A 72,089-nucleotide genomic window follows, 5' to 3' on the forward strand; every position below is an offset into this window, starting at 1 on the left:
AACAGCTCAGATATGCCAAGCTTTTTGAGAACGGCTTGAAGAAAGGAATGATTGACTCGATCGAAAGCATTGGCCATATCCAATTTCAGTATCATGCCTTTTTCTTTCCTGGAGATACTGCTCTGGATAGCTTCTTGGATGAGAATAACATTGTCCGCAATTTGCCTCTTAGGAACAAAACCACCTTGATTCTCAGAGATGAGGGAGGGGAGAATAGATTTGAGTCTGTTGGCAAGGATTTTAGTTATGATTTTGTAAGAGACATTACAGAGGGAGATAGGACGAAATCGGTTGAAAGAGAGAGGGTTGAGCTCTTTGGGGATGAGGGCTAGGTAGGAGGATTTCATTCCACCTCCCATCTTGCCTTTATGGAAAAAGTTTCTGACTGTTCTGATGTAATCCTTTTTGATGATGTCCCAGTGGTTCTTGTAGAAATCCACAGTGAAGCCATCTGGCCCCGAGGCTTTGTCTGAGGCCATGTTGCGTATCGTTTGCTCAATCTCTTCGACAGTGATCTCTTTGTCCAGCTCAGAATTTTGCTCCTCCGAGGTTTTACTTTCCATGGTGTTCAGTATTTCCAAGCCATCGCTATCTTGCTGTTCCACGGTAAGGAGATCCTGGAAGTGTGCGGTCGCGGCCTCCATGATGTCCTTTTGATTTTTTAATTCTACTCCCTCCACAATAATTTTGTCGATATTATTGCCAGCTCTCCTCATTTTCAAGTTGTTGTGGAAAAAGGAGGTGTTCTTATCTCCCGACTTTAGCCATAGACACCTTGACTTTTGCCTTTGTTCTTCTTCTTCTATTCTGTTCAGCTTGTAGAGCTCCTTTTGGAGTTCCGTCTCTTTGAGTTGTTCCTCTTCCGTATCTTGTCTGCTGTCTTTCTCTTCTTCCCACTGCGTGAGCCTCTCTTGGAGCGCTGATTTAGCTCTTTTCTCCTCAATTGATTTGGATTTGGCCCATTGCTTTATTGCTGAGCGCAGGATTTTTATTTTGGTTTCCCAAACATAGTGCGGAGATCCTATAATCTCTGTTGCCCACTGATCTTTTATCAGAGCACGAAATTCTTCCTGGTTGTCCCATGCTCTGTTGTATCTAAAGGGAAGCGGGCCCAGGTTGGCTTCTTTGTCCAATTTTATAGCTACAGGCTTATGATCAGAAAAGTATCCTTGGATGATGAGGCTTTTGGTGCACGCAAAATTGGCAACAATTTTGTCTTGGATCAAGATGCGATCCAATCGTTCCTTTATATTGTTTCGGCCTGCTCTCTTATTGGACCATGTGAAGCGCCCATTCTGGGGAGGGAAGTCCATCAGGTTGTGATTTAGAATAATTTCTTCTAGGGCTTCCCTTGAGGGATCCGCCAAGAAGTTGCCCCCCATTTTTTCTTCTACACTTCTTATGAGGTTCAGGTCTCCTCCTAGGATAATGCTTCTGCCTTGGGTCTCCAGGAGATCTGCCGCAATTGACTTCCAGCAAGCGTCCTTGTCCCTGTAGTGAGGGGGGGCGTAAACATTGTAAAGGGTGTATTCCTCTGTCTTAGCCGTGTTCTGCAAGTCTGAGCGAATCCACCAGCTACTTTGCCTTTGATTTAAGAGGTTCCATTTTTGTTTGTTCCAAATGGTGCCTATACCACCTGAGGCTCCAGATGCGCTAACTGCAATACCTTCATAAGTTCTGCTGTTTTTAAGGAAATTTTTGAAATCTTGTTCACTTATTTTGGTCTCCTGGATGAGGAGGAAGTCTGGATGTTCTGCTTTAATGAGGTCGCGGACTGCATTAAGTTTAAGGGAGGAGCCCATCCCCCTACAGTTCCAAGAGACCAGATTCATCATTTAATAATCTTGGCGTGGGTACCTCCTTTCTCTTTCCCTTTTTCCCCGTTTCCTTTCATCTTGTCCAGATAGGTATCCATTGGTTGTTGAATCCCTGTGGTCATTTCTTTTGCTGCCGTCTCATCCCTCAGCTCCTTGTTTGATTTCCTTCCCACTTTTCTTGGGGGTTCTACGGATGTGCTGCTTTCTTTTGACTTGTTTCTGGTTAATATTCTCTCTATTGTGTGAGGAGGGGAAGAAGGGAGGGGGGAAGATGGCGGGGGAGAGGAGGGGATCACGGGGGGGGCTCTAGGGGATGGGGGGGGGGAGGGAGGATCAGTGTCAGAAAGGGTTTCGAATTGGTTAGAGGATAAAGGGAAAGACGGGCCTGATTCAGGGGGAGGGATGGGAGCTGCAGGGGGTTTCTTGCTGTTTCCTTGTGAGGGGATAGATCTCTTTTTCTTTACAGTTTCCCAACCTTCTTCTGTTGTTTCAGTGTTAGATTCAGAGAGATTTGCCTTTGCTTTACTGCATCTATTAGCGAAATGACCGTACTCATCACATACCTTACATTTGAAGGGAAGCTGTTCGTAGTCGACTTGCTGGAGGTGCGTCCATTGATCGACTCTGATCTTGATGGCTTCTGGCAGTCCCTTTCCTAGATCCACTTCGACACAAATCCTTGCACATGCATGCATGTTCTCCTTGGGCTCTGATCTGTCGATGTACTTCCCTATTCCATTTCCAATTGCTTTCACTGACTCGTCCCCCCAGCAGTGAAGGGGCAGATGCGGGAGCCGGACCCAAACAGGGACAGCATTAGGAACATCCATCTCCGGGTCGAAGTCGGGGGTCCACTTGTTCAGGTAAAGGCCTCTTGTGTCCATGAAGTATGGGCCATTCCTGAAGATTAAGTTTCGGTCTTCCACGGATTCGAAGAGGAAGGTGAAGAACCCTCTTCCACAGAAGCGGATCGCTATCTTACCTTGGACCATCGAGTTCCAATTTCTTTCCACCCATCGCTGGACAGTGCGAGGGGAGGGCCATAAGCCCGTGAACTGGCCCACTAGGCCTCTGTCTGCAAGGGCTACCGTCGCTCTCCTTGGAAGGGCTGGGGGGAGCGAGATTTCTGGAACCTCATCCATTTTTTTGACGAAACGAGAAGTGACGGGCCTGATTCTTTCCGAAGAGATCTCCTGGGTTAGAGAGGCAAAGGATTTCATGAGGTCATCCTGATCCGGTCCAGAAGGGTCCAAGGCCGCCATGGTCAGGGAAGGGAAGGACAGGGCGACCTAGCAGCAGAGCTGCTAGGCGCAGAAGCGGACTGGACAAAGGGAATCTCAGAAGAGGCTCGGGGTAGGGTCAAGAAGGAACGGGGAGGGGAGGAAAGAGGGAACGGGGGCCTGAGGCCAGGCAGGGACGCAGAGCCTTGCAGCAGGGCTGCAGGGCGCGGGGCGGCGGGGAGTTCAGAGGCCTGTCATGGCCAGGGGGAGGCGCGCGCGGGAGCTCCACAGATCCAAAAATCACCCTCCTAATTGATATTATTTAATTGATTAAAAATATATTATTTATTATAGTATTATTTAATTGATTCAAAATATATTTTATTCTAATTGACTTTATAATTAATATTATTTAATGATTTCAAATATAATTAATTTTGTTTATTGAATGTGGTATAATACAATATACTTATTACTCTAATAAAATAATATGTCTTATGTACTATTATAATAAATCATTTTTCATATTAAAATTTATTTAATATATAATTCACTATTGATTAAAATAAAATAAATTAGATATGATAATGATGATGATAATAATGATTAATGTTTACTAAAATTAATACAGTCTATGGGATGTTAAGAAGGTAAAATATTAATTGGAATTCTTTAACATTTTATTTCTATGCTTGAAAAGAAGTGAGATAAGTATTTCTCGATCACCACCATAGTTTTGTTGACTTAAAAGGTGAAGAAAGTTGGTAGTGTGAAAGAATGTTGGTAGTATGACAAATATTTTGAGAATTAGAATGAATGTGAGTATACCATGGAAAATCTAAGAGAGTGTTTTTCATTTTCAACCCTCTTAATATGACATAGGTGATAGACACTTTCATCCCATGGTGTTTTGGGAATTGACCAACACCCAATTTCATTATGAAGCTCATGGGAATTAGTTCTTATCTTAGCAATGATCATTTTGTGTTTTGGGAATTGACCAACACCCAGTTTTATTATGAAGTTCATGGGAATTAGTTCTTATCTTAGCAATGCTCATTTTCTTTGTAACACTAGTCAAGATAGACATAAATTTTTGGTTTTCTAGATTGGGGTTAATCACCTCCTTCTATGTTCAGTGATACCAGAGTTACAATGAACATAGTTTTTATTGTTTATATATGTTTACATTCTAAACATAAACAACCAATTCAACCTTGTAAGTTGCCCCTAAAACACCATTACTAATGAAATTGGTTGCACTAAAGTTTCCCATAGCTCTTTGTAATTGGTTGCAGTGAAGTTTCTCCTAGCTTTAAGTTTTAACCACGTTTTCATATGTAGTGTCCTATTTTTCTAGTATAGTTTTAAGGGATATATATATATATGTGTGTGTGTGTGTGTGTGTGTGTGTGTGATAGGCTGATCACTTGATTGAGGAATAATGTTTTACATAAATAGCATATTTCCTTTTATGTTTATGTATGACAGATTGATTACTGGATTGGGGAACAATGTTTTATATAGTTATATTTCTTCTTATATGTGGCATCATTGATTATCTGTATTAGATGGTTTTGGTTAAGTAAAATTTTATACATATGTTTTTTCTATTTGTATCTGATTTATGAAGCAGGTGTATGAAATGGATGGTGATCCAAGATTGAGACACATATACCCATGGATTCTCATGGTTATGCGCAATAGATGGTTAATTATGATTTATGGATGATACATGATTTGTGTGATTATATATGTCTAATATTGTACTAAGAAGAATGTGGTAGGGTACCTGGTCATTTTCCAACAAGGATGTTCAATTATGAATGATTGTGGAAGTCATTTCTTCAAAACCAAAATCACTGTGGAAGCCATGCACCATTTAGGGTAAAATGCGATTAAGTTAATTTCATTATGAAATTCATTTGATTCCTTTGATCTATGAGATTGTAATGTGTGCAGGTCTTTGAACAAGGCCTTACCAGCGAACCATTAGATGGGTAAAAGTTCACAAAAGCTCACAATCAGTACCACAAGGAGAAACGCAAAGTTTCAAAGCACAGTAGATGAGAGGGCATGGAAATTAGGGCGTGGAGTCCTAAATCCAAGAAAGATAAAGATGTGGAGTCTTGTCTATTTAGGGTGCGGAGTCCTGAATATTTAAAAAAGATCAAGTTGTGGAAGCTTGGATCTTTGGAGTAGATCAAGGCACGAAGTCCTCAATCTACTAAGGCACGGAGATGCATGAAATAAGGGTGTAGAATCCCTATTCTCCAGAATAAAAATACCGCTCATGGATGAATTTCCTTAAATAAAATTTCATTCTCACAATTCTAGAATGACTTTCTAAAAATAGAAAGTCATGTCTAGCATCTCAAGCACGACTTTCCAAAAATAATAAATCACTTTACATAAATTGGTAATCAAGCAGAGTTGAAGAAAAACGAATTAAATTATCGTTAATCAATCGTAATAGTTCAATCTTGACTGAATACTCAATATTATTAATATTATTATTATCTTTTACGAGACTACGATATTATTATTAAAAAGGAATTACAAGTCAATTTCTTTAATGCATATGTTACACTCTCCTTAACTAAGGCATGCATACCTCTCCTTAATGGCATAAGTTACACTCCTCTAAATGGAATCCAATGCATGCACATTACTCCTTTATGACAAGAATTGGTTGCTCCTCCTATATATGAGTCTCATGTATTCTCACTTGGGGATAAGGAGGCCAAGAGAGGAAAAGACTTGAGGAAAATAGTGAGATGGAGATATATGGAGAGTAGCCAATTGCTTCCATAATAAATCTAAAATAATTGTTAAAGTCCTAAGATCTCTAGCTATTGAGGTTAGCCATGAGTGGTATTGAGAGGAAGTGAAATTTTGCTTCCTTAGTTTGCCTTGCAAATCTCTCTACTGTTGTCTTTTGGTACTGCTTGTGAGCTTTTGTAGTTTCCAGGGGGAGAAGTTCTTCCTGGATATGGTTGGGAGGAAAACTGGGTGGTTCACAATGAGTTGGTAGGGATATTGGAGCTGGCACATACTCCTATTTTTTGAGTTGTATAAATTCACTGCCAGTTATGTTGACAACATTATATTGTGTTTCTTTTTGTAGTTCATTACATGGTTTCGCTTATCTGGTTGTTGCCTGAAACTTAGATGTATATCAAATGCTGCACAATAAATGTTGAAGGAATTTTGCAATAATTCATAGTGTATTTTATGTAAAAAAAAATTGTATAGTTTCATTGCAAGTTGATTTACATCATGTCCTAATGGTTGAAGCATTCATGCTTCCATGAGTTTTATGAAAACATGTTAATAGCACAAATTTGGGTTTTCCTTCTCTTTTTACAGCTGTAGATAAGTTTTCAGAGTATATGTTTGACAAAAGAGATAAATGAGATAGTATGAATTTGTTTTTGGTTGTGGTTTTAAATAATCGCATTTTTGGGCATTTCTATTTCGATTTATTTTAACTTCAGGGGGAATATGTGCCCTATGGCCATGTTGCCCCAACTTTGATTTCAAAAAACAATTTTCAGAATCTAGTTCTGTAATCTTCTATATTTTACAAATTTGTTGCTGCTACCTGGTGGTTTGTCTTGCTGCTTTTTTTGTAGTTGTGATTTACCTGGTAATCTCTTTTTATGAAATCAGTCTGTTATATAAACTTGGAATTATTATTTTAAAGTATCAATGGTTAATACATTGATAGTTTAATAAACTTGTGACTACTTGTTTGATAGTTTAATAGTTAGCAACTTGTTTTGTGACTGTTAACCGTTGTTCAAAATTACCAATGGCTGTAGCTACATCGTTGCGAGCTATTTGTAAAAATTCTTAAATATTTATAGTCATTATGTGCCTAAATTTTTGTATATGCAGCAATCAAGATGGATGATAGTTCTACTTATGTATTAAATTCGCTTCTTGGAATTATTGACAAAGAAAAAATAAATTATGGAATCTTATATTCATGTTAGTTAATTTTGGTGAAATTGCCTTAAGGGTTATGGTTGTAAGTGTTTGACAAAATGCCTCAATGGTGTACATTTCATGCTTGCAAACTGTTTGACATAATACTTCAATGGTTGTAGCTAATTAAAACTATGAATTGTCTATAAAAATGACGAAGTAAATTTAAGATTTGCAACCAATGTGTTTTTGGAGATATCTCAAAGAATAAGCACGATAGTTCCATTGAAGTGAAAATCCAGGGAAGGCAAATTAGTTAGTTGAAATGTTGTAATTGTTAGCTCACATTCAATTCTTAATAATTGGAAACCACTTTTTGCAAGTTGAATTATCTTGTTTTTCTTCCCTTTGTTTTACCAAAGAATTGATAGGCATATTATCTTAAAAAAAATCAAATTAGTCACTCTTAAACACTTTTAATTGCAATAGAATGAACAATTAGCTTATTGGAAATTGTGGTTTGTAAATATTGATATTATTTACCCCACTAAAAACTCTATCATTTAGATGTGATTTTAAGACTTATGGTTGTAAGTTTTGGATCTTGAGGAACCATGACCCTATAGCCTTAATGAGAAGTTTAATATTACCATGGGTTAGTTAATTAGTTAGTAGAAATTAGTATGTAGTGTAAAAAATACTAATAAAAATAAAAATATAGATATATAACCTTGCATGAACTTTTAAGTCTTAAAAACTTAAACTTAAATAACGTTTTGAGTCAGCCTTAATATAACATTGATGGTTGGTAAAGCGAGACTTACATTAGTTGAACTCCAATATTTGTAACTGGTTGCACCGAAGTCCAGTAGCTCTAATATGTCCACTACCAATGAAATTGGTTGGAAGTTTCCCATAGCTCTTTGTAATTGGGTGCACTAAAGTTTTTCCTAGCTTTAAGTTTTAACCACGTTTTCATAAGTTAGTTGAACTCCAATATTTGTAGGTTTCCAGTACCTCTGATACATTTTCATAAGTTAGTTGAACTCAAATATTTGTAAATGTGATAACCCCTTCCTTTTCTTCTTAATTTGATGGATAAACATCAGAAGAGTGTATCTACCATCTTGTACAGTAGGAAATAACTAAAACTACACAGAATATAGCTACAAAAGTGATAGTTACAATTTCATAAAAAAGAGAAACACCATTCTAATCCAATGGTTGTAATACAGAAGAGAAACACCATTCTAATCCAGCGGTTGTAATGGGTGGAAGTCCACGCATGCAAGAGTTAGAAACTTATTTCTAGTTAAACTATCACAAGATATCTCACTGTTGGAAAGACTAGTAATTTTCCACATAAATTATTATATGGAAATTGAATATAGTTAAACTTGTTAGAAGTGCAAAGCCCTGAAGAATATGCCCTCTAAGTTTATTATTGTTGAGCCGAAGATGTGTTATTTGTTTGAGGATTGTTAACTTTGCTGGAATTTTTTTGCGTAAAGACATTAGAATACAATTAAAGATATTTGACCTATTAATCATGGGATCTCCAAGGTAAGTTTGTTTTCACCCAAACTAAGATACTGGAGATCCTTCAACTATCCAAATGGACTTGGAGTGCTTCCTGTAAAATTTCCATTAACAGCCCAAAGATCATCAATATCGAATATTTCACAAACAGAACTTAATATGATCTATTGTTTAAGATGACATACATTGATTAACAACGGAAGATGTAATGGCTGCCATCTACTTTGATCTGACTCCCCACTGTTCCTCTTCTTCAGAATTCGGTTTCTCTTTCTAGCCCTGTTTCTTTATGCGCTTCTTGATGGAGAAGAATGCAACTCATGGCAGGGGGAGAGAAGACCCAATCCTTTTTATATTATTTAACTCTAAATCTGGTACGTCCATCATATACCAATTCAACGCTTTAATGCTTTAATGCTTTTAATGCTTTTAACGCTTTTAACGCTTTAATGCTTTAATCGGGTCACATTAAGATTTAGAAACTGCATATTTCTAACATTCTCCCACTTGACCCGACTATTCATAATATTAAGTGTTGAACATCATACTATGATAAATTGCTGAGAGTTATGGCGGTTGTGCACTATTAATTCAATGCATTTCCTTCCATATACTACAATACCAGCAATCCATCAATTCATACTCATAATTTATATAAAACAGCATAATGGTCCACATAATGTCTTATATCATAATGATTAAACATAATATCTTTATAAGACTTTTTCTTGTTTAAAATTACATAAAATACGTACTACTATATTAAAACAAGAGACACATAATTGTATTTCAGAAACACATAAAAGAGCTCAGAATGTCACACATCAATTATTATTAATACAACCAAGACCCATTCTTTGAACATGTTCCTTAAATTGTCTTGGTTGTAACCCTTTCGTCAAAGGGTCTGCAATCATAAGTTCTGTCCTGATGTGCATGATTGACACTCTTTGTTTCTGAACCTCATCTTTCACAACAAGATACTTCAGATCTATGTGTTTGGCACCTTTAGAGTACTTGTCATTCTTTGATAAAAATACTGCTGCAGAGTTATCACAATAAATTTTCAGCGGCTTGCTAATGGTGTCGACAACCGCAAGTCCTGAAATAAAGTTCCGCAACCATAATGCATGAATTGTGGCTTCAAAACATGCCACAAATTCTGCCTCCATAGTGGATGAAGCAACGATAGTCTGTTTCGCACTTTTCCATGATATGGCACCTTGAGCAAACATAAACAGGTAACCAAAAGTCGATTTTCTAGTATCGATGCATCCAACAAAATCTGAATCGTTATATCCGATCACCTCCGATTCATTGGATCTTCTATACATGAGCATGTAATCTTTCGTGCCTTGTAAGTACCTCAAAACTTTCTTTGTAGCTTGCCAATGTTCCCTTCCTGGATTACTTTGATACCTCCCTAACATACCGACCGCAAAGCTGATATCCGGTCTAGTACAGGTTTGAGCATACATCAAGCTACCAACAACAGATGCATATGGAATTGATTCCATTTCCTTTCGTTCAACATCATTCTTAGGACATTGCATGAGACTGAATTTATCACCTTTCTTTACAGGAACTGTCCCAGGTGAACACTTACTCATTCCAAATCTCTCTAGAATCCTTTCGACATATCCTTTTTGAGACAATCCCAATATTCCTTGTGATCGATCACGGAATATTTCTATTCCAATCACATAGGATGCCTCTCCCATATCTTTCATTTCAAAGTTTGTTGAGAGAAATTCCTTAGTCTCATGCAATATACTTAAATTATTTGCAGCAAGCAAGATGTCATCAACATAAAGGACCAGATAAATAACCTTGCTCCCACTGATCTTTTGGTATATACAGTGATCAACCGTATTTTCCTTAAAACCAAAGGATTTAATAATGGTATTGAACTTAATATACCATTGCCGGGATGCTTGTTTAAGCCCATATATTGACTTCTTAAGTTTACACACCAATTGTTCTTTACCTTCTACAGAAAAACCCTCAGGTTGATCCATATAAACATCCTCATCAAGATCTCCATTCAGAAAGGCTGTTTTCACATCCATTTGATGCAACTCCAAATCATAATGAGCTACTAATGCCATTATTATTCTTAGTGAGTCCTTTTTCGAAACAGGAGAAAATGTCTCCTTGTAATCAACACCATCTTTCTGAGTGTAACCCTTAGCAACAAGTCTAGCTTTATACCGTTCGATATTACCACTAGAGTCGTGTTTGGTTTTAAAAACCCATTTGCATCTGACTCTTTTACAGCCATGTGGTAACTCAACGAGATCCCAAACTTCATTCTGTTGCATGGATTTCAGTTCTTCTTTCATGGAATTAATCCATTCCTTTGACTCTTTACTTTCTATAGCATGTGAAAACGAAACTAGATCCTTATTGATTCCAATATCATAATCTGATTCTTGCATATAAACCACATAATCATCAGAAATAGTTGACCTACGATTTCTTTGAGGTCTTCTTAATGCTACTTGTTGTGGTTCATGCATATCAGCATTATGTAAGTCATTTCCTTCAGAAAGTACTTCTTCATTTATATGTTTTTCATTATCATCATGTTGTTCTACAACAGCTGGAACAACATTTGGAGTAATAGTAGATGGAGGAACTATTCTAGGCAATGTAACATTTACCCTTGTTTCCTTTATTTCTACTATTTCTCTTCGAGTACTCCCACTGACTTCACCATTCTCAATGAATCTTGCATTACCAGTTTCTACAATTCTTGGACTATGATTAGGACAGTAAAACACGTACCCTTTAGATTTCTCAGGGTATCCTAAAAAATACCCACTGATCGTTCGAGAATCTAATTTCTTTTCATGTGGATTATAAATTCTCGCTTCCGCTGGACAACCCCAAACATGCAGGTGTCTTAAGCTAGGTTTCCTGTTAGTCCATAACTCAAAAGGAGTCTTTTGAACAGCTTTACTAGGGACCCTATTCAACAAATAATTAGTGGTTTTGAGAGCATACGACCACAAAATCTTAGGTAGTGTAGAATCTGACATCATACTCCTAATCATATCTATTAACGTCCTATTGCGCCTTTCTGCTACACCATTTTGCTGTGGTGTACCTGGCATTGTGTATTGTGCACATATGCCATGACTTTCGAGGAATTTTGCAAATGGACCTGGACACTGGCCTGACTCATTATATTTACCATAATATTCACCACCTCTATCAGACCTTATGATTTTCACCTTTTTATCTAATTGCCTCTCAACTTCCTTTACAAATGTCTCAAGGACATTCACAGATTGAGATTTTTCATGAAGCAAATAGACATAACCATAACAGGAAAAATTGTCAATAAAAGTGATGAAATACTTTTCTCCATTAAAGGCTGGAGTGTCCATAGGTCCGCAAATATCAGTGTGTATTATTTCAAGAAGCTGGCTGCTTCTAGTGGCTCCTTTTTTATTATGTTTGGTTTGTTTACCTTTAATACAATCCACACATAATTCTAGATCACTAAAGTCCAAATTTGACAAAATTTCATTACTTACTAATCTCATCATTCTTTCTTTGGATATATGACCTAGTCTTTTATGCCACAAGAAAGCAGAATTTTCATTCACCATGCTACGTTTACATCCAACATTATTTACTACATTCAACAAGGAATTCGCATAAGTGTCATTCAGTTTCAATTTATATAAACCATCAATTAGAATACCAGAACCAACATTATCAGTATTCTTATATAAATCAAAACAGCCAGATCCAAACATACATCTAAAACCAGAATTATCCAACTTACTTACGGAAATAAGGTTTCTAGATAATGAAGGTACATAAAGGGTACCGTATAAGTCTAATACATATCCACTTTCTAGAATTAGACGATAAGTCCCAATGCCTTCAATTGAAGATTTCATTCCGTTTCCCATAAAGAGAAAACGATCTTCATTTGGATTTATGGTTCGGATCATAAGAAATCCCTGCATATTATTGGAAACATGAGTTGTAGCACCAGTATCAAGCCACCATGTGTTAATGGAAATTTTACATTTGGTATCAGAGCCACCAATCAATAACTGAATATTTCCTATGATTGCAATTGATCTGTTTACACATATATGGTTTAGAATATTGCAACCAAGGATTAAAATATTTTTGTGGGAACTTCAACTAAATTTGATTCAAAACATACGAAAGATAGATAATTACCTTTCTTTTCGAACCAAGCTTTCCTTTTCGGACAGTCACTTTGATAATGTCCTTTCTTTTTACAGAAATGACATTGAACATCCTTTAGTTCCTTCTTTTCCTTATCCTGCCCATTCTTAGCAGGTGCCTTTTTCTTCTTGAGATGACTTGATTTTCCTTTCTTTTCTTTACCAGCTTTATTACTCACAAAACTTACTGAGTGATTCACTTGATTTTTCAAACGTCCTTCTTCCTGAACAAGTCTACTGGCAAATTCATTAACATTCCACTTATCCTTTATAGTGTTATAGTTAATTTGAAAAGGTCCATATTCAGAAAGTAGCGAGTTCAGGATGAACTGGACAAGAAAAGAATCCTCTACTGTAAGTCCCAAGGAGTTTAACCTTGCTGCAAGATTAGTCATCTCTATAATGTGCTCTTGCATAGTTCGCGACCCATCAAACTTCATGGTCGTGAGTTCTGCCATAAGAGTACCAGCGAGTGACTTATCAGCTGAACGAAAACGCTCTTCCACAGACTGCATATATTCCTTAGCACTTTCTGTTTGTGGAATTGTTGACTTGATGTTGTTAGCAACAGTCATCTTAATAAACATAAGGCTCAATCTGTTACTGCGTTCCCATGCTTTATGGTGTGATTTTTCTGCTTCAGTACTATCTTTTGTAAGAGCAGCAGGTTTATCCTCAAGGAGTGCCAAGTCAAGATCTTGAACACCTAAATGGAAATTGACTTGTTCTCTCCATTCAGAAAAATTAACACCAGTGAACAATGTAACAGATGAAGCATGTGTATTCATGGGAACTCCTGCAAATTAAAAATGAAATAACTATAAGCTCATAACTAATGCGATTCAGATGTAGACATAATAGTATAATATAGCACTCCTTTGGGTAGATACTATCTTATACTTAACATAATTAAATACCAAAACATAAGTAGGTAATAAATATATTCAATTAAATAGAACTGACATCTTTGGATGATCAATATTTATTTAATCAAAATATCTATTAAACCTCATCATGTCAACTAGTTATAGAACAAGACTTTCCTTTGGGTAAGTTCTCAGGTTCTATCATTAGTGACTCTAGTTTTAATTGGTATTATTATAACTGGCAATTTCTATCAATAATCATTATGTCACTTATGCACTAAATGATTATTCTGATTTTGACCACTTTGGTGATTAACAAAATCATAAATCTCATGTGCATAAATGATTTATAACACATACTTTATGCAAAACAATCAGTCACAGAATAATTACTTTTATGCCCAAATTCCAAACAATTATTTTGTACCAGTAAATTTTAATCGTGCAAAGCCAAAACAGTAAATGATGCACGAAAAGACCCTAAAGATACGGGAAAAGAAAAGAATATCCATATTCATCTCTGATTCGCATATCCATATGGAAAATTATCATTCAGTTACCTACGCTGCAAATTTTCTTTACGTTTTTTACGTCAGACAGGTAGATTGTTCCCGCGCTTCAAGTTCATACGCCATCCATGGCGATACTGAACTATAATTAGTATGCCGCAATCAACACATCACTAACTACTACAAACATATCCGGCCACGATATCTATGAAAGATCCAAAAATCTAACTTAAATGCTGAAGAAACAGCTATCATTTACTGATATTCTGGTAAATTGTTATAACACATCGGATTCTTCACGCTTTCATTGGATAGCGTAGCTAACATGTTTTCATAAAGAAAAAATAACATATCTATCCCATAGCAGATCGTTAGGAAAAATGCCATAAATAGGAACCTCTTTCAACGAGTGGCCATAACCATGCATATCTGGGCATATGCATATGTATAAGGGAAGAGGGAACGATTCAGGTAGATACTCCCCACAAAAATATTTTAATCCTTGGTTGCAATATTCTAAATCATATATGTGTAAACAGATCAATTGCAATCATAGGAAATATTCAGTTATTGATTGGTGGCTCTGATACCAAATGTAAAATTTCCATTAACAGCCCAAAGATCATCAATACCGAATATTTCACAAACAGAACTTAATATGATCTATTGTTTAAGATGACATACCTTGATTAACAGCGGAAGATGTAATGGCTGCCATCTACTTTGATCTGACTCCTGACTGTTCCTCTTCTTCAGAATTCGGTTTCTCTTTCTAGCCCTGTTTCTTTATGCGCTTCTTGATGGAGAAGAATGCAACTCATGGCAGGGGGAGAGAGGACCCAATCCTTTTTATATTATTAGAAAAGAATGCAACTCATGGCAGGGGGAGAGAGGACCCAATCCTTTTTATATTATTTAACTCTAAATCTGGTACATCCATCATATACCAATTCAACGCTTTAATGCTTTAATGCTTTTAATGCTTTTAACGCTTTTAACGCTTTAATGCTTTAATCCGGTCACATTAAGATTTAGAAACTGCAGATTTCTAACACTTCCATGCAAGGAACTGTCTCGCAAATCAATATGCATAAAAGACTCCACGTTCCAAATTACTGTTTTTTACTGCAGCATTCACTGAGGCCATTGCTAAAACAAAAACTTTAATTACTGTTTTTTACTGTGGCATTCACTGAGGCCATTGCTAGAACAAAAACCTTAACAGTCTTAAGCTACATTTGGCGGATTTCTGAATTAGATATGGAATGAAAAATGGAAATATTTGGTGGATTTCTGAATTAGATATGGAATGAAAAATGGAAATTTCTCCATAAAATGCTTAAATAATTTTTTCACCAAAAATAAGTTCTCAGGTGTAAATTTTCAAGGAAGCTTTATAAATATTTCACCAATCTAAATACACACCTTTTCAAGGAAGCTTTATAAATATTTCACCAATCTAAATACATTTTCTTACCAAAGAAAGATTACACCGCTAAAATTTAAAGGACAACAAATTATCTCCAAATAATGCATGTAACTTTGAAAATGAACGGGTTAAATTTTCGGAAAAATTTGGAACTTGTGTCGATCCACGTAATGCAAAGTCCTCCGAAGGTTAATTCACCTCAATCTGTCTCAAAAAAAAATAAAGGAAGCGAAAGGAAATTTGGACCAAATCCAGATGTACACGATCCAAAATGATGACAAAGTTGTAGAGATGATGATTATTGTTGTGATAGGCTCAAATTGAATGCCGAAAAGAAAAATTTTAATCTCATCAGAAAAAAACAAGCATTATGTTTTCTGATGGTTACCTACCTGCGCACACATCTCTTTAGTGTCCTGTCTCGGTCTCGGTGTATTTATTGAAACTATCATGGAATCCCTCTACCTTTCTGGCCCCGTTGTTTGGGCTACGCTTTGGGGCACCAAATCTAGATGCTGAATGGTGTACGATGATGCGCTGTATTATCAAATTGAAAATCTTTAAAAATACAATCATGTTGTTTTCTAAATCGAAAATTGCATGAGATATTGGTTATATTGGAGTGTCCCGAAGTGGTAGTTCACTATCAATGTTTTATATAATATTTTTTAAAGATTTAAATAAATCTAAGATAATAAATAAATAAATTTATATTTAATTTTAGAATAATATTTATTATGATGATGATGATGATGGTTAATGTCCGCTGAAACCAAATAATGATCTATTGGAGCTAAAAAGACAAATTATTTATTTTGATTTAAAATTTTATTCCTATACTCAAAAAACCTATATACTACATTCATTATCAATAATTTATATAATTTTTATTAAATATTTAAAAAATTTAAAATAATAAATAAATTAATTTGTATTTAATTTTGAAATAATATTTATTATATACCTACACTCACTCTCATGATTTAGATGTCATATTTTCTCCTTTTAATTTGGGATAATTATTAGGCTTACGTCAACATTAACGTTAATTTCATATTTCATAATATGTTTTCTCTACTAATTAAAATAATTATTTAATGCTTATAGATAAAGATCGAAAAGTTTTTAATAATAAGAAGGCGGTCTTTCCATTTTGTTTGATTTCCAGTTTTATATATATATTTTTAACAAAATTCAAGCGATGCATGTTATTGCTCATATAAAGGGGAAAAATATAGGAAGTGGAAAAATATAGGAAGTAGTTTGTTGGGAAAAAATTTGATTTAATTTTTTAAGTCAAATTCATCTATAACACGTTTACCTTTATGGTAATTTTTTTTAAATTTGGAAAAAAATTTATTAAAATCTAACATGCGGAAAAAAAACTAGGTAAATATAACAAACAAAAAACAAAACCAGCCAAAATACAAATTCCTCGGACTTTGATCCTCTTTTTACCCGGCAGATCGGACCTGATATGAATTTTTGTTTTTTTTACCCACTCCTCCCATCAATGTTCCTTTACACCTCTCACTGAATTGCTAATTATTTCCCAACAAACCCACTCATTTAAATATTGCATCATTTTTTAATGGCACCCAGCGAAAGCTTTCGGTCAAGTAATTTTTTTATGATTTACATAAATATTATATATCACTGTTTTTAGTATGATTTTCCAATATGAACAATCCTCATTTTACCCGCTCCTCCAATCAGAGTTCTTTGTACCTATAGGCGCAATTGCCAGTTATTTGCCAAAGGACCCACTAATCTTTTAAATATTACATCATTTTCTGATGGCACGGCAGGTGAAAGTTTTCCGTCGAGTATTTTTTTATGATTTACATGAATATTATATAACACTGAATAATTATGAGTATGCACAAGTCCCACCAAATTCGGATTGCGTACGACAGATTCTATGTTGCACGGCATAATTGTGTACGGACTTTTAATTTTAAACGACGAACAAGCTTAGGTGGGGTTCCGGATGGAATTTGACGGCAAATTGCTTGTTACAAGGTTATTTTCTTGTCAAATAAAGCTAAAAAATTCTGCCGCCAATCAACATTACGGGTATTATTGTTAAAAAACCCACAAATTTGACGGACGCTTCCATTCGAAATTCCTGAGTGGTGCTTAAACAAGTGCTATTATTCTTCAATGGATGGACCTGAAACTACGAACTCTGCGTATGCCAGTGTCTCTGCTGCTTTTATAGATGGTAGTAGATAAGCGGGATATACTGAGAAGCTGGATCAGGCTCTTGATATAGAACAGGATCTGACCCTCGCAGCCTTCATTATCTTCTTTGATCTCAATTCTCCACTTCCATATCCATTTCCAGTGGAGATGTCGTAAATAATTTTATTTTTCGCACCGTACTTCATTGGTGTATAATTTATTTTTATATTCTAAAATAATATTTGCGGAATGGGCCTTCTCAAATTTTATCAATTATTTTTATGATAAAGGTAAATTTTATTTTCAATTTCTCATAAAAATTTTACAGAGATTAAATTCCATGGAAATCGATTAATTTACCTCACATAAATATAAATTTAAAAAAATAAAGAATCTTCATTATCAATATTTTTTTTAATCTCTTTACAGAATCTAAATTTATAAAAATAAAGAATCTTCATTATCAATTTTTTTTTTAATCTCTTCAAAAATTAAAGATACAACATTACATAAAACCCACGGCCTGGAGTATGCCGTAAAACTGCTTCTGCTTGGCTAAGAGCTCGTCTTCCTCAGACGTAAGGAAACAGGTTAACGGCCCAAGACCCAGAGGCATCTGGCAGGAGTGAAAGCCTGCTCCCTTACGGACCACCAGCGGGTTATTACAGGTGGCGTGGTTTTTCTTGATAACAGTGATGAGTCAAACCGACATTCGCGGATAGCAGCCAGAGATGGCTGTCCTCACTGTTGGTTTGACCCCTGAGTTTGATAGGTTTTGCCACCTTCGGAAAAAAAAAAAACATTACATAAAACCCCTGCTATGCTTGCTCACATAAAACGGAAACTGAAAATATGCACATAGCTCCCCACCTCGATTTTTAATCCCTCCAAAAATAATAAATCCCTAGTTAAATTAAATCTATATGTGATTGTTCATTCATAACTTCCAAAGGGCCAAACATCACAACAAAACCTATTTCAAGATTACAAACATACTTTTAACATTACATGGACCTTTGTTGTTTTTCAGTCAAAGGCTAATCATCAACGTTACCCACACCACATCAAATATGGTTGTAGCCAAATTTAATGATATTAGGGAGTAAGGCTTATGCTGGGAGAAGCCTTCACCATGAACCCCATGGGATGAATTTGTGCGTCACCATCACCATCCTGAAATACATAAGCAACTCCACCATGACTAGTCTTATCCATGCCCGCCATCTCATCATCCCTAGATACCCTTAGAAGGTTGAGCTTGTGCAGAATATAAAACACGGGGGCCATGGTGGCAGTGACCCATCCTGCGGTGACCAGGATTTGTATGACATGGGCAGCTAGGAGTCTCCCACCTCCACCCATGAATAACCCGTAGGGCCTCGAGGAGATCCCATTAGGAGACAGCCCGTACACTTGCAAAACATACTCCTCCTTTGCAAAGAGTGCGGTAAAGATGATACCCCAAGCCCCGCAACCACCGTGAAGTTGCGCAGCCTCTAGGGGGTCATCATACTTCATCTTGGCAGCCAATATGTTGAAGCCTATCAACACCCACGCCGAGACAAACCCACAAACAATGGCGGCCCATGGCTCCACCATGGAGCACCCGCCCGTGATCGCCGCAAATCCACCGAGCAACCCGTTGCACACGTCCAACACATTCCAGTGACCTATTAGAAGCCTTCGCCCAAACAACGTTGTCAAAGCCGCAGAGCACCCAGCAAGAGTGGTCGTGACAGCTGTCCTGCCAATCGCTGTCCATTGACCGTCCACGTAACTACCCCCACCCGAACTGTAAGGCACTAAGATCTTTGCAAATGACCCGGGATTGAACCCGTACCATCCAAACCATAACAAAAAGGTTCCCAACACCACCAACGTGGCACTGTGGCCCCTGATCGCGTGTGGCTTCCCCTCGTGGTTATATCGGCCGATCCTCGGCCCCTCAATAAGCGCTCCCCATAAACCGGCGACCCCACCGACCATGTGAACGACCCCGCTGCCGGCGAAGTCATAGACTCCGCTTCCGAAAAGCAAACCGCTGGCTTTCGAAGCGCTGAGCCAACCATCAGGCGACCACACCCAATGCGAAACCACCGGGTAGACGAACCCCGTGAGAATCGAACTGTAGATCAAGTACGCCGCGAACTGCGTGCGCTCAGCGATGGATCCACTGGTGATCCCCGCGGCCGCGATGGCGAAGGCCCACTGGTACAGAAAATATGCATAATCGTAGTGGAAGTTCTCATTTGGCACGTCCTTCAGCCCGAAGAAATAATGGCCAATGAAGCCATTGGAGTGCTTTCCCCTTCCGAAGGCGAAGGCGAAGCCAAAGAGATAGTAGAAGATGCCGCCCGCGGCCGCGTCGAGAACATTGGTGAGCATGATATTCACGGTGTTCTTGGCCCGCACGGACCCTGCGCATAGCATGGCAAACCCTAGCTGCATGGCGAAGACGAGGAAGGCCGAGAAGAGCAGGTACGTGGTATCCACGGCGCGGCTCGTCGCCGAGAGTTGGTCGGAAACGGCCTGCAACTTGTTGCAGAAAAAGTCGCCGGCCGTGCCGTTGAGGAGGTTCTGTAGAGCCGCCAGCTCAGGAGCTGTGCAGGTGTAGCTGGAGCTAGACATGGCGGATGAGCGGGGTTTGATCAGGCGACGATGAACTCGAGCCGGCAGAAGTCAGATGCGAGATTTGAGAGGGACAGAACTTGAACAACAAGAATCAGTGAAATTTGAACTTTAAAGAGGACGGAAATGGAGCCGAAGTGAAATTCGAGCTTTAAAGGGCAAGGATTCGAGCATGGAGAAATTAAAGACAGACTCTCAACATGTAAATTTCGGACCGGGAGAACTGATATACGTGTTTCAGAGGGATGGGATCTGAACCGGGAAAAGTGAAATGCGATCTTTAAAGTCTACGAGATCGAATCTGTGAAATACGAATTTAATTTAAAGGGACGGGATTCAAACCGGAAGAAGTGAAGTACGCGGTTTAAATTGACGAAATTGGAACTGAAAGAAGTGAAGCACATGCTTTAAAAGAACGGGATTCAAACATGGAGAAGCATAATACGATCTCTTACAGATAGGATTCGAACAGGGAGAAACATAATATGAGGTCTTACAGGCACCAGATTCGAATTAGAAGAACTGAAATAGAAGCTTTGAGATTTACGGGATTAAAAGAGGGAAAACTTCCAAACTTAGCTTTGAGAAGGACGGGATTCCAATTTTCAGAGCAAGAGAACTGAAATCCGATCTGAGAACTCCGGACCAGTGAGAGTCGAACATGCGACGCGCAATGCGCACTGGGAGAACTGAAATCCGAACTTTGAGATGTTTGGATTCGAAACCCCGACCGACTGGGCGAAAAAGAACACAGGTTGAGCTTCCACCAGGCTAGATGAGAACCTGCAGTTCAGAATCCGAACCGGAATATGGAGCAGTTCGAGACTAGTGATGGAATTCAATGAGAATTCCCGTGTATTACAACCCTTATATATAGATGCATATTTCCTCTGCGATCAAGATTCATAGTACATAGGTGAAAGGACGGTGAAACAAAAACAATATAATAACATGAGCTAACAGGAAACCTTGTTCGGCTTGCAGTATCTCTAGTAAAATAAGAAGAAATCTAAATTACTGCAGCGATTGTACAAGAGATTGTCGAGTTTTGTTGGTCAACTGTAATTATTATAATCTTAAAACATACAGAGAGATATTAATATAATGTAAGTAGACATGTTTCATGAAACCGTTTATGAGATTGGATGGTTTTATGAAACAGTTAATTTTTTTATTTTTAAATATTTGTCACATTCTATTTGTTTTACTGTCTGACTTCTTCAATTTATATCGCCATCGCTGTTAACTTTTGCATTGTTTTGCTTTCCTTGTAGTCTTTGTGTGGCCGTTAACTTAATTTTCCCACGTTTTTTTGCAAGTTGTCTTTTCTGTCATGGCGCGTGAGGGTGCATAAATCATTTTAGTATTCGCCAATTTGCATTTTAGTATTTATTTTTATAAAAAATGTTTTTATTAATTTATCATACGTTATGTTATGACTCATAACTTAATTATTTCTCACTTTTTTGGCTTTTGGATTTCGAAAATAATGATGTGTCCCAATGACCTCTGGCTTTCAAAAACATTGATAAAAGGTTATATAATATTATATTATTAAAGAGATTCGTGTTCTAGTTTTTAAAGCAAACAATAAAAATGATGGTTGATGGTGACGTCAATTATTTAAATAAATCATGGGATGCTTATAACGCGCACTTTTATGGCCTTTGGCTTTCAAAAATAATGTCCAATAGTCACTCTTACACGCGTTATTGTTTCCAAAAATATAATCTAAATAATATTATAAAAAATATTCGTTTTCGAATTTTCTCGAGCGAACAACGAAAATGATTGCTGACGTATATCGTTATTGATATATTATTTACACAAAATATTAATACTTATAATGTATTTTTATCACAGATGTTTTTGTTAATTAATTATTGAAATAAATCATTAAAACCAATAATGCTCAATAGTTGTTATAACTAGCAATTGTCCTGAAAGGTACAAAGAGAGGCCGATAGACTTTAAAAAATATAAGTATTTTTCTAAAAAATATTAAAAATAGAAAATAATGAATTTTGGAAACCACATAACATCTACAGTGTAACTTATTACATATATATATATATATATATATATATATATATATATTAGTTAAAATCTCAATTGTATTGTCAATTTGGGTATTGGTTAACTTTTACACAAACATATGCTTCCACAATTGTAACTGTTATCCAACATTGATTCATATTGTTCGTGAAACCTGCCACACTAGTGCAGTTCAATAAGAAATATTTTAAAGAAAGGTTGAGAAATCTTTCTTTATATATAAATATATATTTTTAATATGTTTTGAAGTTATTTAAAAATGAGCAGTTTGTATCAAATCTATGTGTGCTTGTCCTAAGTAAGATACAATTTTAATATGTCATTTACTTAATTATTCATAAATCTTTTTAGTATTTCTACTCATTATTTGTTCACAGTGGATAGTGCAGACCATTGTCACTATGAAGCTCTGACAAACTGTATAATTCATACAGTTGGGTAGTACTTCTTAAGCAAACGCTGTGAAATTTGCATGGTCTTTCCATAAAATTGATTGCACCAAAAATGAGATCCATAGATTTAGAGAAGCCTACACCACTGATTGAGAAAATCAAATCATGAAACTCTTCAAGAAATTCCATTTCTAATTTTTCATTTTTCAATTCCAGCAGTGACATGTAGCATATTTCCTTCAAGTTGGCATCTCCTCACATATCACCTTAAGAGAGGATTGAGAGAGTTTGAAGTTCAACAATTGTTTTTGTGGAATTAATCTACCTACCACATTTTAGATCACTTAATGACTCTATATATGTGCATTGCAAGATTCACTTCACTTTCATACAAAATTATTTTCATCCTTATCAATGTTATCTCAAGACTAAGTACAAAATTATTGACATCGATATTTTCATCCTTATCGATGTTATCTCAGGACTAAGTACTATGGTCAGTATAGTAAAATTCAATGCATGTTTCAAAAAACATCCTCATCTCTGATGGAGAGGCATAAACAATGAAATATAAATTTAATTTTTATTAAATGTAGTTCCAATTTTGAGGAAAGGGCTCTGGTATGAAATGCTACCAACATTTACCAGACCTACATATCTACTTAAAGCGAAAGCGTCGACCCTCTCACTGGTAAGCAGCAATGACTATTCATCATTTAAATTTTCTCTAAAATAATGAATATCAATTGCAATGAGACGTTGTACCAGACCCACTAATTAATTTTTGCTTAAAGGCCACCATGATCAAAGATTTTGGTTCTTACAGGAAGGAAGACCCACAGAGGCAATCATTGTGAGCATAAGCAAAAGCCGGGAAAACAGTTAAGGGTTTCGCTTGTGGAATCTGGCCACAAAGACGATTGTTTCTTAGATTCATATGCTTCAAATGCTTCATACCTAACATATGCCCTAGAATTTTTCCTTTGAAACTGTTCCATGACAGATCCAACCATCTCAGCTCCTTCAGCTCGCCCATGGGCCTTGGTATCTTGTCCACCATCTGATTTCTTGAGAAATCCAAGCGCTCAATTTTCTTTAACATGGAGATCAAAGTTGGAATGCTGCCCTTCAAATGATTAACTGATAAGTCCAGCCACTTAATGATGCGCTTGCCATTGATCTCCGAGATCCTGCCTGTGATCTCGTTGTTGGCCAAATTGATGAACTCCAGGCATCCCCCTTGGGATGGGCAAGAATATGAGATATTGTCAATGAAGAGTTTCTCTATAGACCCATACAACTTATTTGAATGAATATCAATTTATTTGAATGAAGATCAAGAACTGAGATGGAATCAGGCAAGGAAACCTTAGAGAGATACTTTCATCTTCTCTCTACATCTAGCAGTGGGGGCAAAGTAACATCGAGGTCTTCCTCTCAGAGTGATAAATTCAACATTCAGTGTTTTCTCTGCATCTAGCAGCGAGGGCAAAGTAACATCGAGGTCTTCCTCTCAGAGTGATAAATTCACGGAGCTTGCTAACAGTTGCCCGCGCCCTCTCAGCACACTTCAAGGTAAGGTGTGCACCCCTACTTGCATTGTACCAATTTTCATCTTGTCAAAGTTATCAATATCCACACGCTTGTGTCACAATGAGGAAAATTTTGAAAACAAAATTCCACTATCTCTAGTTCTTGTCTTCCTTACCTTGTTATAATCTTCAAGCCAGCTCTCTTCTTCAGAGACAGCTAACCATTTTTCAATTCTTTCCAAGATTTCTTTCCTGCTAAATGCTTCTTCTTTAGTCTTTGTAATTTTCTCTTCAATGCTCTCAAGAAGCTCAGAAGGGTCAACTAACCTTGTGAACAAATAAAAGGAAAGCAAATAAGTATCACCTAACAGATAGGAATTACTCCAATAATTTTATCAAAGATATGTTTTGCCTACAACAAATTATCACTGTTTAAGTATATACCATGAAAAGAGATTACCAAAATTGAGCAATAAAAGAAACAATACCCAAGAGAACTTACCAGAATCCATGGAGGCAATTGACTTGTCCAACGTAGTATTACTTTCAGCAATGAGATGTGTTCTCCCACAAATTTCTTCTAACTCTGTTCGCTTCTTAAGAACAAGCTCCTTCATCTTACTTCCTTTTAGCTCCTCAAGTCTTGAAACCTCTGCTTCAACCTGTATCATCATAATTTGACTAAGAATCTAAACAAACAAGCTGGCTTGCACCACATCAATATGCATAAATACTGCATGCATGCATGCAGAGGATCATCCAAATTTCTCAAGCCTACATGGTTAATAAATTCCATAGACAGGGCATTGGGAGAACATATTTCATGCTCTGAAGTTGCAATGTTGCAGGTGACATTCTGGAACATCTGTTGCTCTTCCATAGGGGTGTCCATTAGATTCCAAAGCTCCAGCATAGTCGTGGCCAAATCTTGAAGCTGGAGATATGAAAAAATCAAAAGAATCAGCCCAATGCACCCCATTATGTTGCAATACAGATCAGGGTAATAACAACCAACAAAACAAGGGGTAAACAAATTGCATGGGCAATCTCATGAAAATAACCTGTTGGTAAGGTAAATCCCCTCTGCGGACAGAGGCGATCCCACTAGCCTATCACAGAACTAGCCACAAACAAACCACGCTGCTACGCAAGTTCCTAGTTATGCATCAAAGGTGAATCAAGAAGACTAACTTGGAGTCCAACGCTATGATTGAAGCAGAGTTGATATCCTCGCTCCCTTGCTCCACCAGATCATAAACAAACACCTGCACATGCAAAGGAAGAGACAGATACCAACATAGAAACTACCAAGGCACAACTATATTTCAGTCAGAAAGGAAATAAATCAACATATCACCATGACAGATAATGAGATTGGAACTATAATAGCAGTCGCTCATCAATTAATAAACAGGAAAAGTTACAACCATTGTTCTGACGTCGACCCTTCTCCTGGCTGGGCGAATAACTATATGTGTCTTGACATGCATCTCCTCTCCGGCAGCATAACCTCTCTAGCACTCACTAGCATTCCTCCAAGAACTCAACATCTAACACTCCATGACCAATAATCATCACTACTATAACTCAATCACCAAATCACTAGCATAACACTAACACCAACACTCTAGCTTGTCCAATCCATAATGACAAGCTTATATAGATGGAGAAGGGAGGAGGATGCAATGAACCTGGACACCTTTCGCGGATTAGCAAAAGCCATAAAGATGGATAAAGCTCGACAAAAGACTGATTTTCTATCCTCAGAAAATCTCCATGTAATGAAGGAAACAACAGTCGGACGTGCATTAAGGCAAAAAGCACGACTAAATTTGGTTGGCGCGACTGTTTCTCTAAGACAGAGCGCCAATGGTCGTGCCCTCTTTTGAGGATCTCCATCATTGGCGCGGGTAGGATATTGTGGACTTGCGCCAATGGAAAAAGAGCACTTTTTAGGGACGATCTGCAGAAGGTGCCTTCAGGGAACATGGAGTACATACTCAAGGGAACATAATGCAAGTGTTTTTAGACTTTGTCACTTCTTATAACTCCCGGGATGGGTCCTCCAAGGTACGACAAGAGGAGTAACAGGGATGGTGACAAATTACTGTGTAACATATGCCCCCTAAAGCATGAAGCCCGAGAGGTGGAGAGGGGTGAAATGCTTTACAAGAACACACACATAAGAGCACATATAGTTACTGCCGCCGAGGAGCTGTATTAAGAGACATGACTGATAGTTCAATTACATGATGTACATGGTATGGTCGTAGCCATCCATAAGAGAGTACATAAATAATCTGGATCCATAGTATGGACGCAGCCATCTGGTTAGGATCAATGATTTGACTCAGGTATGGTCGCAGCCATCCAGTGAATGAGTCAAGTATCAAGAATCACGCCTGGATTACAACAGACACAATCCAGGGTCTTGCGCTCCATCTCGACCCGAACAAGAGTACAAGTCAAAGCATGTGAATATATGAGCTGAAGTCGAACATGCATGAACATCGCCTGATTACCAGTCAATAATGGAAACTGTTAACAGACGCGAGAGGTACCACCAATAATGAAAATGGCCCTCAAGGTACTATAGGTACAATCTACGGCGTGTGAATCAATGATCTGAAGTCGAACACCCGTAGAATCATTCGATCGGAGGCCAATGATGAAAACCTCACGTCGAACACGAAGAACCTGCCATTGAGGCATGCAGGCTCCAAGGCACCGGAAAGGAGTCTCTAGATCAATTCCCTGGATAATGAGTTGAAGTCGACAGGGAGTGACCTTGATCGAAGGTGGGCCATAATGTTTCCCACATCATCGACACGAGACAGAGAGATGAAGTTGTGAATCAAGATTGTGCGAACTATCAGAAGGAGGTTGTTTTTTCAGAGGTCAACTTCTCTTGAACATATCGGCGGCACATTAACGGAATTGGCAGTATTTGACATCAATGTATCAAAGGTCATTATAACGAGGCAATGAGTGAATGAGAGGTCAAATAGGGTACCCAAATCCATGGAAGCAAGTGAAAGATATGAGATGAAATATCCCCACCCTGGACACGAAAACAAAAAGTGCCATGTTCAAGAGCGACATACTGCCTTTACGGTAATAATTATGGTTCAAAATTTTCTTTTCCCCCCGCCATTTCTGGCGAGTACCCCGGTTATTTTTAACAAGCTTGATGGGGATAGCATATGCTTGTATTGTGATAAAATCCGATGTCATTAAGTTTTAACAAGTCTGACAAAGGAAGAACTCGGCATCTTTTCATGTTTAGAGAGTTTGAAAATACAGCAGAAAAGTAAACTCCAGGGATGTCCTTTTTCGTAAAGTTGTGTCTCTCGGGCCCGAAAAAGTATAAAATAATACCCGAAAGAACCGCCCGATCATTACGATCGAGGAGTACTTTTCATGATTAGTGACTTCGACCTAAAAAAGTAAAAAAGCGGTCAAAACCACGTCGTTTCGTAACCACTAACGAGTTTGAAACGACAAAAACCCGGTAATCTTTTTATGTTTTAACGGTCGACAAAAAGAACTTAAAACAACCGCCCCTTATCACCATTTAACGAGTCAAGAGGAGCGACTTGGCAATCTTTTCCTCTTTAAATGGTCAGAAAAGCGCTGAAAGCGGACCTTGAAGTAACCTTTTCTCGTGTTTTACCGAGCTCGAAAAACCAAAAAAAAAGGTTCATTATGTTGCTCGAGTGGCACTAATCCCTGTCAACACACAAAAACAGCGTAAAATCCTACTTTGACATAAAAATATTCACAAAAATATGATTTTAATGTTTTTTTTAAGCCAAAAGAAGTTATAAATAGTGAAATAGTAAAAAATAAAATTACTTTTCACTTTTTACCTTGTGAGTTTACCGTTGGAGGGTTTTGGGTGCAAATTTCAACTGTTGATTGCGACCAATCCAGGAGACCATTCGAGCTGCCGTTTGAAACAAGTAAGAGGCCTCATCCTTAGCTTCATTTTTATTCCATTCTTTCAGTTTTCCATCCACAGAATGATCCTCTGCAAGGGGTATTGCAAAAAATAGGGTTGCGCCCATTGGCGCGAGTTTCCCACGCGGGTTCGCGCCAATGGGCTGTTTTTCAAAAAGGGCGCGAACCAATTTTCACATAATTTTGACCGTTGAAACTGCAATTTTCTTTGATTTTTGGTTTCACCGTTGATCTTATGATGACATTTTGGTGTTTTGGTTGCAGGAATTGGTCAAAATGGCTATAGAATGGAGAGAAAGGGAACATGAGGCCATAGATGCTTTGGCATTGGAAGATGACGCATGCATGGATGCTTTGCGAGATTGTGGTTTGAAAAAATTCTTCCTTACCTCATATCTACGTGCACAGCCCGAGCTACTAAGGTTTATTGTGGATGCCTGGGATATTGAGGATCAGGTATTCCGCCTGAAAGATCAGACATTGGAGTTGGATGTCTCTGATGTTTATTTTATTACTGGACTATCTCGGCGGGGCGCACGGCCTATCTTGACCGGTAGTAGACCTTCTGGGGAAAAGATGGGGGAGGTAATGGCCAGAGTTTGTCCTGGGGCCCATTTTGGATCCAATAGTGCCAAGGTGGACATTGTCACTATCCCAGATTTGGTGCTACGAGTGGTACTATTCACTATCACTCGGACGGCTGGGGTACAGGCACCCCACGAGGACAGCAAGAATCACTTGCTGCTGGCAACTGAGTGCCTACACCCTACATTATTTGATTGGGCCACAGGAGTAACAACAAATATAAAGAGGCAGCTTACCAAATGTAAGTGTGATGGCAATAAACAGTTCGGATATGGATCCATCATAGTATCATTTTTCCTGGAGCGGCTACCGATATTCCGGATCCCAGGAGGTATAGTGGCAGATCCAGTGCCACGGGAGCCGAGATTGGCTCGATGGGCACCACTTATGCCCAGAGGAGGTGGGGGCCAGCAGATGTCCTGGAGGCCCGAGTTCTTTATTTGGCTCCAACACCAGTTGATCGTCGTGGAGGACTGGCCCTATGCGGGCACTGATTTTACTGGAGATCCAGACCTCCCGTTGCCTGAGGGAGAGGACTGGGACGAGGAGCTAGGTAAGGACCTTTTATGTTTTCAATATTTTAACATATTCAAGTTTTTATAATTCATGTCTGTTTCTTACAGCATCTATATATGTATGCAGACGTTGGTGCAGAACGACCAGCCGACTTGCCTCACAACGTACGGAGAGTACAACCTGCAGCGGACCCTCAGGCAGAGGGTGACGATGATGACCTGGTGCAGAACCTCGAGGCACTTACTCGAGGGATCCCAGATTATGGCAGACTGGCGGACGTGCCTAGAGTGTACCAGAGGCATACGGTGGGAGTGTCTACTCGCGTCAATCGTCTGTTAAGACGTGTGGTGCGGGCGGTGACATGCTATCATGAGCATCACCGCGATTAGACGCCTAGGTTTCATTTTTTGCACATGTTGTCGACAGCTGTATGAGTTTTGGACATGTATTATTTTTTGGATTATGTAATGCGCGGGGCGCAAACATTTTGACACTCACGTATATATATACATATGTTCATGGTTCATTATTGTGTTTTCATGTGCTTGCTTACATAATGTTTTAATTACAAATTATGCAGATGTCTATCTAATACATGATTGGCCAATGCATCAGATAATGTGTTTAATTGTCTCGGAACATGTTGATATGTAATAAAATCAAAATGCCTTTCTAACAACCTTACACGTAAATACAACCTTAGTATATGATGGTTTCTGACGGAATATTACCCGTTGAGTTGGTGGACAACAAGTTGAGAGTCCAGGTTTACTATCAATGCGTGAATACCGAAATTAATTGCTCCAGCGAGTAACTCGATTACAGCACAGTATTCGGCAACATTGTTAGTAGTATGGCCTAAACACACACCCTGGCAATCTATTAGCTTGTTATGAGGATCGTAGATTACCCATGCCGCAGAAGACAAACTGCGGGTACTGCGGTAGGCACCATCAGCGAAACCAACATAAGGTGCATCCGACATCTGCACAAGAAGCGAAAAACACAATAAGTGGCAGCTATGTCTCGAAAACCGACACACAACACACCAAAGTACATGTATGTACATAATAAAATGTACCAGCATCACGCATAGTACTTTTTCAAGTAAAGCCCATTTCGGGGCTTCCCAAGAGGGTTTCCTTCATAATCAATCAGCTCGTAGGCCCCTTTCTGCAGGACTCTCTTGACAATATAAGGGCCTAGCCACATAGACTCGAGTTTTCCTGCGCCTAGCTTATCTTTCGCTTGATCATAGAGTAGGACCAAGTCTCCCTCAACGAAAGAACACGGATGGACGGTCTGATCGAAATGAGTCTTGACTCGCTTATTTTGTGTTTCGATGGCCAAAGAGGCCAGGCGACGAGTCTCATCTAACCGTTCTAGGTAAAGAAGGCGTTCTTCTAACGGGGTAGTGTTGGGAAGCAGTTCGATGGCTAATTTCAATGAAGGGATTTCACATTCAATTGGAAGGGTAGCCTCTAGTCCATAAACTAGTTGAAATGGAGTGAAACCAGTGGCATCCTTCACGGAGGTTCGGTAAGCCCATAAGGCAGGGAATAACATCAAATGCCAGTTAGATTTATGCACACCAACGATACGTTGAAGCATTGTAACCAAGATTTTATTGACAGCTTCAACTTGACCATTGGACTGAGGGTAGTATGGAGTTGAACTATCATGTTGCAAGCCTAGCTGGGTTGTTAATTCCGACATCATATGATTACGGAAATGCTTTCCGTGATCAGTGACAATGGCTTGAGGGACGCCGAATCGCGAAATAACATGATTGAATAAAAATTGCGTCGCAGTGTGACCGTCTTCAGTTAATGTAGGCATCGCCTCGGCCCATTTAGTAAAGTAGTCGACGACAACGATGACAAACCCATGCCCCCCGGCCGAGCGAGGGTTACAGGTCATATAATCAATGCCCCATTTTGCAAAAGGGCCGACGGAAACCACAGGGTGCAACGGAGCAGAAGGCGCTCGCATTTTACGTTGGTATATCTGGCACTCATGACAAGACCGGACGGCAAGGATGCAATCCTTGAAAATAGAGGGCCAAAAATAGCCAGCACGACATATCCGGACATATTTCCGCCACAAGCGCCAAAGTGGCAGTCATTTAGAACCCGTTCAGCTTCCTCTAGAGTAAGACAACGGCGGAGAACGAAGTCTGCACCAAGACGATATAATGTATCTCCGATGATATGGTAGGGTTGAGATTGATGACGAATCCTCCGCCGAGCGTCTTTAGACAGACCTGGGCGGAAGGAGGACGTTTGCAGATATGTGATTATATCTTCGTACCATGGATCGAGGGTGCTAATGAGGAACAGGGTTTCATCTGGTATTTGGTCTTCTGAAGGCGAGGTTGAGGAAGACGATGGCAAAGAGCAAATTAACTCAGCGAACGCAAGGGATTTCTTAGACTTGGCAGTGGTAAATTCCAAGTCAAACTCTTGGAGGATAACAATCCATTTTGAGTATTTGCCCCCCAGTAACTGGCGTGACAATATATACGTCATGGGGTTGCAGTCAGAAATGATAGTAGTAGTACGCAAAAGAATATAATGACGGAAACGTTGTACATCACAAACTGCGGCTAGTGCCAACTTTTCGATATAAGAATATCGAGTTTCCATATCTAAAAGGTTGCGGCTGAGATAGTAAATAACATGTTCAGTGTTATCATCATCAGTTTGGACAAGAACCATGCTGATAGTGGTATCGGCGGCAGCTAGATACAAGGTGTAGTCGCGATAATAATCCGGAGGACGAAGCAATGGAGCAGAAACAAGTAAACTCTTGAGACGTTCAAAAGATTCCTGATCTATGGCATCCCAATGGAAAGGGATATCACGCTTCAGTAATCGCGTAAAACCTTTAGCTACTTCGGCATAGTTGGGAACAAAACGGCATAAAAAAATTGGCTTTCCCCTGCAAACTTTGTAACTAATGCAAAGAATTTGGGGGAGGGAGATTGACGATAGCTTCGACTTTAAGGGGATCCAAACGGATGCCTTCTTTGGAAACGATAAAACCGAGAAGTCTACCAGATTCAACGCAGAAGACACATTTGTGGGGATTTAGCCGGATGCGGTAGTACCGACAGCGAAGAAAGATTTCGCGAAGGTGTTTAGGGTGGTCCTCACGTTTAGCTGAATGAGCAGGAAGATCATCCAGATAAGGTTGCACAATATGCCGAATGTCATGAAATGCATAAGACATTGCGCGCTGGAAGGTAGCACCGGCATTTTTAAGACCGAAAGGGAGCTTCTTATAGGCAAAAGTCCCCCATGGGCAAATAAAGGCCGTTTTGTGTTGATCAACAGGAGCAATATTGATCTGGTTATAACCGGAGAAACCGTCCATAAAAGAATACATTTCACTGCCGGCACACTCGTCAATGATCTGATCAATGAATGGTGTGGGAAAATTATCTTTAGGACAGGCTTTGTTTATATCACGGTAATCAACACAAACCCGAATTGTACCTTGTTTTTTAGTTACAGGGACAATGTTAGAGACCCAATCTGTAAGAGGAATAGGGTAAATAAAACCGGCGTTAAGAAGCTTTTCTACTTCGGCCTTGATCGCCGCAGCCTTCCTAGGATGTACAGGGCGTAGACGTTGACGAACAGGCTTAGCATCTGGGTACGTGATTATTTCATGCACCACTATTCTAGAATCAATGCCAGGCATTTCTTCATAGGACCATGCGAAAACATCACGAAATTCGCGAAAGAGTTCGGAATAAAGTTGAATCTCCTCTGGAGTACAAGTGACTCCGATATGAAGATGCTCGACTATCCCAGGTTTAACAGAGATGTCGAGGGGTTGGGTTCGTGTAATGTTTGCCATATTTCCTTCAGAAAAAACCTGATCAATTTGAATAGGCGTTTGAAGGATTTGTGATGGTAGACAAGGAGCAAACCGTTCGAGGCATGTCAGGAAATGCTGCGAGGCAGGGAGAAATGAGGAACGATGGTGAGAACTATACCAGGGAGGTTCCTCTAGAGACATAGTCTCAATAATAGCTTCGTCGGAGAGGAATATTTCTCCTAGAGAATCCGAAGAAGCCTTATCTAGAAGTCCTAAGGATGGAGTAAGCGTAGAGGAGGGAGCCGAGGCAGCAATGATTTCAACATAATTAAACTCGGCGGGACTCAATGGCATCTGGTCGCCCCAGGAATCTACTTGGTCTGTAGGGGGTACGAGCCACGGATCAGAGCCAGTAGCGATCATATTGACAGAGGCGACATTTATAGGAGGGAGTGGAAAAACACCCATAAGATCAGGATCTTTGAAAAGTCCAGCTCCCAGAGTCTTAGGTAATTTGGAAGTATGGTCCACGAACGGGATGGTGCCTTCAGAAGAAGAAGCAAAAAAGGAGAGCTGGTCAACGGTAACGATCTTCCCTTGATGAGGAAAACGGATGATTCGGAAGAAAGATGAAGCAACAGCTTGCATTGCGTATATCCAGCTACGTCCGAGAAGGAGGTTGTAGGTTAGAGTAGCATCAACGACTTCAACTTCCATCTTGACCGTCTTCCCTTCCAAAGAAATTGGTAAACATTTGAGTATACCGTAAGTACGGGACGCTCTTCCATCAAAAGCTTCCAAGGTGGTGGGAGAGTGGCTCAATGTCGGAGATCCAATCGCTTTCCAACAGGCAACGGACATGATGCAAGTTGAGGCACCTTCATCAATAACTGTACGATGAATCGTCTTGGAATCAATAATTACCTGTATGAGGAAGGCGATTTGGGGAGGTAGTCTTAGAGTGTGGCGTTCTAAGTCAAAGGTTATTAAATCCGAATCGGCCGGGTTTATGCCCCCAATGGCAGATAGCATGGACTTCCTCTGCGAAGGGCAACTCTGGAGAACCTCTAAAGCGGACATAGCCGACGGAGTCTGTGCTAAGTCCTCAACGATGTTGTAGTGCTGTGCAGCACGAGCATTCGGATTATACGAGGATTTTCGGAGTACTCCTTTTGGAGGGGGTCGAAGAGGCGTTTCAGTGGTAGGTCTCTCAATGTGGAGCGGACCTGAACTGAACAGGGGAGCACTTGGGGGAACCTCAGGCTCCTTCCCGGCAGATGACGAATAATCCTTCGTTCGAGTACTGATATTAATGGGTATTGTACCAGCCATAAACACTTGAGAACCAAAGGAAGAGGGAGGCTGAGTAGGGTCAGCCACCATTTGAGTTTTTTGAGTGTGTTGGTTGGGAAAGGGCTCCTTGAGCACCGCAGGAGTCCCAGAGGTGCCTTTTAATAAACGACTAACTTCGGACCGCCTCGGGCAATCCTTGGTAAAGTGATTTTCATTGCAAATAAGACAAGGATATTTGGGTTTGCGTTTAGCGCCGTCCTCAGGTTGAGGTTTCGGGGTTTCCTGCTTAGGTTGCTCCGTCTTATTTTTCGCTTTCCCTCTTTTCTTCTCTTTCGAAGCCTTGCTTGCCGTATTAGATTGGACGGCATTAACCTCAGAAGTAACATTCGAACCTGGCGATGCCTGGGAAGGTTGTCCATTCGAAGCAGATGTTTTTTGCTTCGCAGGGTTCGTCGAACTTTTCTTTGAGGATGAATTAACCGAACCAATGATATCGTCAACAGTGGGTGTTGGCGGGGCTTTAGATGGTCCTTGTCTTGGGACATCAAGCAGATAATCATATAATGTACCTGACTGAGAATAAACCAAGTCAAGGTACTGAGCCCGAGCAATAGCTTTCTCTTCGGTGACACACGCCCCCATGGCGATATCCCGAGCTATCGGAGGCACGAATGAAGTCATAAACCAATCGGTAAGAAGCTGGTCGGGAATCCAAAATTTGATCATACGTCTACGCCGTCTCCCTTCATGGATATGATCAGAGATATGCGTAGCCGTCGTTTGTCTTAAGGAAGTGAGGAGGTGAGTACCGGTTTCGTATCGAACGGGTAACTGGAAGTGAGTGAGAAATGCCATAGCCAAGGAATTGAAATCTTGAAAAAGACCCGCGATGAAGTTCGATATACCACTTAGCGGCAGAGCCAGTGAGAGTCCTTTGAAAAAGGCGAAGCTGAATCGAATCGTCAAGCCATGAATTAGATGAACACCACAAATGATAGGTCATAACATGGGCTTGCGGGTCTTCATTGGCTTTACCATCGAATTTTGGACAGTCACCAGGTATTTTAGTTGGAACTGGAGGCCAATAAGGATTATGAAGAATAGGATCATTGGTTAATTTGGATACATCTGGTAATTCCAAAGTCGCTAAGAATGGTAATTGAGGATTGAAAGGCATCTGGGGCTGTTGGTAGGGTGGAGCACCAGGGTTCCACCCAGGTGGTGGTTTCCCCCATAGAGTTTGTCCGGAAGGATTTGGCCCCATAGTGGATTGGCCGTAGGGATTTGTATAGTGCCCCCCAGCATAAGGATTACCAAATGATGCTGCAGGTGTGCCGTATTGTTGTTGATAAGTTTGTGAGGGATTTGCTTGCGATTGCTGGTAGTTCTGGTACGGGGCAAACGGAAATTGCCCTTGAGGTTGTTGGTAGCCATACAGTGGTGGGGCTCTGAATTGAGTTGAAGGATCGGGCTGGGTTGGATAAAAAGTTTGTGATTGAGACCCAACCCGCATTTGAAGACCAGATGGGTATTGGGGTCCCATTTGGGGCCACGGACCGGATTGAGCAGCGCCAATAGACTGTCCTATAGAGATAGCCAGAAGGAAAACCTTGTTGATGGTGAGGTTGGCCGATCTGTCCAGAAGGTTGTACCTGCTGATATTGAGGTTGGCCTACCTGCTGGAACTGTTGTTGCGCAGTTGAAGGTTGTCCTAGCAGATTAGATGGTTGAGGAGACTGGGCAGTTGGTTGGCCTAACTGTGTTTGAGGCTGACCAATTTGCCCAGAGGGTTGTGAATACTGGACAGTAGGTTGACCGGGTGGTTGAGTACCTTGTCCAGACATTGGACTATACTGGACATTGGATTGGTTTGGGTTAATAGTTTGTTGACCACTTTGTCCAACGGGATAGCCTTGCTGGATACCAGGTTGGACTTGTTGAAAAGATGACTGACCTGAGTCACCAGAAGGTTGCATATAAGAAGAGGAAAAAGGAGCAGCAGTAACGAAAGGGTTTCCATAAACGGATTGCCCTAGTTGGTCTTGAGGGGGTTGTATTGCAGATTGCGCGGATAAAACTTGACCACCATGGAAAGAGGTGGAGGTCCAATCAATTGACAATGGGACCGATACCTCAACAACCGGTTGAGATGACAAATATGGATCATATGGCTCCTGCATTGGGACATTTGTCATGGGGTCAAAAACTCCAAACAAAGAGGCTGAGGGACGACTATAAATAGAAGTCAAGGGGGCTGCACATACCGTTGGAGCGGTTGTGACGGAGGTAACAGATAGACTGCGACTTGGTGGAGTAAAAGGCTCCGTAGTAGGAAAAGTGTGTGATGACCAAATGGGACCTGTGAACGGAGTTCCAGAAGGCGTAGCATCTCTCAAAGCTTTATAACCCAGTGGTAAATTTGTAGTAGTAGGCGTACTACTAACATGTATAGGGTCCGTTGAGGTGGGAATGTCACCGCTCGTTGCAACGGACTCATCGGTCGTTGTAGGAGACAAATCATCCATGTCGGATGAAACTGGTGGGACTGACCCATGAGGAGAAGGATGGTCCCAAAAAGGGATACCGCCCTCAAAAGGTTCCCACGTAGGGTTCCAATGAAACTGGTAAGTCTCGTCACCCGGGGCACGAGAACTAAGTGGTTGTATACTTAGAACCACAGGAAGACTTACCACCGGTGTTTCGGTAAAAGACGAAACTGGTAATTCTGCCAGGATGAAACTTGAAAAGTTTATCGAGATAACTCCTACTTCAGACTGACACAAACGAAAGCTAATTGGGTAGATGTTATCGTGGCCAATAAATTTTAAGACACTGAACTTAACCTTTTCATTTTTTAAGAGTCGAGAAAAGGATAAAAGATGACTCTAGTCTCCTTCGAATATTTAGTGAGCACGAAGTGACAAGACGCTCACAGGCACCTTTTCGTTTAGGGAGTCCGAAAAGGATCAAAAGTGACTGCTCTGGAATTCTAGGTAGAGGGTGTGCCAACCTTTTCGCAAAACCACAGAATACTTTTTAGGGTACGGGTGGTCGATCTTCGTGAATGCTGTGTTCACTGCATTGCGAATCGTAGGGCGGCTGACACGGCTTCCTATGGATAAAGGCTTTATTCCTATAGGGGTCTCCCAATATATACTCGACGGTACGTGGGAGCACAGTCCGTATTGGCACCTATCGTTTCACCGTGGAGGAATCACTCAACCACTCGACGATAAACTACCAGGTTTAAAGACGTCAGAACACGTCTCTAACCTAGACCTCTAGAGTGTTTGCATTATGTTCCAATGCGTTGTTATGTTCATCGAGTTCATTTTAAAGTTTATCTTTGATTATGTTTCAGTTTTTTGGTCCTACCGTATGTGATATCTCAAAAACTTCTTACATGCAAACTATATACCAAAATTAAATCATTTGATTCAATGAATTCTATCTATAGGAGGGTTGAGATCTTTTTCACAAATGAAATGATCACTTCAACAAAGATCCTAATGCAGCTAATAACAAGAAACGAAATTTTGTCTTTTTATTTTTAATAGCAACAAATAACAATAAATGCTAACAACTATGATGCAAGAGATTTTTTTTTTCCTTTAAGATGGCATGATGCATGTAAACAAATTCTAAGAGATATGCATAATCCAAGTTCAGTCAATGAAATAGAACCAATCCTAAGACACAAAATGAACCATGCAAGCAAGGAAAAACACAAAGACTAGTGAACTTCAAAGAGGCTAGAAGTGAAGTATTCAGAGTATAGAAGATCAAGCTTTAACAAATCACTGAATAAGTGCATAACACAATCTACAAGCTGACTGGATAATCAAGAGACCGAAACTTCCCACAGAAGGCTAGACATGCAAAGTCACTGGAAATAAGAAAACAGCTGAGGGATACAGGCTAAGACCAGTCAAGCAGAGGTTCAACACAGTTCCAGAGGCTGAAAGAGATATATAAAGAGACTGAATGAGCTTTCCACCCACACACAGGCAAAATTTACAGAGTTGGCGCGACTGTCAGCCTGCAACTTGCGCTACCACAGGATTGGCGCGAGCTGCTCTTGAGCAACGTGCGCCAACTGGCGCGACTGTTAGAGAAATAACCGCGCCAATTAAGCTTGCCAACTAGAAAGATAAATGATACGACCTCAGGTCGGGTTGACAGTGCTCAGATGGGTCAAACAGTAAAGAATCAACTCAAAACTGACTCAGGAAGCTCATGCATTCAAGCAAGCAGAAGAAAATTAACATGCAAGAGAGAAATCAAAGAGTTAGTCCCCAGCGGAGTCGCCAATTTGTTGGTAAGGTAAATCCCCTCTGCGGACAGAGGCGATCCCACTAGCCTATCACAGAACTAGCCACAAACAAACCACGCTGCTACGCAAGTTCCTAGTTATGCATCAAAGGTGAATCAAGAAGACTAACCTGGAGTCCAACGCTATGATTGAAGCAGAGTTGATATCCTCGCTCCCTTGCTCCACCAGATCATAAACGAACACCTGCACATGCAAAGGAAGAGAAAGATACCAACATAGAAACTACCAAGGCACAACTATATTTCAGTCAGAAAGGAAATAAATCAACATATCACCATGACAGATAATGAGATTGGAACTATAATAGCAGTCGCTCATCAATTAATAAACAGGAAAAGTTACAACCATTGTTCTGTCGTCGACCCTTCTCCTGGCTGGGCGAATAACTATATGTGTCTTGACATGCATCTCCTCTCCGGCAGCATAACCTCTCTAGCACTCACTAGCATTCCTCCAAGAACTCAACATCTAACACTCCATGACCAATAATCATCACTACTATAACTCAATCACCAAATCACTAGCATAACACTAACACCAACACTCTAGCTTGTCCAATGCATAATGACAAGCTTATATAGATGGAGAAGGGAGGAGGATGCAATGAACCTGGACACCTTTCGCGGATTAGCAAAAGCCATAAAGATGGATAAAGATCGACAAAAGACTGATTTTCTATCCTCAGAAAAGCTCCATGTAATGAAGGAAACAACAGTCGGACATGCATTAAGGCAAAAAGCACGACTAAATTTGGTTGGCGCGACTGTTGCTCTAAGACAGAGCGCCAATGGTCACGCCCTCTTTTGAGGATCTCCATCATTGGCGTGGGTAGGATATTGTGGACTTGCGCCAATGGAAAAAGAGCACTTTTTAGGGACGATCTGCAGAAGGTGCCTTCAGGGAACATGGAGTACATACTCAGGGGAACATAATGCAAGTGTTTTTAGACTTTGTCACTTCTTATAACTCCCGGGATGGGTCCTCCAAGGTATGACAAGAGGAGTAACAGGGATGGTGACAAATTACTGTGTAACATAACCTTTTGCATTCATTTCTTTTTTTCTTCTCGCAATGTTTGAATTGTTGCAACCAACCTATCAACAGTGTAATTACTAATGCTCTTGGATTGTTCAGACTCATCCAAGCTTGGATGCACATCTGTTACTGTACGTACAAAATCCAAGCCAAGGACAGAGCATAATCCATGGATTGTGTTGACAAATTCGATGACTTTGTAGAGACGCTCACTCTACATCAAAAACGAATGGTAAAAGAACATATCAGATACACAAAAATACATAAAAACAAAGGCGAAAGGACATATCACAAATTCAAAAGATTATCCATAGATTACAAATAAACAAGGGGTTTAGACACTTGAAGTAATTGAGAAAATTAAAAGTATTTAAAAATTAAAGGAACTATGATAGATTTGTTAGCAAAACTCAAACCCCATTAAAATCATAAATGTGTAAAATTGGGTCCTCATGAATTTCGGCTCTATGCATGAGACGAAACCCATCCCACAGTGATACAACACGCTGCACTGGCTCCATCAAGCTTGATCTTTTCAAAGCAATTTATACAACAATACACATCTTATCACTATTTTCTTACCAGTTTTTTGTAAGCTTGAACTTGTTTTCTTGCTATAAATTTTTGGTTTTTTGGAACATAGCTAATACGATTAAACCCATAAAATACCCTAATAGACTCGGTAAATCCTAACTCTCTTTAGGGTTATCCCACATTGCAGCTATTAGCAAAAGCATAAGACAAAATAAAATAGTGAAGTAGTAGTAATTCTTACCTTTTCTCTTTGAAGCGATTGAAGTTGCTTCTGGTATTCTTCAAAATTCCCAAGAGATAGATCATTTTCGTCCACTGAAATGGCGGACGGACTAAGCTCTACACGTCCCAAAATTTCATTTGAAATCTTCTAAATCTGCATTTTAACATCCCAAATTTGCTGAATCCGTTCCTCTTTTCTCCGGCGCATTTCTTCCAACATAGGAGTTATCGCTTCCAACTGCTCCTTCAGGCTCCCTGCTCTTCTGTCTCCCTAAAATGGAGCAGGTAAAACCAATATCAGAGTCTTGTAAGATTTAAAATTCAAAATGAAACCATGATATAAACTGCAAAGGCATATTTTCGGTCTTGTTATTTTAACCTGTTTAGGCATGGTAGGGAAAACTCTGAGGGCAGAATAAATGGATGCGAGCTCTGCTTCGGAATCAGCAATAGCCTGGTGAAGTTGAGCCCGTGATCGATTTGATTGATCTACTTTCTGTGTGTAAACTTCCAAGCATTCTTGTTCAAGCTGGAGCAACATTTTATCACTTTCCTCGTCCGGCTTGCCCAGTTTGTCCCATATTAACTGAAATTGAGAAGCCTTTAGCCACCAAACCATTATACAATCCATAGCATATTTTTCATGGTTAGCTGAAATAAATATAAGAAACAGTGAACATTACTTGGAGCTTGTAAAGAAGAGATCCACAAGTTGTCTCCAGTTGCAATAATTGATCGTTCTGCAAGCTCGACATTCTGAACGTATGCCATACACCAGAGACATTTTGATTATGGTAAACAGAACCGTGGAACAAACCATAAATTATGAAATTAACAGAGGATTCCTCTTCCAGCAGAAACCGGAAGCATTATGGCAGCAGGTCGTGGAAGAGCCCGAAAACATTATTGCAACAGGTCATGGAAGAGAACAGGAAGAGTAGAAAGCGGAAAGAAAGCGGAAGGAGGAGGAACAGAAATGGAAAGCAATTTTGGTTAAACCAGATGCCAGTTGGAGTTGGACGCCATCATGGAAGAGCCCAGAAACATTGCAGCAGGTCGTGGAAGAGAACAGGAAGAGCAGAAAGCGAAAAGAGGAGGAACAGAAATGGAAAGCAGTTTTGGTTAAACCAGATGCCAGTTGGAGTTGCATGCCAGATGTCAATCATATGCTAGTTGGAGTTGCACGCCAGATGTCAATCATAGAAAGAAAAGATAGACGAAAAAACTCATTCAAAAGAAGGCCTACGGTCTAAATATTGGTGAATGCACGATAGATTCAAAGATGACGGTGTGTTAGATACATATAATGGTGACTTCACAACTAGTTATTAGAATACAATATAACACCAAAAAGACATCATTGAAAGATGACGGTGTGTTAGATACATATAATGGTGACTTCACAACTAGTTATTAGAATACAATATAACACCAAAAAGACATCATTGAAGTAACAAATCTGATTTTAGAAATCAATTTATACTAATTTTATTAGTAAGTTTGAAGGTATGATGGGAAGGATTAAGGGTGGAAATAAATTAACTATGGAAAATTAAAATTATTTAAAAAATGTTTAAAGATCCTCACACAATTACCATAATAATATTTTATGAAAATTGTAAAATTCCAATGACAGTAAAACAAATTATTATTTCACCCAATATATAAGTATTTTCATCTAATATGTAAATATTTTATTCTGTATATTCCGGTTATATTTAAAAATAAAATATAGAAATTTTGATAACCAAAAAGCAGTGGCATTCTGTTAGAAGTGGCATAATGCAGTTGAGAAGTGGTTATATATATATGCATGATTATGTAGGATGGAATATCGTAATCAGTGTGGCATAAAATCAATTTCGTATCGTTATAGTACAAGACGGTACGAATATTCCATATTTTTCATGTTTATGCGTGGTTCTCTTTCTTCTTACTTTATAATGTTTCATGTCCTTGTTGGATATATGGAATCCACCTTGCAAAACTATATATATATATATATATATTTTGGTTTTATGTTATTGATTTGTTAAAGATTTATTTATTTATTTTTGTCTCGCTTTATTTATTATCGTTGTGATGTTATGGTAATGGTTTTATCTCATTGTTGTTCATCATGACTTGTTTTGATAGAGTTTGGTGTTTGGTTTTGTTTGTGTTCTTGAGAGATTTAGCTAGGGTGTTATGTAGTCTTTACTTTAAGAGTAGTTGATGTTTTGATGTAAACAATTTTTACAAAGCAATGAAGGTAGGGGTATTGTCAATTTTGTGAGGGTTTTTATTGTTTATTTACTAGGTTTCACATTTGTTGTTTTCCAAAGGCTTGGAATCCATTTTTTCCTAGTGTGGTTTGGCCTTTTACCAATTGTTGTGGATGCAGTTGGAAATAACTTCTACTACAACTTCTACTGCAATGTCGTTCATCGTGGCTTAAACTAGTGGCATTTGGCATTTGACGAAGGGTTGACTCTCCATGTAAGGACGTGCGGTCCTTGGCACGCCCACTGGCACAAGTGCGACGAGTTGGTTCAACAATCGGGCACGCGAATTGACAAAGTACGAGCTCAGACTTAATGTGCGATGGAGTCATGTGATAATACGCACACGAGGAGGAGAGCGACATGGTTTTACTGCGTGGGGAGCATGAACGCTCAACCCACGACCGACCTACACTTGGGGCAAGGCCGACATACGTTTTGAAGGCATTTGCGATGAGTAGGGGCATGTAACCATGTGGAGGACGAGTCGGCTTGGGCAGTTCGACTCGCCCTTCCACTCATATATATACAACGATGTGTTGAAGCGAAAGTTCATCATTCGAACTCAAGCAAATCAAACAAGTTCCTTTGGTAATGCTACGGAGGAGAGGTGCGAGGCGCAGATTGTGAAGAAGGCGCAGGAATAGATGCGCCCACTCTTGGCAAAGCGCACGGCAGCACAAGTTGGTATCTTGGGTGAGGGCGCGGATGAAGGCGTCGGGTGCCCACGGTTAGCACGGGTTCTTGGGTGGCTCGGGTGAGTGCCCTCCCGTTGTATAAAGTTGTAAACGGTGGAACTCGGGTGAGACTACCGTGCGAAGATTGAACGGTGGAACGGTGAAGCCAGTTGTGCGAAGCGGGTGTCTTGGTGACTTGGTGAAGTCACTCGCCCATCATGCACGAGAACAAGGTTCGGTTGTGAAGTGCGGAAGGCAGCTCATGTGAGGGTGCGCCCGCCCGCCTTGGGCAAGGAAATCTTGGCTATCACACGGAGGTGTGATGATGTCGTAAATTTGGCTAAGTATGAAACTTGGGGGTTCCAAGTATACTTGTAAAACATTGTAACTTTGTAAAGCTGTATAATATATTATTTGAGCAGACTCATTGTTCAGGGAGTTGCCCCTCCCTTTATACTGTGCAATTGTGTTCTTCATGTATAATTGTTGTTGATAATGAATGTGTATGGGTGTTCATTCGTATAAAGGAACATTAATAATTACTTGGTTGAGAAACACAAACTAAGTAGGATAAGTGGTTAGACGTAGTCCACGAACATAAGTATTGGTGAAAAGAAAGTGTTCGGTGGTATCAGAGCAGCTGATTCGGGCATTGAAGGTTGAAGCTGCTACACAACTCCACTGAAGTGAAGGTGGTATCAGAGCTAGTCTGAAGACTTGGAGAAGTCTTGCAGGAAGCTGGTTGAAGATTGGAAAATAGTGACAGTGAAGCAGGTACTTGCAGGTGAAGGAAGTTGTTTCACATACAAGTGGAACAAGGGCTGGTTCAGGTTGCAGGCATCTTGGTGAAGCTGTTGGATGGTGGAAACTAGATTGCAAAGAAGGAAATTGTTAGCAATGGCAGGTGAATCTCAGGTTGGGTCTAGTCACGGTGCGAAGGATGCTACTATGGCATTCATTGAAAAGGTGTTGGAAAAGATGGAGGACTTAAAAGCTTTCTAGACTAAGAATATGGACTTGATCGAGAAAGATCAAGAGGCCAATTCGAAGATGAAGGAAGAGCTCGATGAACTCCGGACTCAACACGAGCACACTGATCTTTTGTGTACACAACTTGAAGTAAGAGTCAAGGAGATTGAAGAAGCAAGAGATTGAGGCTTGGCATAGATCGTGGACTTGCAGAAATCTCTTGACGAGGCCAGAGATGAGATCGCGGTGTTGAAGAAGGCCATGAGGCATAACTCACGTGGAGGAGTGCCTCATGTGGAAGTCAAAGAACTAGAATCTTATGATGGTACAAGGAGTGCAAAGACTCTTGGAAACTTTCTATGGGACATGGAGCAATACTTGGAACGACTGGGTCTATCTGATGACGAGACGAAGGTGAAGGTAGCTACTCAGTTCTTGACAAAGGATGCTAAGATGTGGTGGCGAAGGAGGATGGATCAGATTGCCAATGGCAGTGCTGATGACATTACTTCGTGGGATGAAACGAAGAAATCTTTGCAGACCCATTTTAGTCCTCAGGATGAAACGTGGGAAGCAAGGATGAAGATAAAGTTCATAAAGCAGACAAGGAACCTTAAGACATATTAGCGGGAGTTTGCAAGTGCGGTTCTGGAACTTCCTGACATGGCGGAGAGGGATAAGGTGTTCAACTTCATTATTGGATTGAAGCCTTGGGCACGCAATGAAGTGAAGAGGCGGAAGATTAAAACACTTGAGGAAGCTTTTGTTGTTGTGGACAGGTTGGTGGAGCATTATGATGAGACTTTTGATGATAGGAAGAAGAAGTTCGATAAGCCGAAAGAGAAGAAGAAGGATGATGCTTTGAAATCGGATGATAAGTCGAAGACGAAGAAAGCCTTGAAGTGTTGGATATATGCTGAACCACATATGGTGAAGAATTGTCCTTCTAGACTGAAAGTGGCTACGATTGCACAATCTAATGCGAAGAATGAAGAAGCTTCTGTGGGGATGATGCAGATACTTGGTGCTGCTGCTGCTACAGAGGTGATCTCTCGGAGGGATCCTAAGAGGAACAAGTTGGAGTATGTTCGGATGAAGATTGGGAGTGCTGATATACTCACTATGGTGGATAGTGGGGCTACTCACAACTTCATGAGTGAATATACAGCGAGAAGGATTGGGATGAAGTTTGTACCGGTGAAGGCACAAATGAAGACAGTCAACTCTCCTCCTGATTGCGTTCTTGGTGTAGCTGAAAAAGTGGACACAACACTAGGTGAGTGGACAGGGACGGTCAACTTCACTATAGTGCGGATAGATGACTATGAAGCTGTGCTAGGAATGGAATTCTTGAAACAATTCGATGCTATGATTGTTCCACATTTGAAGAGGCTGTACATTTACGAAGGAAGGGAGGATGTACCCATTAGTGTGCCAACCATTGGAGTGACAAAGCCTGATTGTAAGTTGGCAGTAATGCAAATGGAGGATGAGAAGCGGATGGAAGATATGAGTAAGCAGTTGTCTATGGTTGAGACAAAGCTTACCAAGCAGTCATTGGTCATCAGGACTCTTTCTGATAGTATCTTGGATGTATCAAGAAGGCTAGAAGTGGTTGAGGATGATATGTGAGGCCGAATGTCCGAGAGGAGGATCGGGTCACTTATCTACAGAGGATGGAGATAGAAAATCCTGACAGATGGACTGAGATGATTAGTGAGGGTGAGCCTTCAGGCTCTACTCCCTCCACATCTTCTTAGATGGGAAGGAAGATGGGGTTCGTTGTTAGCTGCTCATGGCAGTGAGTCCTTAAAACAGGTTGAGCAGGTACGACAGGTGGTGCAGGGATGGTTCGATATCAAGCATCATGACATGTTGCAGATGGGATGGAGTTTCCATGGATCTGAGCATGGGAGAGATTCTTGGTGAGTCCAAGATGTGGCAGAATCTAAGATAGGTTGGTGAAGGCATAAGAATGGACATTCTTATGATTTGAGTGTGTCAGTTGGATTGATCACCCAACTAGTTCGAGTCATGGGGGCTAGCAGTGTACCAGAGAGATGTTGGCATCAGGCAGACAAGGAGAACAATTCACAGGATGGAACGACACGTGATGGAGATGGTAGTTCTACATGTGTTGCAAGGTTGTTTGCAGTATGTGGAGGAGTTGATATCATGGAACGAGAATGAGACAGTTGTTGATGATGATCTTGGTGGATGGCTACCAGGATGGTATGTTGTCGGGGACGACAACGATTTTAGGTGGAGGAGGATGTAAGGACATGCGGTCCTTGGCATGCCCACCAACACAAGTGCGACGAGTTAGTTCAACAACCAAGTGCGCGAATTGACAAAGTACGAGCTCAGACTTAATGTGCGATGGAGTCGTGTGATAATATGCACACGAGGAGGAGAGTGACTTGGTTTTATAGCGTGGGGAGCATGAATGCTCAACCCACGACCAACCTACACTTGGGGCAAGGCCGACATACGTTTTGAAGGCGTTTGCGATGAGTAGGGGCATGTAGCCATGTGGAGGACGAGTCGGCTTGGGCAGCTCGACTCGCCCTTCCACTCATATATATGCAACGATGTGTTGGAGCGAAAGTTCATCATTCGAACTCAAGCAAATTGAACAAGTTCCTTTGGTAATGCGAAGGAGGAGAGGTGCGAGGCGCAGATTGTGAAGAAGGCGCAGGAATAGATGCGCCCACTCTTGGGGAAAGCACACGGCAGCACAAGTTAGTATCTTGGGTGAGGGCGCGGGTGAAGGCGCCGGGCGCCCACGGTTGGCCCAGATTCTTGGGTGGCTCGGGTGAGCACCCGCCTGTCATATAAAGTTGTAAATGGTGGAGCTCGGGTGAGACTACCGTGCGAAGATTGAACGGTGGAATGGTGAAGCCAGTTGTGCGAAGGGGGTGTCTTGGTGACTTGGTGAAGTCACCCGCCCATCGTACACGAGAATAAGGTTTGGTTGTGAAGTGCGTAATGCAGCTCGTGTGAGGGCGTGCCTACCTGCCTTGGGCAAGGAAATCTTGGCTATCACACGGAGGTGTGATGATGTCGTAAATTTGGCTAAGTATGAAACTTGGGGTTTCCAGGTATACTTGTAAAACATTGTAACTTTGTAAAGTTGTATAATATATTATTCGGGTAGACTCATTGTTCAGGGAGTTGCCCCTCCCTTTATACTGTGCAATTGTGTTCTTCATGTATGATTGCTATTCATAATGAATGTGTATGGGTGTTCATTGGTATAAAGGAACATTAATAATTACTTGGTTGAGAAACACAAACTAAGTAGGATAAGTGGTTAGGCGTAGTCCACGAACATAAGTATTGGTGAAAAGAAAGTGTTCGGTGGTGCCGCACCTCGCCAAGCGCGGTTGAAAGACCACCGGCGGCCTGGGGGCATGACACTCCATGTTCTGGTGCCTTTTCCTTTCAATTGTTGTTGTGGATCAATGAGTTTTACATAATTGTTATTCAGGGTCTTTAGGGTATCAAACCTTAGATATGTCAATGCAACTTTTTTCATCCATAAAGCTTGGTATTTTATGTTGGTAACTCCATTGTTAGCAAGGTTTGTGTTGGTGTGACAATGTTGGATTTCAATGTATTGTTGTTCACAATTGTCTAACAGTGCTAGGTTCTATTCTATTAGTTACATGCACATAGATATTTAGTGCAATAATGCATATGAAAAACATTATTGGGCTTGTTTAGACTTGTGTTGTTATTCATTCTTTGAAATGTTGGAAGGAATAATATCTTCCAAAATGCATGTGCTTTATGGATTGCAATATCTAACAAATTATGTTAGGGATAAATAGTAAATTAGAAATCTAATTGTTGTTACCACTCCCTTCAAGCAATATAGATAGAGAACTATACTCATTCGTTAGATAACAAATTCAAGAAATGTTGAAGACAAGTTCACAATGTTTTATAATGAATGTCAATATTAAAAAGAGCTAATTGAAACTACTTGTTCTTTACAATTTAATTGTCCATGGTTGCTTTTGTTGTTGTGACAATAGGCCCTTTAGTATATCAATTCAATGATTCTTGTATGTTTGCAATTACATTTCTCTTCTTAGAAATAAGGGTAGTTTTTCAATTATTGAAAACTAATATTCTTTTAAATAAATCTAGGCTTAGTAACTTGATGTACATTTAGATTTCTATTATAGTTATATCTTTGTGCCAAAAAAAATAGTGTTTCGTAAACCCATGGCAGTAGTATTTCTTTCATAGTGTCAAAAAAACCATATTTAGCAATGCTTTTGTGTTAAGCAAATTGAAAATATTAGCATAGATGTTAGCAATGTTTAGTATAACAAAGGATATATTGTTTTCATTGTTTCCTTTATGCAGTGCAATAGAAGTCTATAAATGTTTGTCTAAATTTTTTCACATATCACTTCATTTAACAAGAAAACAACGACAACATAAAAAAAAATGATGAAAGATAATCACAATTTTTTTTACTAAAATCCTAGCGATTTTGGATATGCAACTCCTCAACATTGCGGTGGCTATGCTACATTGTTGTGTTACATGCCTCTTCCCACAAATGCAGTGGTAGGTAGTAGTGTTTCTTTCATGGTGTAAAAAAAATCATATTTAATCTATACGACATTATACATGACCAAGGCCTACCACTGCATTTGTGGGAAGAGGCATGTAACACAACAATCTACTTGCAGAACCGAAGTCCTCGTCGAATTCTTGGTATGACTACACAAGAGGAGGCTTTCTTGGGGAGAAATTCGAATGTGTCTCACTTCAACATTTTTGGAGCCTCTGTTCACTGCCATGTATCCAAAGATTCGAGGAAGAAGCTTGAGCTGACTAAAAATTTGGGAGTTTTGTGGGTTACATTGAAACTCCACAAAATTATTGTGTGTACTTACCTTCCCTCATAATGAAAATTGTGCGAAGGGATGTAAATTTTGATGAGGAGAAAGCGATGTGGTGCTCTCTTGAGAGGGAGCTTCATATCTCACCAGAAGAGGAACTTTTAGCTCCAAAGGAGGAACCTCATGAGGAGCCTTAGGTAGTTGTGGAGCAACCACAAATTGAGGATTAGAGAGGAGGTAGCGTGGAGACATCCACTCAAGTAGAACCATCTAGAGAAGGAAGGAAAAGAACCAGGGAACTTTATAGACTTGTGTAGGATGCAAGGGAGAATGTGGGCGCTTCTTCAAATTTGCGTAGGAAAATCAAGTCACCTGAGAGGTACACTGACTACATGGATCTAATGACTGATCTTTTAGAGATTGAGCCATCCTATTTCGAGGAATCAATAGAGAAACCTATTTGGGTTGATGCAATGGTGGAATAATACAAATCCATCATGAAGAATAATGTTAGGGAAGTGGTCCCAAGACCAACAAATAAATTAGTTGTGGGTTTGAGATGGATCTTCAAGGTTAAGCATGTGGAAGACGGAATCATAGAGAAGTATAAGGCCATATTTTTGGCTAATGGATTCTCTCAAGTTGAGGGAATTGGTTATGAGGAAACCTTTGCTCATGTAGCAAGGTATTCATCCATTAGATCAATTCTTCCACTAGCTGCAAAGATGGGGTGGAAGATCTACCATATGGATGTAAAAACAACATTTATCAATGGTATTATTGAGGAGGAGTTGTACATCAAGAAACCAGAAGGTTTTGAGACATTTGATCAAAAGTCTCATGTGTTCAAACTCAAGGGAGAGTTGTACAGTCTCAAAAAAGCACCCTGTGCTTGGTACATCAGGATCGACAATTATCTCATTGGTTTAGGCTCCACCAAAAGTGAAGCAGATGTGGACCTCTATCATATATTGGTAGAAGGTAAATTATTATCATTGTTTTATATGTTGATGATTTAATATTGATTGGTGATGAGTAGGTGATCAACTCTTGCAAGGAGGACCTTGCAAGGGAATTCGAAATGAAGGACATGGGTCTCATGCACTATTTCCTCGGGTTGGAAGTATGGAAAGGTGATGGGGAATTGTTTATGTCTCAAGGCAAGTCTGCCAACGAGATATTTCGAATATTCTACATGGAGAGTTCTAAACCCATGGAAAGACCTCTAGAGATCAACTAGAGGAAGGAGATCGCCACTTCAGGTAAAGAGGTGGATGCTACCATTTATCGGTAGCTAGTGGGTTCACTAATGTATCTTGTGAACACCTGACCAGATATGTGCTATGTAGTCAACTAGTTAAGCTAATCTATGGTTAGGATGACCAAATTGTGTTAGAAGGTAGCTAAGCATGTTCTATGGTACCTCGGAGGCACTACCTAGTATGGAATATGGTGCAGACAGACATAGGGAGTGAAGATAGTTGGCTTCACAGATGTAGATTGGGCAAGGAGTCCATCCAACCGAAAGTGTACATCAGGTGGAGTTTTCAGTGTTGGCTCCATAGTGGTTTCTTGTACAACATAAAGCAAAGATCTGTGGCGCTCAACTCAACAAAAGCATAATACATGGTTGTAAGTCAAGCAACATGTGAGGCGATCTGGATGAGAAAGATACTTTTTGGATTTTTTGGTCAGATGATGGATCCAACTATGATCTATTCTGATAATTACAATTGCATTAAGTTATAAAAGGATCTAGTATTTCATGTTTGATTCAAGTATATAGATATCTGGTACCATCACTTATGGGATTGTGTGCAGAGGCAGATAATGTTGCTATAATACCTTTCGATAGAGGAACAAGACGTTGACATCTTGAAAAATTCCTTGTCAAGAGGGGAATTTGAGTTCTATAGGTGCAAGAAAGGGGTGGTTGATAATCTCTTTCTTGCAAAGAGGGAGCGTTGAAAAATGAAACAAGAAAGTCACAATTTGACTTTGCTTTGGTCAAATTGAGAAAATTCGAATTTCCACATCAACATACAACTTGGAGGAAGTTAACTTGTGTGACATGGCTCTTGTCCCTTAGTTAGCTCAATAAATTTGAGTTAGAGGGTTTGGAGCTTAGTTAAGCATGTGTGATTTCTAATTTGTAGCAATCAAGGTCAATTATTTCAAGTTGTTTTCAGTTAAACTAGTTCCAACTATTGATGTAACTAGTGGAAGGTTAGTTGTGCAATGGGACAACAGTCAAACTCAATGATCATCCAGTTAACTAATCAATCAGTCCAAAATAGCTAGTGCATGCAGAGAACTTGAGTTCCCCAACTGAGGTGGGGATTCCAAGGCAATGTAACATTAGTTATAGACTAGTCTTGAGTGTACATGCATTGCATGCAGTCAGAGGATCAACCTTGGGAATTGTGCAATATTGTGGAGGAAAATTCCTATATAATAGAGGCCTAATTCCTGAGGTTTTGAGCAAGGAAATAGGGGCTCAAGCTGAGGCAAAATTTGACTAAGTCTGGGATAGAGCTTCTCAGTGAGTAGAGAGATAGGTTATTCACTTGTAGGTTGAGATTAAAGCGAGCTATCAATTGCAATACATCTCTATTATTTTGATTTAATGCAAGCAGGCTTTAAGGGGTTTCAGAAGTTATTTTACCCTAGAAACATATTGTGCATGTGTGTTATTTCTTATTGCATGTCTGAAATTGATTTTCTAAATTGTGAATTAATTTATGCAAAGCAGTAGAGTAGGATTGTATCTCATGATTTAGATTAAAAATCCTTGAGAAGTTGCAATTCTAAACCACATTTCTACATGGTGTAAGAGGAGGATTCACATTAGAATAGGAATTTCGAAGTTGTTTCCCAGGAGGTTCGAGTTTTCAGCTTCAATGTAGCAGGATCTCTTCAGAGTTGGGAAAATGACCTTCAATGTGTTGCGACTTGAGTATGGCTTGGAAGGAAACTAAAATTTCATTGCACGGAAGGATCGCATGGATGCAGTGCTCTATGACAATGGATTGCTAGAATATGTCAAGGCAAATATTGCAAAACCAGGATCAACTAATGCCCATAACCTAGCTCAATGGAAGAAAGATGTAGCTAAGGCAGGGAGGATAATCTTGGAGGGAGTGTGAGACCACACTGTCTCAAATCTCCAAGGGAAAGAAAATCCATTCACAATGTGGAAGGAACTGAAAAAGGTTTTTGAGAATAACAGTGATCATAGAAAATTGGCCCTCAAAGACAAACTTCAAAACATCTTATGCAACTAGCTCACAAAATAGAAGAAAAGATAGATCAACGACTTCAAAATTATCCTCTTCGAGTGGGAAACCTCGTTCACATTACACAAATGAATAAATATTTGATGATACAAATGATAAGACATCCTTTCTATATATAGGAGTCTAAGGGGTCACAATAAAATCAGAGCCTACATAACAATAATATTGTAAGGGCACAATAATAAGAATAGTGGGATTCTATGAGGCACAATAATAATATGGGGACTACATGGACACAACAATACAATAAAGGGGTTGCAATAATAATAATAAGAGGCTACACTAGTATTGTAGGGACCTAACAAAACATCAATATGCAAAATAATGATACTATCCCGTTGTATCTCAACAGATTTACATAAATTCGTGATGAGCTTGGAAGGATTAGTGTGAATGTTATATAAGATGACTTGGTAAGCCTAACTATTCTAGGCCTTCCAAAAAGTTGGCATAACTACTAGGACTATGTGAACGGCAGGGAGAAATTAACGAATTGGGAACGCTTACGAACTAATTTGGGACATGAATAGATAAGGCAAAATGCCATAGATGAAACTTCATCCAAGGGTGAGGATGAAGAAAACATTGCACTGGTTGGAAAGGTAAATAAGGGGAAATTGAAGAAATCTCAAACAAAACAAGAATCCAGCCAAGGGGGAAAGAAGAAATACTTGTCCAAAATCAAATGCTTCAATTTTCATGAATTCAGGCACTATGCTACAAAGTGTCCACACAAAAATTCAAGCAATAAGAACTCAGGAGGAGTAGCAGGTGAAGCTTTGGCTTCATAGTTCTAGCTTGAATTCACCCTTATAATATGCATGGCCAACATAGTGATGGGGAGTGTGTGGTACTTGAACTCCAGAGAATTTTCTAGTGACAAGAATGAGAAAGATCTCCAAATGCATAGTGAGTTGGGGGATGATGGAAGGTATAGTGCTACCATAATTGGTACAATAACCTTTCATAGGGAGTCGAGATCCCCTCTTCACCTAAAAAATGTAATGTTTGTTCCAGGCCTAAAGAAGAATCTCATCTCTGAAGTAGTTTTGGAAGGTCATGGTTATGATGTGATCTTTAGTAAAGGGAAAGAATTCCTGAGACACATAGTCACTGGACAAGTGAAGAAAATCGGGGTTCGTGTGAAGAACCTATATAAAATTGATGTGGAAGTCCGTGTTGCATTAAGTCGTAAGCCGAGAAAGTGCGGAGCCACGATGGCGCATCGAAAATTATGTAGAAAATAACTAGTAGCCTCCCTAAAGGAGAACTTGAGAAACATGATATCTGTAAAGGTTGTACTTTGGGGAAGTATGTAAAATCCACATTCTATGATCAAGACTGCAAAGCACGTGCAGTATTGGAAAGATTCGACTCTGTTGTTTTTGGACCTTTCTCGACAACGTCGACTACTAAACACAAATATTTTGTTATTTTTATTGATGATATCTCAAGGAAGTGTTGGATCTTATTCATGCGGAAGAAGAATGATACATTCTCTAGGTTTTTAGAATTCAAGGCACTAGTTGAGAAAGAAACTAGCAAGAAGGTGAAGGCTCTTAGGAGCGAAAATGGAGGTAAGTATGTTTTGAATGACTTCAAGAATTTATGTGCAAAAGAAGGCATTCGAAGAGAGTTGACAACACCCCATAACCCATAACAGAATGGGGAAGATGAGGGAAATAACCATAGCATTGTTGGAGTTACAAGAGCTACGCTACATGACCAAGGCCTACCATTTCTTTTGTGAGTAGAGGCATGTAACACAACAACCTACTTGTAGAACTAGAGTCCTCATGAGATTATTGGTATGATTACATGAGAGGAGGATTTATTGGATAGAAAGTCATTTGTGTCCCACTTCAGGATATTCGGAGCCTCTATTTACTTCCATGTCTCCAAATATTCAAGGAAAAAGCTTGAGACAACAACAGAGGTGGGATTTTTTGCGGGTTACACCGAAACTCCACACAATTATCGTGTTTACTTACCTTCCCTTAGAATGATAGTTGTGCAAAGGGATGTAAAGTTCGATGAGGAGAAAGCGATGTGGTGCTCTCTTGAGAGGGAGCTTCAAATCCCACTAGAAGAGGATATTTTATCTCCAAAGGAGGAGCCCCATGAAGAGCCTGAGGTAGTTTTGGAGCAGCCAAAAATTGAGGATCAAACAGGAGGTAGAGTGGAGAAATCCACTCAATTAGAACCATCCAAAGAAGAAAGAAAAAGAACCAGGGAAGTTTATATACTTTTGTAGGATGCAAGGGAGAATGAAAATTTGTGCAGGAAAAGGAGCTCACCTGAAAGGTACACTGACTACATGGCTCTAATGACTGAGCTTATAGAGAATGAGCCATCCTCTTTCGAGGAAGTAGTTGAGTAGCCTGTTTGGGTTGATGCAATGGTGGAAGAATACAAATCCATCATGAATAACAGTGTTTGGGAAGTGGTCCCAATATCAACAAATAAATCAATTATGGGTTCAAGATGGATATTCAAGATTAAGCATGCGACAAATGGAAGCATAGAGAATTATAAGCCCAAATTTGTGGCCAAAGGATTCTATGAAGTTGAGGGAATTGACTATGATGAACCCTTTGCTAATGTATCAAGGTATTCGTCCATTAGATAATTTGTTGCACTGGCTGCACATTTGGGGTGGAAGATCTACCATATGGATGTAAACATTTCTCAATGGTGTTATTGAGGAGGAGGTGTACATCAAGTAACCAGAAGATTTTGATACATTTGATCAAGATTCTCATTTGTTCAGACTCAAGGGAGCATTGTACGGTCTCAAATAAGCACCTCGTGTTTGGTACACCAGGATCGACAGTTATCTCACTGGTTTGGGCTTCACCAAAAGTGAAGCGGATGTGAACCTCTATCATATCTTAGTAGAAGGTAAATTGCTTAGCATTGTTTTATATGTTGATGATCTAATATTTACTCGTGATGAGTAGTTGATCATCTCTTGCAAGGAGGGCCTTGCAAGGGAATTTGAAATGAAGGACATGGGTTTCATCCACTATTTCCTCAGGTTGGAAGAATGGCAAGGCGATGGGGAATTGTTTATGTTTGAAGGCTAGTATGTCAAGTCCCTATAATACTAGTGTATTCCCATTATTGTTATTAGTGAATCCCCCTATTGTTATTTTTGTGCCTGTGTATCCCCCATGTTGTTATTTTTGTGCCCCATATAAGCCCACTATTGTTAATTTTGTGCCATTACATTATTATTTTTATGTAAGCTCTGATTAGATTGTGACCCCTTAGACTCCTCTATATACCAAGGAGGTCTTATCATTTGAATCATCCAATAATTGTTCATTTATGTAATGTAAAGGAGGTTTCCCCCTCAAAGAGGATATTTTTTAAATCGTTGATCTATCTTTTCTGGTATTAGAGAATTGGATTCAAGGGTTTCAATTCTTCAAACAATTCATCTTGACATTTTTTATATAATGTTTTTTTCGATTAGGCTTCAAAAGCTGAAAATTTGACAATGTGGATCCAAAATCTTAGTGAACTTTGTGTAAAAATATCATAGTTTTTTTGTTATATTTTTGGAGTATGATATGAGGATATTAGGGTTTTTGCAGGCTCCAGAATTCAATCTCAAACGTGTGACCTAAGGAAAATCATCATCATTTTCTCTCCGAACATCATATTTGAATTGCGTAAAAAATTACTGAAAGTGCATGGACTCTAGTTTCCGGTGTATCATTTTCAAGGCCGAATGTCAAAACAATGACACGTGGCACTTCGTACAAGTTTTCTCTACTGAATCAGTCCATAATCAGGTCAGCGTGGGAAATCTGGCATAAATTACTTGGTCAAATTTTACATAGGAAATGATATCACATTATGAGGATACAAAGAGGAACACCTTTAGCTAATTGATAAATCTCAAACAAAAGGGTTCAATGGTAGAATACATTGAGGAATTCCAAATATTGAATATTAGGGTAGATGATATTCCGTAGGAGAAAGGGATTGATGTATTCATAGGGACTTTGAAGGATAACATCCAACATGAGGTTCATCTTTGAGAACCTGATTCATTAGAGAAGACATTCAACGGAGCAAGAAAAGTTGAAAGAAAAATTATGGCAACAAGGAAGCCTAGCACTCACAACTATAAAGATGGAAGTGTTGCTACTACTAACCTTCCACAACCTACAAGGTTGACACCACAAAAATGGGAGGAAAATGGAGAAAAAGGGATTTGTTACAATTGTGATAGCAAATACACTAATGGTCATAAGTGTGTTGAGATGAAACTACATAGATTGTGAAGAGGACGAAGAATAGGTACAAGAAAAATCAAAAGAGGAGGATATACACCAGGAACCAACCCTGGAGAAAGAAGAAATGAATCCAACCATATCTTGCACTACATTGGCAGTAATTACCACTCCTAAAACTCTCAAGATAGAAGGATATATCAAGAAGAAAAAGATAATAATGCTAATTTATTCAGGTAGTACTCAAAATTTTATTCATTGTAAGATAGTTAAAGAATTGAATTGCTTCCTATATCCATCACCCGAGTGTCAAGTGATGGTTGCAAATGGAGGAACTATAAATTTCTCTGGAAAGTGCCATAATATCAAGCTAATGATGGGTCGATATGTATTTAATATTCCATTGCTTTCCATTCCAATGGGTGGTGCTAATGTTGTACTAAAATTCCAATGGTTACTATCTTTGGGGACAATAGATTTTAATTGTTAAGAACTTTTCTTGAAATTTTTTTGGGAAGAAAAGGAAGTTAAATTAAGGGGTATTGCAAGGAAACCATGAAGGATAATGAGCTCTAATGGAATGACAAAGCTTCTGAAGAAAGAAAAATGATGTGTAAGTGCACAATTATGCTCAGTAGAGGTTCAAACATCAAAATCATCTTTTTCTCCAAATCTCCAAAAAGTCTTGGATGATCATTCCAAGGTATTTTAGACTCCCAAAGGCCTCCCACCTATGTGATCATAAGCATGCTATTCATTTGATTCAGGAAGTGTTCTTCCAAACATAATACAAACATCCCTGTTCCCAAAAGAGTGAAATTGAACGTATGGTTACATAAATGTTAAAGGCTGGTATAATCCCAACTAGTCAAAGTTCTTGCTGTGCTCCAGTAGTATTGGTGCACAAGAAGGATGGATCATGGTGTATGTTTCCATATTATAGGGATCTCAACAAGCTCACTATTAAATATAAATTCCCCATTCCTGTCATTGATGAATTGTTGGATGAATTACATGGAGCAGTTTACTTCACCAAGTTGGATCTTATTTAGGATAACATTAAATTAGCATGAAGACTAAAGACATTCCCAAAACATAATTTAGAAATCATGAGGGTCATTATGAATTTTTGGTCATGCCTTTTGGCCTTACTAATGCACCTTCAACATTTCAAGGTATGCCGAATTCCATTTTCAAACCCACCCTTAGAAAATTTGTGTTAGTATTTTTTGATGATATACTAATCTACAACAAGTATTGGAAGGATCATGTTCAACATGTTGACAAGGTGATAACATTATTGGAGGAGAAACAATTATATGAAAAAACATCCAAAATGTTTCTTTGGAGTATAAGAGGTGGAATATTTGTGATCTAGTGGATCAAAATAGTGCTCAAAATTCAAAGAGTGCAATAGAGCTTGAAACCTAAATGACTGGATAGATCTCGATGATCTAAACCCAATGTAATTTGTTTCACTCAAAACCGGTATCGGATTCTCCCGATATCACATTCTGATCGAATTGACAAACAACAAAAACAAATTGAAATTTGGGTCGCAGGGATGCTCAGTCAGTAGTCCGTACGTTGACTGGGCCATGACTTGAAAGGTTGACTGGTCCTCCATCAACCAATGAATGGTTGACACTTGGCACAACATGGTTGGTTCCATTTGGTGAATTTTTATTGGTTGATGATTTGGTGTGGTGGCCCAATGAGGGAGTGCCATATGGGCCAACTAGTGGCTGCCACGTGGCCTCTTCATGGCTGACGAATTTCTTTTTTATGAGGCCAAGCTGCCTCTATGGGGATTGAAACTGAGACCTCACACATATTAACCATGGCCTGCACCAATGCATGACATATGTTCCTTGTTAAAACATTGTTTAAAAATTATATTTAAATTTTGGTATATGAGCATATGGGGAAGGGGCCGAGCTAAGCCCTAGCCCCTCACCACCCCAGTGCCATGGGACCATAGTCGGGAGTCCAAGGGCTAGGCCTTATCCTGAACCATGGTTATATTCGCATCCCAAACCATACATAGACCCTAGCGCTCAAGAGTGGAGGTTAGTGGAGTTAAGAGCCAGCGCATCTTATTTATATGTCATATTTTCTCTTTTAATTTAGTATAATTATGAGGCTCACGTTAACATTAATGTTAATTTCATATTTCATCGTATGTTTTCTCTACTAATTAAAATAATTATTTAATGCTTATAGATAAAGACCGAAAGTTTCTAATAATAAGGTGGTCTTTCCATTTTGTTTGATTTCCAGTTTTATATTTTGTTTGGAACAAAATTCAAGCGATGCGTATTATTGTTCATAGAAAGGGGAAAAATATAGGAAGTAGTTTGTTGGGAAAAAAATGTTTTATTTTTTTTTAAGTAAAATTTATATTTAACACGTTTATTTTTGAGGTACAATTTTTTTAAATTAAAATTTAAATAATGGAAAAAAATTGATTAAAATCTAACATGTAAAAAAAATCGGGTAAATATAGCCAACAAAAAACAAAACCAGCCAAAATACAAATTCCGTCTTTGATTCTCTTTTTACCCAGCAGATCGGACCTGATATGAACCATTTTTTTTTACCCAATCCTATCAATGTTCCTTTACACTTCTCACTGAATTGCTAATTATCTCCCCAAAAAAATCCATTAATTTAAATATTGCATCATTTTTTAATGGCACCCAGCGAAAGCTTTCGGTCAAGTAATTTTTTTATGATTTACATAAAGTTTATATATCACTGTTTTTATATGATTTTCCGATACGAACAATCCTCATTTTACCCACTCGTCCAATCAGAGTTCTTTGTACCTATGGGCGCAATTACTAGTTATTTGCCAAAGGACCCACTATTTTTTAAATATTACATCATTTTCTAATGGCACACCAGGCGAAAGTTTTCCGTCGAGTATTTTTTTATGATTTACATGAATATTACATAACACTGAATAATTATGAGTATGTACAAGTCCCACCAAATTCGGATTGCGTACGAAAGATTCTATGTTGCACGGCATAACTGTGTACGGACTTTTAATTTTAAACTACGAACAAGCTTAGGTGGGGTTCTGGATGGAATTTGACGGCAAATGGATTGTTACACGGTTATTTTCTTGTCAAATAAAGCTAAAAAATTCTGCCGCCAATCAACATTACAGGTATTATTGTTAAAAAACCCACAAATTTGACGGACGCTTCCATTCGAAATTCCTGAGTGGTGGTTAAACAAGTGCTATTATTCTTCAATGGATGGACCTGAAACTAGGAACTCTGCGTATGCCAGTGTCTCTGCTGCTTTTATAGATGGTAGTAGATAAGCGGGATATACTGAGAAGCTGGATCAGGCTCTTGATATAGAACAGGATCTGACCCTCGCAGCCTTCATTATCTTATTTGATCTCAATTCTCCACTTCCATATCCATTTCCAGTGGAGATGTCGTAAATAATTTTATTTTTCGCACCGTACTTCATTGGTGTATAATTTATTTTTATATTCTAAAATAATATTTGCGGGAATGGGCCTTCTCAAATTTTATCAATTATTTTTATGATAAAGGTAAATTTTATTTTCAATTTCTCATAAAATTTTTACAGAGATTAAATTCCATGGAAATCGATTAATTTACATCACATAAATATAAATTTAAAAAAATAAAGAATCTTCATTATCAATATTTTTTTTAATCTCTTTACAAAATATAAATTTATAAAAATAAAGAATCTTCATTATCATTTTTTTTTTAATCTCTTCAAAAATTAAAGATACAACATTACATAAAACCCCTGCTATGCTTGGTCACATAAAACGGAAACTGAGAATATGCACATAGCTCCCCACCTCGATTTTTAATCCCTCCAAAAATAATAAATCCCTAGTTAAATTAAATCTATCATTCATAACTTCCAATGGGCCAAACATCACAACAAAACCTATTTCAAGATTACAAACATACTTTTAACATTACATGGACCTTTGTTGTTTTTTTTTTTGAGTCAAAGGCTAATCATCAACGTTCCCCACACCACATGAAAGATGGTTGTAGGCAAATTTAGTGATATTAGGGAGTAAGGCTTATGCTAGGAGAAGCCTTCACCATGAACCCCGTGGGATGAATTTGTGCGTCACCGTCACCATCACCATCATGAAATACATAAGCAACTCCACCGTGACTAGTCTTATCCATGCCCGCCATCTCATCATCCTTAGATACCCTTAGAAGGTTGAACTTGTGGAGAATATAAAACACGGGGGCCATGGTGGCAGTGACCCATCCTACGGTGACCAGGATTTGTATGACATGGGCAGCTAGGAGTCTCCCACCTCCACCCATGAATAACCCGTAGGGCCTCGAGGAGATCCCATTAGGAGACAGCCCGTACACTTGCAAAACATACTCCTCCTTTGCAAAGAGTGCGGTAAAGATGATACCCCAAACCCCGCAACCACCGTGAAGTTGCGCAGCCTCTAGGGGGTCATCATACTTCATCTTGGCAGCCAATATGTTGAAGCCTATCAACACCCACGCCGAGACAAACCCACAAACAATAGCGGCCCATGGCTCCACCATGGAGCACCCGCCCGTGATCGCCGCAAATCCACCGAGCAACCCATTGCACACGTCCAACACATTCCAGTGACCTGTTAGAAGCCTTCGCCCAAACAACGTTGTCAAAGCCGCAGAGCACCCAGCAAGAGTGGTCGTGACAGCTGTCCTGCCAATCGCTGTCCACTGACCGTCCACGTAACTACCCCCACCCGAACTGTAAGGCACTAAGATCTTTGCAAATGACCCTGGATTGAACCCGTACCATCCAAACCATAACAAAAAGGTTCCCAACACCACCAACGTGGCACTGTGGCCCCTGATCGCGTTTGGCTTCCCCTCGTGGTTATATCGGCCGATCCTCGGCCCCTCAATAAGCGCTCCCCATAAACCGGCGACCCCACCGACCATGTGAACGACCCCGCTGCCGGCGAAGTCATAGACTCCGCTTCCGAAAAGCAAACCGCTGGCTTTCGAAGCGCTGAGCCAACCATCAGGCGACCACACCCAATGCGAAACCACCGGGTAGACGAACCCCGTGAGAATCGAACTGTAGATCAAGTAAGCCGCGAACTGCGTGCGCTCAGCGATGGATCCACTGGTGATCCCCGCGGCCGCGATGGCGAAGGCCCACTGGTACAGAAAATATGCATAATCGTACTGGAAGTTCTCATTTGGCACGTCCTTCAGCCCGAAGAAATAATGGCCAATGAAGCCATTGGAGTGCTTTCCCCTTCCGAAGGCGAAGGCGAAGCCAAAGAGATAGTAGAAGATGCCGCCCGCGGCCGCGTCGAGAACATTGGTGAGCATGATATTCACGGTGTTCTTGGTCCGCACGGAGCCTGCGCATAGCATGGCAAAGCCTAGCTGCATGGCGAAGACGAGGAAGGCCGAGAAGAGCAGGTACGTGGTATCCACGGCGCGGCTCGTCGCCATGAGTTGGTCAGAAACGGCCTGCAACTTGTTGCAGAAAAAGTCGCCGGCCGTGCCGTTGAGGAGGTTCTGTAGAGCCGCCAGTTCAGGAGCTGTGCAGGTGTAGCTGGAGCTAGACATGGCGGATGAGCGGGGTTTGATCAGGCGACGAGGAACTCGAGCCGGCAGAAGTCAGATGCGAGATTCGAGAGGGACAAAACTTGAACAACAAGAATCAGTGAAATTTGAACTTTAAAGAGGACGGAAATGGAGCCGAAGTGAAATTCGAGCTTTAAAGGACAAGGATTCGAGCCCGGAGAAATTAAAGACAGACTCTCAACATGTAAATTTCGGACCGGGAGAACTGATATACGTGTTTCAGAGGGATGGGATCTGAACCGGGAAAAGTGAAATGCGATCTTTAAAGTCTACGAGATCGAATCTGTGAAATACGAATTTAATTTGAAGGGACGGGATTCAAACCGGAAGAAGTGAAGTACGCGGTTTAAATTGACAAAATTGGAACTGAAAGAAGTGAAGCACATACTTTAAAAGAACGGGATTCAAACATGGAGAAGCATAATACGGTCTCTTACAGATAGGATTCGAACAGGGAGAAACATAATATGAGGTCTTACAGGCACCAGATTCGAATTAGAAGAACTGAAATAGAAGCTTTGAGATTTACGGGATTAAAAGAGGGAAAATTTCCAAACTTAGCTTTGAGAAGGACGGGATTCCAATTTTCAGAGCAAGAGAACTGAAATCCGATGTGAGAACTCCGGACCGGTGAGAGTCGAACATGCGACGCGCAATGCGCACTGGGAGAACTGAAATCTGAACTTTGAGATGTTTGGATTCGAAACCCCGACCGACTGGGCGAAAAAGAACACAGATTGAGCTTCCACCAGGCTAGATGAGAACCTGCAGTTCAGAATTCGAACCGGAATATGGAGCGGTTCGAGACCAGTGATGGAATTCAATGAGAATTCCCGTCTATTACAACCATTATATATAGTTGTATATTTCCTCTGCGATCAAGATTCATAGTACATAGGCCTCGCCATTTTGTCCGAAATGCCGGCTAACATACTTCTGCGGTGAAAGGACGGTGAAACAAAAAAAATATAATAAGATGACCTAACAGGAAACGCTTGCAAGCGCTTGTTCGGCTTGCAGTATCTCTAGTAAAATAAGAAGAAATCTAAATTACTGCAGCGATTGTACAAGAAATTGTCGAGTTTTGTTGGTCAACTGTAATTATAATAATCTTAAAACATACAGAGAGATATTAATATAATGTAAGTAGACATGTTTCATGAAACCGTATATGAGATTGGATGGTTTTATGAAACAGCTTATTTTTTATTTTTAAATATTTGTCGCATTCTCTTAGTTTTCCTTGTCTGACCTCTTCAATTTATATCGCCTTCGCGGTTAACTTTTGCTTTATTTTGCTTTTCTTGTAGTCTTTGCGTGGCCGTTAACTTAATTTTCCCACATTTTTTTGCAAGTTGTCTTTTCTGTCATGGCGCGTGATGATGCATAACTCATTTTAGTATTCGCCAATTTGCATTTTAGTATTTATTTTATAAAAAATGTTTTTATTAATTTATCATACATTATGACTCATAACCTAATTATTTCTCACTTTTATGGCTTTTGGAATTCGAAAATAATGACGTGTCACGTCTATGGCCTTTGGCTTTCAAAAATATTGATAAAAAGTTACCAGTTGATCTCATTTGATCTTTAGTGTGCCAGAAATAATTTATTAAAGAGATTCGTTTTCTAGTTTTTTAAAGCAAACAATAAAAATGATGGTTGATGGTGACGTCAATTATTTAAATAAATCATGGGATGCTTATAACGCGCACTTTTATGGCCTTTGGCTTTCAAAAATAATGTCCAATAGTCACTCTTGCACGCGTTATTGTTTCCAAAAATATCATTTAAATAATATTATAAAAAATATTCGTTTTCGATTTTTCTCGACCGAACAATGTTGAATAATTGTTATAAATATTGGTGAATGCACGACGGATTCAAAGATGACGGTGTGTTAGATACATATAATGGTGCCTTCACAACTAGTTATTAGAGTACAATATAACACCACAAAGCCATCATTACGTAACAAATCTGATTTTAGAAATAATATTTTATGAAAATAGTAAAATTTAAATGACAGTAAAACAAATTATTATTTCACCCAATATATAAGCATTTTCATCTAATATGTAAATATTTTATTCAGTATATTCCGGTTATATTTAAAAATAAAATATAGAAATTTTGATAACCAAAAAGAAGTGGCATAATGCAGTTGAGCACGGCCTTCCACTTTTGTTGTTGTGACAATAGGCCCTTTCGTATATAAATTCAATGATTCTTGTATGTTTGCAATTACATGTAGTTTTTAATTATTGAAAACTAATATTCTTTTAAATAAATCTAGGCTTAGTAACTTGATGTACATTTATATCTCTATTATAGTTATAGCTTTGTGCCAAAAAAAGTGTTTCATAAACCCATGACAATAGTGTTTCTTTCATGGTGTTAAAAAAATTGTATTTAGCAAGGCTTTTGTGTTAAGCAAATTGAAAAAGTTAGCATAGATGCTATCAATGTTTAGTATAACAGAGGATATATTGTTTTCATTGTTTCTTTTATGCAATGCAATAGAAATCTATAAATGTTTGTTTAATTTTTTTCACATTTCATTTGACATTTAACAAGAAAACAATGACAACATAAAAAAAATTGATGAAAGATAATGACAACTTTTTTATTACTAAAATCCTGGCCATTTTGGATATGCAACTCCTCAACATTGTGGTGGCTCTAGTTATCTCTACACCAATGCAGTGCCTTAGATTCAATGTATGCTTTATTGAAACACTTCTTGGTCTTCATTTCAAACCCTTTTTTTGTTAAAGGATATGACACTCATAAACTTGTTATATTGTTCTAGTCTAAATTGACACAATAAATCATTTTGATGATTGCAATGTGAGCACAATGATGTCATGAATGTTTGGAATTAATGCATTGTTCATCATCATATTCAAGTGGGAAATTATCTTTTCTTATCCTTTTGTTTCATACGATTTGATTTTGCTAGTGTGTTACAATTTGTCATCTGTTTTTTCATAATATCTATATAGTTTACGTTCTTATTATTTTCTAATTCCATGTTTATATACAACATTGACTATATTTTCTTCATCGCATATTTATTTTTCTTTGTACAAATTTCTATAATTTTGCTTACCTCTTGTTTATCTAAATTTCTATTATTATGACATGTACAATTATTCATACATGCTTCCTATTAAGAAAATCTAGCCTCTGTGATATGGTCCCTATGATATATTGGAAAAGGTGGGAGATAATTCCTATTGACTTAACTTCCCCTATACATGTGCATTTACTTATTTATGGATGTGGAGAATATGAAGCTCTATGAAACTTCCATGCTAGATCGGGCAGAGGATCTGGCCCACATTGGTAACTACAAGATAAGGACAGTATGACCCTTAGCAAATTTGGTTGAAAGGCCAACTTCTAGGAAAATCTAAATGGTACACCCGAGAGAAGGTGGAGGACAATTTTCCTCACCTCATTCAGTAGAATATTTTGGGGATCAAAAGCCTCCCAAGATGGGGAGGTGTGATATGAATTGCATAATTATATTGTTTGTCATCCACTTCGATGCTTTCAAAATGGAAAAAGTGGAGGAATCAACTCATAGGACAATTTTACCGAGGGGACCAAGTTTGGAAAATTGGGGTTTGAAACCTTTCCAGAGCATTTTGTGGCATCAATTGATTTTTTTGGGGGTAAAAATTCATTACATTGGTGCATCACCTATTTCTCTTATTCTACACATATAGGCCTTTCCAACCATACTCATCTCAATCAAAGTATGTATGCAAAAGTTATGCAAATCGATAGTTGACCTTCATATTTTAGCCACCATAATTTGAGAGGATGCCACATCAGCCCCCATTATTTATGGGAAAGCGGTTAGCCATGTGATCATGATGAAGGAGACTCTATAATAGTCTATCTTCTAACTCTGGTAAAGAGTCGAGGGAGTAAAACCTAACCACTAGTAGGCTATCTAGTTATGTTATAACTAAGGAACTAGGAGTATCATGGATTTCATTCTTTTCGAGTGCATTTGTTCCATATATGAGTAGAGTAGCTGAGAGGGATAGGGAGAGAGAAAAAATAGAGGATTTTTGCATTATAGTAACCCACATATCACATACCTTACTTCTTTGTACTCCCAACCATTTTCTATTCAGAGAAAGAGAGAAGAGTGATCTCACCTTCCAACTTGATTTTCTCCCAAAATGGTTTCCGAGTTTATATCATATGTCAAATCCTGCCATTGTGAGTTTTTATTTTACTCTTCTCTATTTTTCATAATTATAATTTGCATGCATACACATTAAACAACAATCTACAGATCCATAAATTTAAAGAGAAATAAACCATCATAGAGTAGATTTCAGACTTTAAAGTATAATTTTTCAGATATGTTGTGATGAAATTTCGAGTGGAATATACACACTAATTTACATATCATAAATGGATCACATTTATTAGAATCAGATGATATGACTTTACATGAATTATTGGCTAGTAAGAAACCTTCTATAACATCTCAAGGTAATTGATTGTGATTCTTATGTACATGTTCCAAAGGAGAATAGGGTAAGCTAGATAAGAAAAGCTTAAAAGTGTATCAGTGTTAGATATAATATGGGTTGAAAGGTTATACACTTTGGAACCTAGAAACTAAGAAAGTTGTGTATAATCAAGATGTAGTATTTAGAGAAATCAAAGATGTTGTCAAACAATAAATCCTACCATGGGAGAAAGAATATAGAAGATAGAGTTTGAATTGAAAGATGATGAATCATATTCTACAGAAGAATAGGAATAAGAAGAAGAAGAACCACATACATTAGTATTGAGAAGATCAAATTAGGAAAGAAGACAAGCAGAAAGGTATATTCCACCTAATTTCGATTCAAATTTTATTTTATTTTATTTATTATTGATAATGATCCTAGAATTGTTAGGGAGGTCTTGGATTCAGAGTATGAAAAACTCTAGAAAAAGTCCATGGTTGAAGCAATGGAAGGCTTATAAAAAATTGAGGCTTGGGATCTAGTGGATTTTCCAGCAAGAAGAAATCTCATTGCTAGGAAATGGGTGTTTAAGAAGAAGTTGAATGTAAAAGGAAAAGTGGAGAAATACAAAGCTTGGTTAGCAATAAAAGGTTATTCCAAAGTTGATGGAATTGACTTTGGTGATATCCTTTCTAATATGGCCAAGTTAACTTCCATTAGATTTACTTTATTTGATGATGTTTCTTTTTAGTTTAAAGTAGAACAAAAGGACATAAAGACAATATTCCTACATGGGGATTTGGAAGAATAAATCTACATGAAGCAACCATAATGCTTTTCATTAAAGAGAAAGAAAAAGTTAGTATGTAGGTCGAAAAGTCTATATATAGGTTAACTCCACCAAGTATGTGGCATCAAAAATTGATACTTATATACTGGGACTTGGCTTCGTAAGGAGAAAAGAGAATCACTAAGTGTATTTCAAATAGTAGGTGATTATCTTATTTCTTTGGTCTTCTATGTGGACGACATGCTACTAAATGGAGATGAAAAGGAAATCATCCAAGAAGTGAAAACTCAATAGTCCTCTAAATTTGACAAAGAAACTTGGTATTGCGAATTTCATTTTGGGCATGGAACTTGAAAGAGACTGACCAAACAAGACACTATAGTTAAATAAGAAGAAATATGTCGAGACATTATTGCATAGGTTTAATATGTAGGAAAGTAAAAGCGTAAAGGTCTTTATTATTGTAGATGTAAATTTATCTATAGAACAATCTCCCAAGGCATAGGAAGAGGAAGAGGACACGTCATATGTTCCATATGCTAGTGCACTTGGAAGTTTGGTGTATGCAATGGCCTATACTAGACTAGAAATTACACATGTGTTGGGAGTATTGAGTAGGTATATGTCAAAATTAGGGAAGGAACATTAAACAATAATATATAGGACTCTCAATTCTTTGTGTGACACTACTAGTTATGGATTGTGATACCAAGGAAGACCAAGATTAGATAGAATGTTTGACACACATGGAGTTTTTGATGCAGACTAGGTTGGAGATCTAGATCATACAATATTTATAAGTGGGTATGTATTTAACCTGTTTATAGGAGCAATTAGTTGGATGAGAAAGAGAGAGCCTATGGTTGAACTCTCAACTACAAAATTTGAATACATTGCAACTACTCATGCAAGTGGGGATGCAATATTATTACATAGATTGTGTTCAACTATTGGGTAGGTACATCCAGAAGTGTGGATAAATTGTGATAGTCATAATGCAATATTCCTAGAGAAGAACCCAACATATCATTCTAAGACAAAGCATATTGATGTTCAGTACCACTTTGTGAAAGATGTGATTGAAGTAAAGAAGGTGTTATTAGTGAAGGTGGACACTTTGAAGAATGTTGTCAATTCATTAAAAAATATGTGAACATTGAGAAGTTTTCTTAGTGGACATAAGTAATGGGAATTATTGCCCTAGATTGTTATCCATGTAGACTTTTGATCCCATTGTACGCAAAGAAAAAAAAAGTGGGAGCATGTTGGTTATGTGTTATATTTAGAGATTATCCTTCTTGATCCATCACATTAGGATTTATTCCTATCGTTAATGTTTCGAACTAACTAATGTGGTTCATCATCAGGACAAAATGATGATGAATATCTAAACAAATCTCCTCATAAAAGCCTCAGTTCACAAATATGTGCTATATTCTTTGCACGAATAATGTCATGCACTGAACATTGCACCAAGCGTAATGGGGTGTTCACAAGGGTGACGATAGCTCCCCCTATTGGGGGGGGGGGGGGAGGGGATGGTGTGGGGGTTTTAAGGGGGGTGACATCATCCCTTATATGAGAATTTTGTAGGGGGGTAGAAGCCCCCCTATGTGGGTGTTTAGGTTTAGCTTCTCCAAAAAAAATTGGGCATTTTTTGGCATCTATTTTCAGTAGTTTTGGACACACAACTTTTGCTTTTATTGATTTTGTGGTGCATGGTGTTTTATCGCGTGATTTTCAAGTTTTAATTAAGGAACTATGATTGTCTTCTAATCCCTGGTAAATGGATTGGTCGTTCATGGATGCCGCATGGCGTGTGTGTGTGCACGCGTGTGTGTGTGTTAGCCATTACATCTTTTTATTTTATTAATAATCTATATGAAACAATTAATTGTACATGATGGTTAAAACATATAAATATAAAACATGGATATTGGAAATCAAGAGTCACTTCCAACCAACATGGGGTTAGAAGGAGCCAATAGCCATAATATTTTTGGCCAAATTTTATCTTTTGTAAAAAAAATCAATTTTTTGGTAAGATTATATATATGCAAGAAATGATGGGACGTATTGTCTAAGACATTTACATGCTCTATTTCGACATATAAGAGTTGCTCAATTTTTCTTGGAAACTCATTATTAACAATTTTTGTAATCTTGTTGCTTAGTTGATGTGTAGTTTTTGAGTCACTCCATTTTTGTTGACCCGTGATCTGAATTGGATCCATGGAAAATTATCAGAGTTCTATGACTGTATCAAATCATGACATACTTCAAAAGCTTGTGAACAAAGAGCTATGAGGAAGGACCTCCGGACAATGGCAGTTTGTAAACAGCAAGGAACAACAAGGACCTCGGTCAAAGCACGCTGACTGAGGCCCATGGAGACCGCGCAGGACGTAAACTAGCAGTTAGGAAATCCGGATCAGAAAACGGAGGTCGTTTCTGATGCGCGATTAGCTAATCGCGCATCGCTGGGCAAAACCCCTCGAGAAGGAATAGCCCCGAGCGCTCGGTCACAAGGAAAGCCGAAAACCGTGGGAAAATCGCTAAAACGATAGGCGGGTCCTGCGCTCCAAAAAGCGGCGGAATATCAGAGGCATTTTGGGCGGTAAGCGGAATTTTCAGGAGACCTAACGATACCATACAACGAACGATGCGTATCTGACGGATGAAAGAGAAAACCGCTCTCATCGCGGGCTAACGTCTGAGCAAGTCAACCGCACGATAAGAGCGAACACCGTAGGATCTGGGGGCTCTAGATCTAACGATGAAGATTGCGCCTGATGAATGACCGGATCTGGAGGGAGAATTAAGCTGCGGCATATAAAAGTCTGAAGTCTGATTTGACCGCTGAGTTGGCGGATGAATCATTACACAGAGTAACCGAAATACCGAACCGTTTGAGGAAGAGCTGGCACAGTTCGTGAGAGGACAAGTGGCCACTTCCCTGTGAGACGTTACACAGTGGCGATGATGCAGAGGCAGGGAATTCCAAGCAAACAGTAGCAGGTGATCCGAAGAGGCGAAAGAGGAAACGAACAGTCATGAGACGAATTGGCTTTAAGCCATGAACAGACAGAGAACAGAGGATGGGGAAAAGAGAGAAGGAGACAGTGAGCCAGAGAAACCGAACAGAAAGTGAAGCAGAGAACAGAGAGTCGAGCTGACCTACGAAGCTAAGGCAGCATCGAGCAGACAGAAGGCTTGAGAGGTTCAAGCAATCCCTGTGAGGATATCTGTCGGGAACTGAGTACCAAATTGGACTCATCCCATTAAGACCAGTTGAGGTCGAGACTTGGTAAGGAAGAGTCTGTGCACTCTAGTGGCTTGGGGAATCCAAGAACCACCCTACTAAGCATCATCTGTTCCAGGAGACTCAAATTGAGCTCCTCATTGTAAAACTCTGCTTAAAGACACAATAAAAGAAGGCCACCACTAAAAGTTGGACCGGAGACGTAGCCCTGGAGGATAGGGTGAACTCCTTATTAATTTGTTGTGTTCTTGTATTTTCTTATTGTGTTTCTCTTACTATTTTCCATTTTCTAGTGTCTGTGTATTTTGCAATCTGATCGATCCGTTGCCTAAGATAACATAGACACACACCAGCACATGAGTCTGTAATACCTTCATTAATTAATTAACTGAGATCACTCACAGGTGATTTTAAAATCAAGTGGTATCAGAGCTTTAGGCTGTTAAGGTTAGACAATCTTGTGTTGGTTTTAGTTGTTGAATGCTAACTAGATCAAAGATCAAATTAGGAGAAGGAGAGTTGGTCAAAACTAATCCTGAGATTGGAAGAGTCTATCCTCAGAAGAAAATGTCAGAGGAAGGTTCTATGGGGCCAGATCCTCAATTCATAGATAGTTTCCTAGCCATAAGGTCCATGGTAGAGGAAATTTATAAGGACTTTAGAAAACATAAAGATGAAGACTCATCAAGCTCCAAACAAGATAAAGGAGAAGAAGAGTCTCACTTCCATGACCACTCAAAAGGAAAAGGGAAAGAGGAAAGCTTTCTCACACCTCCTAATAGCCCTGAACATAAGAAGAAGACATCTTTGATTAAACTAGATGTTAAATTTGATCTACCTATATATGATGGAGAGTTGAATGTAGAAAAGCTGGACAATTGGATTAGACAAATTGATGTTTATTGTAGAGTGTAAAGTATCGACTTAGACAAGAGCAAGATTCAGCTGGCAAGCCTATGCCTTGGAGGCACTACCTTGGTTTGGTGGGAA

General features: G+C 39.2%; 2 protein-coding genes and 1 pseudogene across 2 annotated transcripts; all 3 read right to left on the reverse strand.

Annotated features, from left to right (window-relative positions):
• Nucleotides 1–18,803: 18,803 nt before the first annotated feature.
• LOC149211809 (ammonium transporter 1 member 2-like) lies at nucleotides 18,804–21,198 on the reverse strand. The gene has a single exon (XM_089390475.1). The coding sequence runs from the start codon at nucleotides 20,334–20,336 to the stop codon at nucleotides 18,804–18,806; it is 1,533 nt and encodes a 510-aa protein (XP_089246601.1). The 5' UTR covers nucleotides 20,337–21,198.
• A 3,036-nt stretch (nucleotides 21,199–24,234) lies between these two features.
• On the reverse strand, nucleotides 24,235–41,373 carry LOC149211810 (65-kDa microtubule-associated protein 3-like; annotated as a pseudogene).
• Nucleotides 41,374–60,787: 19,414 nt separating this feature from the next.
• On the reverse strand, nucleotides 60,788–63,561 carry LOC149211811 (ammonium transporter 1 member 2-like). Its single transcript, XM_089391588.1, has one exon. It carries the CDS (start codon nucleotides 62,540–62,542, stop codon nucleotides 61,004–61,006), a length of 1,539 nt encoding a protein of 512 aa, XP_089247714.1. The 5' UTR covers nucleotides 62,543–63,561; the 3' UTR covers nucleotides 60,788–61,003.
• Between the last annotated feature and the right edge of the window lie 8,528 nt (nucleotides 63,562–72,089).

The sequence above is a fragment of the Pinus tabuliformis genome, chromosome 1_1, assembly GCF_031772625.1.
Source record: "Pinus tabuliformis cultivar Carrire ecotype Pingquan chromosome 1_1, CPIR1, whole genome shotgun sequence".
NCBI classification, from domain to species: domain Eukaryota; kingdom Viridiplantae; phylum Streptophyta; class Pinopsida; order Pinales; family Pinaceae; genus Pinus; species Pinus tabuliformis.

Coding starts and splice junctions, on each gene's coding strand:
- LOC149211809 (XM_089390475.1), bottom strand. CDS start 20,336: ATGTCTAGCTCCAGCTACACCTGCACAGCTCCTGAGCTGGCGGCTCTA.
- LOC149211811 (XM_089391588.1), bottom strand. CDS start 62,542: ATGTCTAGCTCCAGCTACACCTGCACAGCTCCTGAACTGGCGGCTCTA.